Source organism: Neopsephotus bourkii, unplaced genomic scaffold, assembly GCF_033783945.1.
Source record: "Neopsephotus bourkii isolate Nb327-2 ecotype Australia unplaced genomic scaffold, CSIRO-AGI_Nbou_v1 NB_107, whole genome shotgun sequence".
Lineage (NCBI taxonomy): Eukaryota > Metazoa > Chordata > Aves > Psittaciformes > Psittacidae > Neopsephotus > Neopsephotus bourkii.
In genome coordinates, this window is record NW_026900624.1 from 16,407,395 (window position 1) to 16,468,342 (window position 60,948).

General features: G+C 51.3%; 5 protein-coding genes across 9 annotated transcripts; 4 read left to right on the forward strand and 1 right to left on the reverse strand.

Moving 5' to 3' along the window:
* Positions 1-4,773: 4,773 nt before the first annotated feature.
* On the forward strand, positions 4,774-8,990 carry DNAL4 (dynein axonemal light chain 4). Its single transcript, XM_061363458.1, has 4 exons — positions 4,774-5,030; positions 5,853-5,936; positions 7,259-8,347; positions 8,926-8,990. The coding sequence occupies exons 1-3, from the start codon at positions 4,959-4,961 to the stop codon at positions 7,421-7,423; spliced, it is 321 nt and encodes a 106-aa protein (XP_061219442.1). The 5' UTR covers positions 4,774-4,958; the 3' UTR covers positions 7,424-8,347; positions 8,926-8,990.
* Positions 8,991-13,343: 4,353 nt separating this feature from the next.
* Positions 13,344-18,845, forward strand: LOC133217756 (extracellular serine/threonine protein kinase FAM20C-like). The gene is made up of 10 exons (XM_061363472.1): positions 13,344-13,974; positions 15,410-15,585; positions 15,672-15,750; positions 16,242-16,334; positions 16,517-16,632; positions 16,917-17,097; positions 17,407-17,516; positions 18,086-18,167; positions 18,304-18,363; positions 18,451-18,845. The coding sequence occupies exons 1-10, from the start codon at positions 13,511-13,513 to the stop codon at positions 18,683-18,685; spliced, it is 1,596 nt and encodes a 531-aa protein (XP_061219456.1). The 5' UTR covers positions 13,344-13,510; the 3' UTR covers positions 18,686-18,845.
* Positions 18,846-21,145: 2,300 nt separating this feature from the next.
* SUN2 (Sad1 and UNC84 domain containing 2) lies at positions 21,146-27,821 on the forward strand. The gene is made up of 17 exons (XM_061364701.1): positions 21,146-21,484; positions 21,984-22,159; positions 22,309-22,437; positions 22,639-22,734; positions 22,908-23,001; positions 23,209-23,276; positions 23,460-23,584; positions 23,899-24,119; positions 24,201-24,279; positions 24,367-24,410; positions 24,875-25,040; positions 25,123-25,344; positions 26,364-26,448; positions 26,542-26,657; positions 26,806-26,973; positions 27,347-27,439; positions 27,554-27,821. The coding sequence occupies exons 1-17, from the start codon at positions 21,291-21,293 to the stop codon at positions 27,665-27,667; spliced, it is 2,190 nt and encodes a 729-aa protein (XP_061220685.1). The 5' UTR covers positions 21,146-21,290; the 3' UTR covers positions 27,668-27,821.
* Positions 27,822-33,999: 6,178 nt separating this feature from the next.
* Positions 34,000-51,790, reverse strand: GTPBP1 (GTP binding protein 1). 4 transcript variants are annotated; one of them, XM_061363506.1, is made up of 15 exons: positions 51,412-51,507; positions 50,015-50,179; positions 48,454-48,887; positions 45,982-46,093; positions 43,296-43,476; positions 41,920-42,268; positions 41,352-41,475; positions 39,281-39,395; positions 38,685-38,829; positions 38,355-38,537; positions 37,431-37,566; positions 36,678-36,856; positions 35,938-36,135; positions 34,798-34,839; positions 34,000-34,383 (listed from the first exon to the last, which is right to left on the reverse strand). In XM_061363506.1, exons 4-15 carry the CDS (start codon positions 46,085-46,087, stop codon positions 34,291-34,293), a joined length of 1,851 nt encoding a protein of 616 aa, XP_061219490.1. In that variant the 5' UTR covers positions 46,088-46,093; positions 48,454-48,887; positions 50,015-50,179; positions 51,412-51,507; the 3' UTR covers positions 34,000-34,290. The 4 variants fall into 4 exon arrangements, with proteins under 4 accessions (XP_061219490.1, XP_061219499.1, XP_061219469.1 ...); XM_061363515.1 differs by lacking the exon at positions 48,454-48,887; XM_061363485.1 differs by lacking the exons at positions 48,454-48,887; positions 50,015-50,179 and having other exon boundaries at positions 51,412-51,790.
* A 288-nt stretch (positions 51,791-52,078) lies between these two features.
* Positions 52,079-60,733, forward strand: JOSD1 (Josephin domain containing 1). 2 transcript variants are annotated; one of them, XM_061363528.1, is made up of 5 exons: positions 52,079-52,397; positions 53,156-53,968; positions 58,074-58,202; positions 58,315-58,509; positions 60,076-60,733. In XM_061363528.1, the coding sequence occupies exons 2-5, from the start codon at positions 53,784-53,786 to the stop codon at positions 60,173-60,175; spliced, it is 609 nt and encodes a 202-aa protein (XP_061219512.1). In that variant the 5' UTR covers positions 52,079-52,397; positions 53,156-53,783; the 3' UTR covers positions 60,176-60,733. The 2 variants fall into 2 exon arrangements, with proteins under 2 accessions (XP_061219512.1, XP_061219520.1); XM_061363536.1 differs by lacking the exon at positions 52,079-52,397 and adding an exon at positions 52,477-52,762.
* Positions 60,734-60,948: the final 215 nt, after the last annotated feature.

Below are 60,948 nucleotides of genomic sequence, written 5' to 3' on the forward strand. Positions count from 1 at the left end.
GCAGGTTGTGGCTCCCTGTGGCAGGTCCCCTCAAACGAGGTCAAGTCAGCCCATGCTTTGTCCCCAGGAGGTGACAATTCCAAGGTCCCCGTTACCCACACTGACCTAGCGATGGGGGGTGCCTTAATTGCCTCCTTATGCTTCTCCATCCTGGTGGGAGCCTCCTCCACTCCCTCCCGGAGCCAGGAAGGCTCATTAAGACTCGTGTGGTGCTTGCACGAGGAACGCGCCGTGCTTCCAGAGCATCTGGCACAGCAACGGCCCCCACACGGCTGCTAGTGCTGCGGCAGAAGGCCTTACTAGAGGTAGCAGCTGCTACTAGAGGTAGCAGCTATGGAATCACGTGTGGGGCGCTGCTTTCCCAGCAGACCAAGGAATCTGGCTGTTCCAAGGTAGGTTGCTCTCTCCAGAGTAGAGGGCTGGGCTGCTTTTTGTTTCCAGCCATTCCTGCATCCATTCCTGCACATCAGCATCCCCATCTGCCTTCCCTCAGCTCAATGCAACGTGGTGGGGCTCTAATCCCTGTGAAAGGGGGCTTCAGCATCTCCATGGGGCCTCCTGAGTGCTCCTCCTGCCTCCAGAGAGCTGCAACCATCCTGCCCATCCCGGGACAGCTACAAGAGGGACCTCGGTGTGTCCCAAGACCTCACCAGGGATGTCTGGTTATACCCAAGGTGGTGCAGAGCAGTGCTCAGCACCTGGACTGTGGCTGAGAGGCAGGAGAGTGATCCCTACCCCTCTGCGTTATCGCAGAGAGGAGATGGGGCACAGCAAGGCCTGTGTGCCCACAGGGTGATGGGGAGGTTCCAAAACCTGGGCAGAAGAAGCCAAGGAGAGCCTGGGTGCCCTCTGCCTGATGAAGAGTCAGCCTGACATGTGGTCTCCTCCTGCTGTCAATGATGGGGATGGGTAAGAGAAAGCGTGAGACAGTATGTGTTACATATACATGTATTTTGCAGTTGGTGGTCACATTTCTGTTTCTCAGCTGAGGAGTATAAGGCAGACTAATGTCAGGCAGCAAACAGCACTTCTCTGTTCTAAAGCGTTTCACTGTGTCTCCTGAAGGCAAAGGGCTGATGGAGTTTCCATCTGTGATAAGTGGTGAATAAGAAAGGACCAGCCAAAGCAGAGCATCAATTACAGCTCCTTACAGATGCAGAGGGACAAATCAGGCACTTGCTCCGGACTCACCTTCACCTACAGATGGGCACTTGGTGTCTTTGTGTGGAAACTAAAGACAGGGTGACATGAAGCTAGCCATGTATCTGCCTTTTCCACTAGCACCTAAGGGACCAGCACATGTTGCCTGTGTTGGCCCAACAAGGCTTTGACTGCCTTGCAGGGTTTTAGAGAAGCAGACTGCAGAAACCCTGCACTTGGGGGTCCAGAAATGAGCTGCTCAGGTCTTGCTAAGCCATAGAAGATAGAGACGGGCCAGTGGGATGCTCTCCTTCCTCAGGAGGCATCTCTACCTTGCAGTCCTGCTGTATCCCTCACCACCATCACGAAAGACACAGTGTTCCTGTCCTTCAGCCCTCTGCAGCGTTGGGTTTGGCCATTTTCCCTTAGCTTTTCACCTAGGAGCTGCTGATGAATAATCCTTACAACCAGTCCCAGCATTTCCCAAGGGAAGCACTCCCTGGGGATGCATTGATCAAAACCAAAGCACATTTAATTGAACCCAGAATCACATACACATGCAAGCTCCCCCTCCCCACACACACACAGACATACGCACACACTGGCTCACACTGACTCGCTGCTTAGGAGCAAAAGTGGGTGAACTACACAGGGATTAAAGCATTAAAAAAGCCACAGCAAGAACGCGATGCTTGAAAGCGCTGTGTCCCCGGAGAGATTAGAGTAGCTGCCCTGGAGATAAAGTAACGATGATGGAAAGATCTTCTCCCTCATAGAGATTCTATTCCTAATTATCTCCTCTGCAAAAAAAAGAGAAAAGATCTCCCAGCTTTTATCTGTCTCTTGATAATTTCAGCTCTGCGCCTGCCTTGTTGCAAGAGGTCGATGCTTGCTGAAAAGAAGGAGAAGGAATGGGTGCAGGAGGTAGGAGCGGTAAGAGAACAGGGGGGACAGGAGGCAGTGCTTCATTTCTGTCACCACCAGCGGCGAAGGCAAAGGGGAAGATGAATGATCACTGCAGTGTTGTCTTTCTGAGCCCAAAGGCAGCCTTGCTGCCTCCACCACTTGCTTTGTCAGGCAAACGACAACCAGGAAGTCTGATCCACTGCTACTCTAGTAGAAGAGACAAGATGCCCTCCCTATGGTTGTAGGGCAGTGCTTGGAGGTGAGGAAAGAGGAGTTATTCATGAGCTGGCAGGGGCAGGAGTGTGCCCAGTCTGTTCCTCCCCCAGTCTTTTCCTTCTCACACAGCTCAGAAGCCATTACTGGTTCAGGAGCCAGCCAGCACTGAGGATGTTTCAAACATACACCAGCCAGAAGACTGCACAAAACATCAGCCCGTGGCAGGGGGTTGGAACTGGTTGAGTTTTATGCTTCCAACCCAAACCACTCTGTGATTTTATGGTCAAGCCACCCCACAGGACAAAGATGGACCCCATTAAAGACCCAGGCATCATGCCCAGCAGCTAGGGCTTTGCACAGCAGAAACCTTTCCCCTCGGTGTTACGCTGGAGCTTGCTGCTTCTCCACCTGTATGCATTTCAAACAACTACAGTCCTAGACCCCCAGGAAGCTGCTTAAGCCCTGGTTTAGAGGCAGTCAGGGTTCGGCTGGCAGGGTGCAGAGACAGCACAGGTTTCCTAGAGAGCCGAGATCAAGGAAAACCTGAAAGCAAACAGACCCTGCACACATAAAGGCCATAGAGGGTAGGAAGGTGGTGATAAGTTTAGTGGGGATGGGGATTAGCATAAGAGCTGTCTGCAAACTCATGACCCATAGTCATAGTGGCTGCCTCTCCCATACAATGAAAACATTAAAAACCACTGAACTGCCCCACACTGCTCCGCTATTTACCCTCGTTTTGAACAAAAAGCAGAACTATGCCCAAAAAGGGGTTTAACTTAGGAAACGATCAAGCCACCAAGCAGTTCAGCTGCGGGTGCTGCTCAGCGCCCATCCCTGGTACCAGCCCAGCCAAAACCCCTGGAAAAGGCGGGAATGCCGGGAGCCTCCTGGAAGCCCCTATTCAACTGCAGGCTAGGGGAGGGCGCCGAACCGAGGCCGCGAGAAGGGCCAGTTAACGACAGGCACCCCACAGCCACCCCACAGCCGACACCGCCCAAAGCCCCGCGCGGTACCCGACACGGCAGCCCACCAATCAGATGTGTCAGGAGGTGAGCTCGCATCCAATAGGCGGCGAGGTGGGTGGGACTTCCTGAGCCGGTTGCTACGACAAGCACGGCTCTTCCTTAGCAACCGGCACTGGGGTGGTGGCGCTGGCCGCGGCGGCGCAGGTGAGGCCGCGCTCGGAGTCCGCTCGTTCCCTTCCCCGTGCTCTGCTGAAGGCCGCCTGACGAGCCCCTCTTTCCTTTCTTCCCGTGGGGCTGATGTCGGCGGGCCGGCGTGAGGGGGCCGCTTCGGGTGTGCGGCCCTCTCAGACCGTGTGCCGACCCTTTGGTGATGCCACTCTGGGGGCTCTTCCTTGACGTGCGTCCTCGGTGTCTGGTGGCTCCGGCAGCTGTTGCGGTTGTGGTGTGGCTTTCCCGACCCACGGCCTGCCTCCCTGTCCTTTCTTTTAAATGGCTTCTCCCCGTGGAAACTGCGGCCGGCCCATAGGGCAGCCCCCGGCCCTCCTCAGTCTGTGGCCCCGGGGCCGTCCTAGGGAGAAGCTGGGTACTGAAGTGGTGCCCAGTGTCTGCCTTGCTAAGAGGGGCAGGTGCTAGCCAGGCGGCTATTCTCTCCTGTGGAGGTTGTGGTGGGGATATCTACAGGTCTTATAGTACCCCATGTGAGAGTGTATAGTCCCCCATGTGAGAATCTGTTAAGAGTTGGTGCTTTAGTCAGCATCTCTATATGCTTGGCATAAATGCTTGGTCTGTATAGTGGCTTGGCACTGTGTTTGTTTTGGTTTTAATATTGGATCACCCTTGTTTCTTCTGAGTAGGAAAGCGCTTTGAGAGAACCAGAGGGAAGATAACAGAATCACAGAATGGTTAGGGTTGAAAAGGACCTAATGATCATCTAGTTCCAACCCCCCTGCCATGGGCAGGATGACAGTGAAATGTTCAGAATCTGCCAGTCAGAAAGTGCTGTGTCTCTGCATTGCCCTAGTAGAGGCAGGTTGGTGAATTGGACCCAGAGGCATGGTCAGGCTTTCCCATCTGGTCCTCCCGAGCTGACAAATGCTTGAGGACGTGAGGAGCGAGTGCTCAAACCAGACCAAGATGTTCCTGTTATTTCTATCCAGACATGTACACCAATCCTGTTCCTAAAATACTCTTATCCTTCACTTGTCATGAGCAGGCTGAAACCCTCACAGATAATAGTGTCCTGGGAAAATCTTTCTGGAATTAATCGGTAGGCTGACATACTGTTCTCCCGTCCCTTCTCAGAAGCTGTACCCTGACTCGGCTGTTCCCTCCAGTTCAGTTGGTGCTTCTGGGAAATGCTGTGCTCTTGGAGCCTTGTTTATGGAAAATGATACGATTTTTGAATTTGTTTGCATTAATGGTCTGTAAGATAACACTCTGAAGTGCGTGGGGGGTGAAGATGGTAGTAAGCGACGGCAAGTAACCAAGATGGGTTTAAAAATATCCTTGTAAGAGTTTATTGGCCTTCCATTTTAATTCAAAGCTTTCTTACTCTTTTCTGTGTTTGTTTTTGTTCAAGCAGCATCCTCTGGGCTAAGTTTCCCCTTCTGCTGAAGCTGCTCTGCCTGTGCTCACAGAGCCACGTTCCTGTCTGCTGTCTGTGCTGCAGCACCTTGCTGAGCTCCAGGCAGCCCCTCCACCCCTTCCTGGGGTCACTGTGGAAGGACCATGGCAGACACCGGGGAGGGGAAAAAGGAGGAGGCTGAGTATAAAAGACTTCACAACTTTCCACTGATTAGGGTAAGAAGAGGGATGGATTATGCATTTACTAGTGTTACTAGTGTTACAGATATGAAATTCTATCTTCCTTGTACCAACCTTCCAAACTAGAATTTCTCCCAGGGAGTAGCTGCTGTGAGAACGTATGTGCTGATGGTCTGTGGTGGGATCCTGGTCATCACTGCTGCTTTCTCCCTATCCTTGACCATTGTCAAGGAATTCATTAGCCATTGTTCCCTGCCCCTGGGGCAAAGTGATCCATCTGATAGACTGAACATGCTGCCTTTGGAGGCCTCTTCTGTGTTCTGGATGCAGCTTGCCTTTTTTTTTTTTCACTAGAGGAGCTGGAGTAAAATTTCTCACTAGCCAGCCAGACAGCAGAAGAGGAAGAAAAGGCTGTGTAACTTAGCAATAATTAAGGACTGTGGTTGGAGCTGAATTAACAGGCTTTCCCTTCACCTTGTAACAGTAAAGCTCACAAATGTATTTACCTTCTCCTTTAAGCAGTGCTTACTTAGTGCTAGTCTTAATATTAGATAGAGAAGAATTCTGCGTTGGCTGGGACAAAGGTCCAAATGGATCATTTGTAATGCAATAAGGCATTTTCACATTTACTGTTCTCTGAAACAGTGGAAATGCTTGGTGTACAGACAAGCCTGTGTTGCTGGTGATGCCCTCCACCTTGAAGCAGGCATTAAAGGTCACAGGACTAGCTGCCTCTTGCCCACTCCCAGCAGTCTATGCCCCTGCTATACTCTGACAAAAGTGAGGGCTACTTACTGTCATCTTGTGTCTAATTGTTATTTTTCTGCTTAGTTCCTTTTGTTGGTTTTCTCTTCCCAGCATGCAGACATGCCGGAGGAGATGCGTGTAGAGGCCATGGAGCTGTGTGTCACAGCATGTGAGAAATATGCCACCAACAACGAGGTACCAGCCACATCCCAAAATAGCTGCTGCGGCTCAGGGAACCTGCAGAAGCAGGGCTAAGGGTGCAGGGCAGAGCAGAATCACATCCTGACATCCTATTACTCTCTTTCTGCACTGAGCAATAGTAGAGGAAGGCAAAGATCTTGTCTAGATCTTAGATTCGGTTCCCTTTGTCAGCAAGGTCCACAATAGCACTTTGTTTTCCTGAAGGAAGCAGAGATCGGTAGCAATGCTGCCTGCCAAACCATACCCTTTTCCTGATCCTGTCTTTCCTGTAACATGCTTCCACTCTGATCATAAAATGCCCTGTGGCACAGGGCTTGGTTCAGAACTCTGTGGAGAGTCTTGCTTTAGGGATGAGTACTGGTGAGGCACTGGAATAAGTTGCCCAGGGAGGTTGTGAATGCTCTATCCCTGGCAGTGTTCAGGGACAGGTTGGAGGAGGCCTTGGGTGATACGGTTTAGAGCGAGGTGTCCCTGCCCATGGCAGGGGGGTTGGAATTTGATGATCTTAAGGTCCTTTCCAACCCTAACTATTCTATGATTCTACATGAAAGTCTTTGAACCTTTAGGTACAGTCTGTTAAGTCTTCTCTCTTGGCTTTTAGCCTCCTAAAGGAAAGTACTGAGACCATATAAACAGGGGTTTATGCAGAAATTACGGCTTTTGGAAAGGTTGCCCTTAACTTTGATAACCAATGATAAAGGAGGGCACATCTTGCTCCATGAGCATGGCACAGACTGCTTGTTGCTGGAGCAGCTTTATGTTGGAGCAAGAAGACAGCTATGAAGCCAGATATTCCTTGTGTCCCATCATGCCTGAGACACCTCATGTCACTGCAAAATCATCTTCTCCTTTTTTTAGATCAGGCAGGTTGTGATCTGGGAGAAGCAACAGCCTTTTAAAAGTCAGCCTAATTTCAGTGTTTGGGTAATTAGCTGGAGGAAGAAAAAAATGGTCTCCTATAAAAATAGCCACAGCTTAGTGACCTGAATCTCCTCTCATGCTCACTGCACCCCATGTAACTCTGTCAGTGTCTAAGCCAGAACTCTTGCCTTCGACTGTGTGAATGAGGGAAATGACTGCTAGATGCAGTTCTTTAATTTCTTCTCGCTGCTGTGTGAGAGGCTGCTGTAAACACAGAGACCTGGTTTACCCTCGGGCATGGCTCTGGGGAGCTCCCACTTCCTGCAGGACAGTGGCTGTACCTGTTGCCCATGGCTTGAGTAGTCTACTGAAGGGAGAAGACAACTAGGGGGGTGTTTGCGTAAAATCTGACTGTTTGCTCTGTCTCACCCTATGCTCTCCTTCCCATTCTCCAGAGTGCTGCCAAGATGATCAAAGAGACAATGGACAAGAAATTTGGGTCCTCCTGGCATGTGGTGATTGGGGAAAGTTTTGGCTTTGAGATCACTCACGAGGTAAAGAGTCTGTTGTACATGTTCTTTGGTGGCAGCCTGGCCGTGTGCGTCTGGAAGTGCTCCTGACATCTGGCTGGCTCCCAGACTCGCTGCATACAAGAGATTTCTTCCTTTTCTTGACAGGTTTTATACAATCTGGAGGTGGGGCTGTATTTTTAATAAATGTCAAGATTATTTCTTTCCATACTGACGTGACGGTTACATAGGATACATATAGTTGCTGCGTGTGTGTGTGTGTATAAACTTGCAAAGCTGTCCTGTCCTTGCTCATGAGATTTCTCATCTGTATGTAGCTCTTTCCTTGGTGTCTGAGCCGAAGCTGGAAGGAGGTGGAAAATAGGTAATCTCACAACACGCTGCAAAGCTGTACAGCAGCACTAGGAGGGGGAAGTGAAAGAGGAAAGGTGCTATCTAGCCCTAAGGGATTTTTTGCCTCCCACTTGTTCCACGTCGTGTCCTCTCTTCTCTGCCTTCCCCAGTACTGTATGGTATAGCTCTGACCAGCACCTGTCTCTCCTCTCTCCGAGTACCATCTTCCCTGCTTCTAAGATGTGAAGTACAGAACTGGCAGTGCCAATGCTGCCCGTGGAGGTGTGAGCCACAGGGAAGGAGACCCGGCTTGCCCTTCCCCACTTCTTTTGGGAGGGTACAACAGCTGAGCTGTCTGGGTGTAGGAGGTTGCTATGCAAACTGCCCCCTCCTTTCTCACCCACTGCTTACTGAGATAGCATGAAAACACAGGCGGCTGACGATGCCTGGGGAGTGGGTGAGAACTATTCATAAGGCTCAAATGCCTCCCTGTCAGTTCTTGGGGGTGTTGCAAGTGCTGTGTACTTTCAGCATCTTGTTTGGAGGCTGAGGGAAGAAGGAGGCTCCATGTGAGATACCACATCAGAAGCCTCACATCTTTTTGGACTTACGTTCTTTTAGCCTGTTCATTTTTTAAAGCTGTCAGTGCTGGAGGATGGCGTGAACGTCAGTGTATGTTACGTATATGGCTGTCGTGGTTTAAACCCAGCCAAGACAGCCTGTCCACTCGCTCCCCCCCCCCCCTTCTTGCCCTCCCCTATTCTCGGAGGGACGGAGAGGAGAATCAGAAAGAATGCAACTCCCACGGGTTGAGATAAGAACAGTTTAGTAACTAAGGTATAACACAAATCACTACTGCTACCACCAATAATAGTAATGATAAAGGAAAAAAGAAGGGAAGAGAATACAACACCTCATCACCAGCTGACCGATAACTCGCCCCCCCAGCCCGACCAAGCACCGACCGATACCTCCTCCAACCCTGCAGTCCCCCTCGACCTTCTGGCTCACTCCCAGTTACCTCCTGGGCATGACGTGCTGTGGTATGGAATACCTCTTTGGTCAGTTTGGGTCAGGTGTCCTGTCTCTGCTTCCTCCCAGCTTCCCTCCTCCCTGGCAGAGCATGAGGCCCACAGAGTCCTTGGCCAAACCAAAACATCATTGGTTTTCAGCTCTGTTCCCAGGCCAAAAGTCAAAACACAGCACTGCACCAGCTACCAAGAAGGAGAAAAAATGACTGCTGCTGCTGCTAAACCCAGGACAATGGCTTATTTATATAAATCTGAGGAACTGTGTTTTTACAATAAAAATTTAGGAAAATGTCCTTTTTTGTGTCTGTTCTGAAATGAAAATCCCAAAGTGGAGGATGCGGAGGAAATGTAGTTCAGGAAACGTGCAAGTAAGCAAGCAATGGTGTAGCTCAGGCAGAGGACGGTCTCCATAGTGTAAGTTTCCTGGGCAACTTGTAGGTACCATCTCATCCTCCCTATTGAGTACCTTTCACCAGTGCAAGCAGTGATGAGGAGGAGGGCTGCCAGGCCCACAGTGCTGCTGGCCAAAGTCCACTCAGCTGTCTAAGCAGTAGCAGCAAGGCAGCATGCTGGTGTCCTCTGCCCAGCCAGTTGGCCTCTGCTCTGACCTTTGTGTTTGTGGCTTCCTTGATTTTCAGAGTTTTCCTCCCAGAATGTCACCAGCAGTACTGCTGGCACTTTGTGTTTTATGAGAGGCCATGCTTGAATCCACAGTTCAAGTCCAAAGGACCTTTCTGCATTAGTGCCTGCAGTGGATCAGACTGGTGGAGGCTCTTGCAATTCCTTTTGCTCCTGTTCTGAACTTCAGTGTGATGCTAGAGATGTCCTTCCTCCATTCTGTCATGTCAGGAGCTCTTCTATAAGACAGGAATCAGAGTAATTTGAAGAGAACTAGAAATTATTTCAAATTTGGACCATCTGTGTTGGCTGGGCCCAACACCTTCTCACATAATTCCTTATGGATCAGGTGGAAGGGAATTGCAAGGCTGGGGGGGCACGTAACTGGTACCATGACACCAGCCATGTGTGGTGGACCACAGTGGCAGGATGGCTGTGCAGTGTAGAAGAGTCCAAATCCCTTGAGCTGTCTCTTGGTGTGGTGACTGCCTTGCTCCAGCTGGCTGCCTTTACATGAAGATAGCACTGTTGCCTGGCACTTTCTGCAGCTGGCACATGGAAAGGATTATTTTCTCTTCCACAGCTTTCTACCTCTTCTAGGTTCTGAGGGAAAAGTAAAGCCAGCATCTTTGCAATGCCCTGCATTGGAGCATGGTGATACCTTCAGCCCTGCCACAGTCTCTTTAATCATGCCTCCTTCACACTAATGAATAATTAACTGCTGTGTGCAAATGCAGACACTCTGGTCATGAGCATCTCTGCAGGGTCATGGTGACCTGCAGGTGACCACAGGGAGCTGCTTACCTCAGCACACAATCTTTTGGTCTTGCTGCCAGTTTGTTATCTCTTTAGCCACCAGCTGACCAAAGCTAATGTCTCCATGACCTGCATCAATGGTAAGCAAACGCTGACTGCTCCCCAGCCTTCTCCAAGCATGAGCGTGCAACCAGATTGAGGTGACCTAGGTGTGAATTCTACAAGTGACTCCATCCCTGTCACTCCCCCAAGGTAAGTGCAAGGTGGTTCACAGGAGAGCAGCAGGCTATTTTGTTTCCAAGGGTAACAGCTTTCCCACAGGATGTTACCATGAAGCAGCCAACCCATCTTACCTGCTTTGCGTGCCCTGTACACGAAAGCGTGAACCTCAGCTTCCCAAAACAGCTCTGTGTCAAGGCCCCTGCTCTGGGGCAAGTGTTCAATAAGACAGATTGATTTTCCTGCCTGCTGCAAGTTGAGCCATGCTGTGCTCGCCCCTGTATGTTAACAGGCTGTGGAACTGCCACATTTTTGGGCATGTGTGTCCTAGATGGGTAGAATGGTTTGGGTTGGAAGAGACCCTAAAGCTCATCCAGTTCCAAAACCCGTGCCATGGGTAGGGATACCTTTCACCAGAGCAGGTTGCTCCAAGCTGGTTCATGGATCAGAGGTTGTCTCCTGAGTTTTCCCGCAAGAGACACCCCTGCCACTGATGCTCTGGAGCCTCTAGGACCTACCTGCTTTTGACTGTAGAGCTGCAGCCTCTTTTGCTGAAGAGTTTTACCTTACAAATTTTCAGCAGAAAGTTGGGAAGTTGGCAACAGGTGCCTTGCTATTATGTTCTACTCTTCCTCTCATTTCCTGCCCCCTGTGTGTTGCTGCCTTTACCCATCAAAGCGTCGGGCTGAGTCAGATGTAGAAAATGAGATGAAAAACGCACTGTGATGCATCGGTGCCAGCCGAAATGACCCTTTCTATCTGCCCATCCTGGAAAGCTGCGGTAGCAGCTCAGGGGGCTGTGCTTCGTGACTTCATCCTTCCCCACTGAGGGGAGATGGGAAACATCATTATCAGCTGCTGGGGAGTCCTGACTCGATGCCAGTGGTGGAAATGTCCTTGGATGTACAGCTCTTCCTCCACCCCAGGGGTGGCTTGAACCTGCTGAGAAGCAGGGAAGGTGCTGGGAAGATGGAAGGAGAGATGGTGGGGAGGGGAAGATGGGAAGAAAGAGGTGCAAATTCAACTGCTTCTGTCATGATGTCATGGCAACGAGGTGCGTCTGCACGCTGTCAGGCGATGGGGGCAGGCTTTGAAGCTCTCCAGCTCTTCTCTGGTGCTGCAGGCTCGTGTCTGACTCGCTGACAAATCCTGTGGTTAATATTTAATGCCAGCATCGAAGTGCTGAGGGTGACAAGTGCTCCCACCTAACCCCCTGCTTCCGCTTTCAAATGGAATGCTAAAGCAAGGTGAGGGGTGGGATTGCAAGCTTCCCTAGCCCAGGGATGGGACTCATGGTCAGTGGGATGGCTTTGGCCCATAGGGTCTGTGTCCTCTTCTGGCTCCAGGATGTGGGAGGGAGGTTTCAGTTTGGAGGTGGTCTGGGGCATTGGAAAGGGGGATGTGTGCGTCTCTCTCTTGCATCGCTCTCCCAGGGCTGGCTATGGAATAAAGAAATCCATGGCCCTGCTCTGGGAGCTGAGCCCAGCTCCTTTGATGTGAACTGTTAGCACATGGGTTTTGTTGGTGTTTTTTTTCTGCTGGGCAATGACCTAATGACCCCATGTTCCATCTCCAGCCCCTCCTAGGTGCCTTCTTTCCAAACCCTGTATCCGGGCTGGATCCAGCAAACCTTCCGGAGGAAGACATCATGTTCCCCTCCGTGGCTGTGGGGGGGAAGCTATCTGCTCCCCTTCCCAGCTCCTTCTGCAGGGCTTCGAGCTCACCAGCCAGGCAGGAACACTCTCCTCCTCCCGGCTCGCTCCGGCTCCCATCGGCCATCTTGTCAGTGCAAGGCTCGGGAGGGGAACGCGGAGCTGGCTGAATCTGGGGCGGCTGATGGTGTCAGCCACAGATGGTTTCCAGGCAACTGTCACACTGTGGGACATGGAGAGCCAAGAACACTGGGAACACCGTGTTCCCTCCACAGCGCCTGGGAGGGGGATGAGCCTGGCATGGACGGAGCCCGCATGAGATGGTGCAGAGAGGACAGCATGTGAGAAACGGTAGTGCAGGGATGGCACTGGAAAAGCTCCTCCCGTGTACAGCCTCCTGCCTGCTGCTCACCATACCCTCACTGGGTTGGAGCGAGGATGTCCAAGCTGGCTGCTGGTACATCACGCGGCGAGGAAGGACCGCTTGGTGCATGAGATTTCACCTGCCCTCTGCATCCTTTGGGAAATCAGAAAGAGGAAACACATCGCTCCAGATTTCCAATTCCCCAGGCTTGTTGCGGGTGTTCCCATGCTTCTCTGTCCCTTCACAAATCCAAAGCTCCCTCCCTACAAGCCACTAGCACTTTTTGCCCATGCAGACTGGCTCTGTGTCCCTGGATGTCACTGGAAAAGTGAATTCCTGATCAAAATGGGCTGCCTTTCCCCTCCACAAGCTGCCAGTCCTCCCCAGTGCTCAGTGCGTCCTGCTGCCCTTCTGTGCTGATGCCTGAGGGAGCAAGCAGCATCCCCACTCCTGCCTGCCCACCTCCCCTGCCTGCTTCAGAGGCCCTGCAAGCATCCCTGCCCACAAACCTTGCCTGCCTGGCAGCTCTTCCTTACACCGCCAAGCCCAGTTTTTCCCCTCCCGGTGATGCTGATGCTCACATCTTCATTTTACCTAATCTGAGTGGTTTTGAAAGGGGGCTGAGAGCAAGCAGTTTTAATCACTTGGGTATTTAACGGTGATAAAGTTGCTCTGTCTGAGCAGCAGGAGCAGAACTCACCTGGATTACAGGCGTGTGGGTATGATGGACATGGGGAATGGGGCTGTGTAGTGTTGGGCAGGGTGGGTGCTGCATAGCGGCAGAACCGCTTTGATGCCCTGTATACAAAGGAAGGTTCTGCAGCCCAGTGTAGGTGACAGCACAGAGGGATGGGATGGTGCGGGGGTTATCTGCAGCCATCACTGTCCCCAAGCCAGCTTGGTGGTTATTGATTTGGAACTTGCCCTGTTCACACTGACCGTGGTGGTGCCAGCTTGCCCCTTATCAGCACTGATAAACCTCTCCCAACCTCCCGCCCCATCCCACTGCCATCCCAGCATTGTCACCCCATCCGCGGTGACAGATCATTCCTGAGACTCTTCTAGCGCACTGGTTGTTCTTCTGCTGTGCTGCTCTAAATTCAGGACACCTTGCTCCTGTTTTTGCACAGAGGCTGCAGCCACAACAGTTCTCTTAGCCCCGGGTGGGTGCCCACATCTTGCTGAGCATCTCGGGTGAGGAAAGATGCGACGCCGGCTGCAAACACTTTGCCAAAGGAAATGTAAAGTCAGCCTCCTCTTTCTGCTATTCCTGGCCCTCCTGGTGCACCTGGTGACGGATTTGGCTCTCCCTGCAGCCTGCAGGCGCTGTGGCTGCGATACGAAAGCACTGAAAACCTTGGGTGTCCCATCAGGCAGACCTGCGCTGGCCGGCCCCAAAAAGCTGAGCCTGAGAATCCTTCAGGATTTTAGCGGCAGCAACAGCTCCTTGGAGAAGAGCTCCTTGCTACAGGGAAGGGCTGGAGAGCTGGGGCGCCAGCGCCAGCATGGAGAGGGGAATACAGGGCAGACTGAGAGATCAAAGCTGGAGGCACTCTTCGAGCATCCTCTTTACAACATCCCAGTCCCAGCGGTGACAGAGAAAGACAAGCTGTTTGTCGTCAACCCGATGGAGAAGTTCAGCCTGCACAGCAGTGGGAGTGACGAATGGTGAGGAGTGAGCTCAGCCCTGGCTTGCTTTGGGTGGATAGGTGGGGTTGAGGGGAAGGTGTCAGGGACCAAACACACCGTTTTTCTGCATAGACCAGCATCTTAACCCCAGAGGGGCCCTGATTGCTGAGCGCGCTCTTTTCGTGCTTCAAGTCTCTTGTCCCAGCCCTGAGTTTCTGGGTTGCTACCCAGAAGCCTTTAGCACGCAGCAAAGCCAGAAGAGGCTCTTGAATTAATCATAGTATTATGTAAGGTATCTTTCAGGTGATCTCCTCGTCTCCTTTCCTTCCCCAGTGCAGACTGGCCTTTGCTCTCTCTCTTTACATATGAGGAAGTCCCCAGTCCAGATTTCTAACCACTTTTATCCCCTCTCCCAGCACACTGGAGGTGCAGAGCCTGCAGTGTAGGTTTACCTCCAACCCTGAGACTGTTCCTGTCCTCTATTCCACAGGGCATCCCCTGACCCCTTCAGGCTCGGCCATATGGTGACTCACCACTGCCGACTGCCTATTTTTATCACTGGACTACTAACCTCTAATTAGGAGGGAAGCTATTAAAAGTTTTAGTGTTGATAACACATAGCAGCTTCCTTATAGAAAGCACACTTTCCAGTCGTAGTGGCTGCTAGAATGGGGAGAGAACACAGGCTGGTTTAAGGGCTGATTTCCACAGATGGGTATTTGCCTTGTCTCTGAGGGCCACCTCTCCTATGGATAACCATGGGAGATGGGTCTGGTTTGATGGAATTTGGGCACAGTCTGCATTTTCCTAGAGAGAGATGTGGATTTGGGTTATAGGTGCCCTTGGTCAGACTGTCCCATTGCAGTGCTGGTGCAGAGCAGGGGCAGATGCCCCCAGGAGCCCTCCTTGAATGCCAGGAACCTGCAGCTTTGCCGGAGGCACAGAGATAGGGAAACCGGGGTGTGCGATAAACCCATCCAGGGGGAACCAGACACTGAGGGTGGGAGTGGAGCTCAGTGCTGGTGATGGCTGGGAAGCCCCTGCTTCTCAACCCATTTTATGGGTGCACGTGTGTCCCCAGTGAGCACATGGGGGTGTTACCGGTTGCATGCCCGGCAGCTAGTCACCTGGGGGGAAATCTACGAGATGAGCTGCCCCAGCAGGGAAATAAAGGCAGGGATGAGAGGAGCAGGATTAGCCCAGGGGCTTTCTGCAGGGGATGTGAGGGAAGAGAAGACACCGAGCCCCTCCAACCATCCCAGCCCATCCTCCTGGCCAACCACATTGAGTGGGATCTGCCCGGGAGCCCCATGGAGGGCACATGGGGCGAGGGGTTTCACCAACATCCAGGGCCTTCCCCCTGCCTCACCCTCCATGCACCAGCTCCCAGGAAGGGCCTGGGGATGTGGGACCTGTCCCATCCCAACTAAACGCTGTCGTTGTTGTTGGGGTGGCGCTGGCTGTCGGGCTGCAGGGTCAGCAGCAGTAAAGCCGAGACGCTCCTCCCGACAGGGAAGACGGCCTACGACACCTACCCTGCCTGGCTCAAATTCCACGTTGGCATCAACCGCTATGAGCTGTATCCCCGCCAGGACCCCCTGATGCCAACCCTTCTCCGGGACTTGGCCACACAGAGGATCGTCAGCTCGGGTACCACCTCCCTGCCTGCACCCCTGCCCGCACCCCTGCCCGCTGCCTGCTGCCCTCCTCCCTCATCCCGGTGTGCTCCCTTTCAGTCCAGAAGTCCGGTGGGACCCAGCTCAAGCTCATCATGACGTTCCCAAATTACGGACAGGCCCTCTTCAAGCCCATGAAGTGAGTAGAGCCAGGGACACCCCCATACCCCCCCCTGCGCGGTCCCATTAGGGGGTGAGGAGCGGCTGGAGAAGAGAACGGAGGGAGAAATGCTCCGTGTTCCGCCTCGCTTCGGCCCCCCCGCCATCCCCCGAAATTGAGGCGAGCGGGATGGTCCCCTTCCCCTCGCCTTCCCTGCTGCTGCTTGCGGCAGCCTGAGCGCAGCTTGTGATGGGGTAGTGACCTCCAGTGGTGGAAAGAAGAAGATGGTCCATGAGGACCACCCCGGAGCCTCCAGTCCTTGAGGGCTTCCCAGCCCTCGGATTGCGAGCAGGGGATGCATGGGGGGCGTGGGGCTGCACCACCCCGCAGGGAGCAACTGGAGGAGACTGGGTCTGGCTGTGTCTCCAGTGGCATCAGGGACACAGGGTGAGGGCTGGTTTGGAGCCAAGGCCATGCTCGTGGTGAGCCTGCCCAATGGCTGTCACCTCCACCCTCCCTTCTCCTCCCAGGCAGACCCGGGACCAGGAGACCCCCATCGACTTCTTCTACTTCTCGGACTTTGAGCGGCACAATGCAGAGATTGCAGCCTTCCATCTGGACAGGTGAGTGCAAGCTTTGCATCCAACTCTGCTCTCCCACGACAGCAAAGCACCGCAGAAACTGCTCCTTCATCCCACCTCTTCCTCCCTGTGCGAGGGACACCTGCGTCTCATGATGGGTTTAATAACTCGCTGTGAAACCAGCTGGGGGTCAACAAGGAATGGTGCCAAGTTCTGTGTTTCAGGATCCTGGATTTCCGGCGAATCCCTCCCGTTTCTGGCCGTTTGGTCAATATAACAAAGGAGATTCGTGACATTACCACGGACAAGAAACTGGCCAAGACTTTCTTCATCTCTCCAGGTGAGTTTTTGTGCTGTCCCTCCTCTCCTGGAGGGGGCTGCTCCTGCCCAGGCTCCTGCGCACTGGGGCAAACAGTCCCTTTGGGGACTGCTGCAGTTCCCATTGGGTCCCCTGCCATGGGATAGTGCTCCTCAAGGCCTTCCCTGCCATTCCTTTGCTGGTGGCACATGGCCGCGGTGCATGCAGCATCCTCACGTGGCTGCCGGCTGGGCCGCCATACATGGGGGTAGCAGGCTCGCTGCCTTCCTGTCCTTTGCCAACCTTTGCTTTGTCCCCTTGGCCAGCGGGCAACATCTGCTTCTACGGGGAGTGCTCCTACTACTGCTCCACCGAGCATGCCCTCTGTGGCAAGCCGGACCGGCTGGAGGGCTCCATGGCCGCCCTGCTGCCCGACAAGACTCTGGCCAAGCGGCACTCCTGGCGCAGCCCCTGGCGCCGCTCCTACCACAAGAGCAAGAAAGCTGAGTGAGCTGGGTCACAGGGAGGGATGGGGACATGGAATCATAGAACCACACAATGGTTTGGGTTGGAAGGGACCTTAAAGCTCACCCAGTTCCAACCCCCTGCCACGGGCAGGGACACCTTCCACTAGAGCAGGTTGCTCCAAGCCCCGTCCAACCTGGCCTTGAGCACTGCCAGGGATGGGGCAGCCACAGCTTCTCTGGGCCTCAGCACCCTCATAGTGAGGAATGGGGCAGCAGAACAGTGGGACAGGAGGGGGCTGCCCCATGACTGCTGTCATAGCCCTGTCCCACACTCGGCCTCTGCCCACAGGTGGGAGCTGAACCCCAACTACTGCACTCAGGTGCGGGAGACACCACCCTATGACAGGGGCCATCGCCTCCTCGACCTCATCGACATGACGGTCCTTGATTTCCTTATGGGTGAGCCCTGCTGTGCTGGCGCTGGGATCCGGGAGGCCCAAACAGCTTCATGTCCCACAGTACCGTGCCCTGTGAGGTTTGCTGGCCAAACCGTTGCTCAGGCTGCAGAGAGCTGGGCTCTTACCCAAACCGAGAGCAAAGGCTGTTCCATTAGGACACATGCCAGGCAGAAACCAAAGGACAAGCTGAACACCCTGGGCACAGGAAGCACCTGCGAGCAAGCTCCCACATGCCGCCCCTGGGGAGCCGGGATGTAGGGATGCTCCTCAAGCCTTGAATTGCCTATCCTGTTCCTAGGGATGGTCCTTCCTCCCCATGCTGTCCCCCAACATCATCTGACTTGGAGAGCTTCCCATCTTCTCATCTCTGGCTCCCTCCATGGGGCTGCTGGGATGAGAAGGGGGTTGGGCTTTGCTTGGGTCCCCCTATGCCATGGCCATGACCACCTGGAGGTGCCCCCAGCCTTTTTCCCCAGCCTCTGGGTTTCGGTCTCACACCAGGAGGGGTGCATATCCCTGCTCCCACATTCCGGCCCACCACCCTACGGCCCCCTTGTTGCCCCACTGCAGGCAATATGGATCGGCACCACTACGAGACCTTCGAGAAGTTTGGGAATGACACTTTCTTACTCCACCTGGACAACGGCCGCGGGTAAAGCCGGGGAGGGGGAAGCAAGCCTAGCAAAGGGGTGGTGGGAAACAGCGGGTCGTGCCAAAATGCTCCCCACACTGGGCTCTGAGCCGTGGGGCGATGCTGCCCTGATGCCCACTGATGGGATTTCCTCCAGCTTCGGCACTCACTCACGTGATGAACTGTCCATCCTGGCCCCGCTCCGGCAATGCTGCAGGTAAGGGACTCCCACAGTGCACCCCAGAGCTGCTGTCGGGAAAGGATTCCCTGGATTGAGACCCTTCTCCCTCCTCATCTTGGGCAGCATCAAGAAATCGACCTACCTGCGGCTGCAGCTGCTGGCCACCCCGTCCTACCGCCTGAGCGACCTGCTGCGGGAGGCGCTGGCCACCGACCCCCTGGCCCCCGTCCTGGCCGAGCCCCACTTGCGCGCGCTGGACCGGCGCCTGGCGAAGGTGCTGGCGGCGGTGGGACACTGCCTGGCCGGGGCAGCCCACCCGGACAAGGTGCTGGTGGATGATGTGGGGTCACAGGTTTGACGGGGGGGGCGTACCCCACGGAGGTTGGGGTGTTTTGGTGAGAGTGATATGGAGAGCGGTGTGCATAGCCTGGCTTTTGGCAGCGCTGGGGCCGGCAGTGTGATGCACCGGGAAAGGGGGTGTAGGGATAGCTGGGACAGGGAGGGTATTTAAATAAAAGGTTGGCTTAGTGGAGACGATGAGCTGAGATCTCCCCAAGCAGGGCTGCTTTTCCTTCTGCCTCCCTCACAACCCCTTCCAGCACAGCGATGCCCTGGTGACCCCCAGAACCCCACTGAGGCATGAGCTCCCAGCCACTCACTACTTACCCCTGTGCTGCTCTTCCCATACCCATCCAAAAAACCCCACACCTCCAGCATCGCCACCTTTGCTGCAGCCCTGGGGGTGCAACAAGGGGGTGAAAAGCCCCATTCCCCCCCCCCCAGCATTCCCTCAAATCCTCCAGGAACTGCTACCAACTCCCTCCCCACCAGAAACTGGCTCTCAGGAGGGGATGGATTGACCTGGGGCCATGCACCCTATTTAGTACCCAGTGGCTCAGCACCCAGCTTATCCGCTGAGCTTCCCACGGGGGTTAATCCACAGCAGGGTTATGTCAGCTGGGGCAGGTGCCTCACAGCCGCCACCAGTGTCCCCAGGTAAAGGTGCCAACAGGGAGATGTCCTCTGGCCTGGCTGGTCACCCGTGCGGTGATGGAAAACTGCAGGAAAGGCTGGGAAAGGGTGGCTGGTGCAGCGGGAGGCAGCGCTGCCCTGGAAAAGCCAGGCAGAGATTTAGGCTGCAACAAAAATGGGCTCGAAAGGGAGAAAAAAGGGAAAGAAAAGGGAGACAAAGAGGGTCTGTCTGTGTTACACAACGGGGCCGGGGACCGTGAATTGGGGTTTGTTGCGGTCTCACCCCCCCCTTTTGGCAGCAGGTCCCCAGCCCGTGCACCAGCCCTGGCGTGGAGAGGAGAAGGTTTTGAGGTTTCAGGGCTGTTTCTCAACAGGGCTGGTTTCACGTTTTTAACCCTTTCTATAAACGCCCTTTTGCCGCCTTACCCGAAGCCAACGGGGCCGTTCCCATGCTGTGCCCCCCCCCCCCAGCCGAGCTCCCACAGGGAGCTGTCAGATTTAGAACGCGGGGCGTAGGAGGCGGCTGCTGTCTCACCCCGGCGCCTTGGCACAAGGTCCCACGGGAGCAGCCGGGTTTGGCTCCCGCCCCGCAGCCCATGGGGGAGAGGGATGGTAACGGGGTGTCTGAGCCCATGGGGCTGGGCAGCAGCAGAACCTGCCCACCCGGTCGAGGCGGCGTGGGCACACGGGTGTCGAGTGGGGCTGCCTGCGCCGTAGGGATGGGTTTGGCTGTGCCGTCGAGGTGGTGTGTGGGGTTGCTGGGTGTTTGCCACCTCACCGGGGCTGCCAAACCATCTGCCCCAGCAAAACTCAAACAGGGCTGGGGAGCAAGAAGGAGCCCCCATCTTGGATCACCATCACCCATAGTGTGTACCCAAGGGCCTGCCCTTGCCTGGTAGCATGGGTTGCCTGCAGCCCTTGGTGGGCATAGGGGGTGTTGGCTGGAAGTCCCCCAGGGCTGAAGTGTTTGGTGACCTGTGGGCAGCCAGGGGGTAGGGATGGGCCTTCCTCATCACCCCCAAATGATAAGCATAGAATCCCAGACTGGTTTGGGTTGGAAGGGACCTTAAAGCTCATCCAGTTCCAACCCCCTGCCATGGGCAGGGACACCTTCCACTAGAGCAGGTTGTTCCAAGCCCCGTCCAGCCTGGCCTTGAACACTGCCAGGGATGGGGCAGCCACAGCTTCTCTGTGCAACCTGTGCCAGGACCTCATCACCCTCACAGGGAAGAATCTCTTCCTTAACTCTAACCCGTATCTCCTCCCTGTGAGGTTAAAGCCATTCCCATCACAACAATAAGGCGATGCTAATATAGCGATTGCGATAGCAACAGCGATAACAATAAAGAGTCTGTCGAGGAGCCCCTACAAGGCGGCGGGCAGGCGGCGAGCGGCGGCGCCGGGCGCGCCGTGGAGAGGGGCGGGGCGGTGGCTGGGGGGGTGGATCAATGGGGTAGGGCGGGGCACCGGGGGGCGGGGCTCTGGGCTCTGATCGGCAGACAAAAGGGGGCGGAGCGGCGTCAACGGCATCCGTGGGCAGGGACGGCGGCAGCGGCAGCGACAGCGGCAGCGGCAGGGGCAGGGGAAGGGGTGAGTGCGGGCCTGGGCTGCGCGTAGGTGGTGGTGGGCGTGCGGGGACACGGGCCAGGGACGAGGGTGGTGTAGAAGGTCGGAGGGTGCCCGCTTGGGTGGCCCGTGGGAGGGGTGGAGAAGGGAAGGGAGTATGCGTGTGTGTGCGTATATAAATAAATATATATAAATGTATATCTTTATATATATATTATATATATATATTAAATACGCATATATATTCCTCTGTAACCTTGTAAGGCGGCCTTGGTGGCGATGGAACGGGCGGGCGGCTCCATCCCGGCCCGGCAGTGGCTGCCCGCGGCAGCAGGTGCCCCTCGGCGGGCTTTCAGCACCCACAGCACCTGCCCGGGCACCCCCCGCGAGTGGGCTCCCTGCTACCGGTGCGTCCCCTCCTGCTGATGCTTCCTTGTCTCCCCTCCCCGCCCCAGTTGAACCGTGAACCCCCCCGTCCCGAGCCGCCGGCAATGGCCCGCCGCAGCCAGCGCCTCATCACTACCCGCTATTACCTCGAGGATGACGATGCCACGACCGGCAGCAGCAGCAGCTCCCTGATGGGAAGGGAACAGCTCCCCTTCAAGGAGGGCGCGGGCAGGTTAGAGGGGTGCGGGGCCGTCCCATCTCCCAGACGTGGTCAGGGCACTCCATCCCACAGCATGGAGCGGGCACCTTCCCCGGCAGCTTGCAGACGGGAGCATGACGGCGAGCTCGCTGCGTTCCGGCATGGCCGCTGCCTGCCTGGGACCGGCTGTGCCCTCCGGGTGCTCCCATCCGCGGCACCTCTGCGTTCCCCCGTGGGCGGCTGGGGGGGTTTGGTGCCGCCTGCAGCCCGGGGGCGGGAGGGAGGTGTGCTGCCAGTGCCGGGCCGGAAAACCGCAGCGGTGCGAGCGGAAGCGGTGCCCGCGGATGAGCGGCAGCGCCTCTCGCAAAGCAGCGGTTGCACCCTCCAAAACCTGCCCCCACCCGGTGCAGGGCGGAGGGAAGCGATGCCGGCCAAGGGCGTGGGGTGAAGGCCCCGTTTCTGCCCCGGGGGTGCACTGAGACGTCCCCCTCCTGTACCCGTGCGTGGCTGATGAGCCCGTTCTCGCCCACAGCAGGACGGTCAGGAGGAAATCGAGGAGCGCCAAGCGCCTCTCTCCTGCCCCCAGCACCCAAACCTCCTACTACAGCGAGTCCCTGGTGAGCGAGTCCTACCTGGGGGGCAGCCCGGGCCTTGCTGCCCTGGGCAGCTCCATGTTGGACGATGCCCTGGACAGCAGCATGTATTTGGGTGAGCTCTCCCTTATGTTTCTCCCACAGTAGCTGGGGATGTTCTTTGTGCACCAGCAGGGTGTCGGGGCAGCCCCACCAGGACAGCTGCCCCCCTTGGGGATGGGGATGGTGAATGGTTTCTGAGGAGGACTCTGTGTTTTATGGAAGGTGGCGAGTTCTCTACCAAAAGAGGCAGTGGGGACGGAGAGTCCAGCAAGATCAGTGGGCTGCTGGAGAGGAAGACGTACGACACCTATGCCTCTTCGTCTGGGTACTCCTCGGAAGATGACTATGCCGGTAGGGATGCTCTGGCCTCTCTGCAGTGCCAGGGATGCTGGGGGGAAATGCCCCCAGGGGGACCAGCCCAGCACCTGCCTGTGCTCAGGCTGCTGTCAGCCCCACCTGCATGCCCCCCCCTGTGTAAAGCCTTCACCCTGGGTGACAGACAGGGGTGCAGGCGCTGTTTGGTGACTTACTGCCTTGTTTCTTCCTTCCCAGGTCACTCCAGCTCAGGCCAGAGTAGCTCTGGGTCGTGGCTGAGGTCTGCAGCCTCCCAGGCGGGCTCCTTCCTCTGGCTGGTGTTCACTGCACCATGTGAGTGGAGAGGTGTTTGCAGCAGCACCTTTTCTTCCCTGCTGGAGTCTCTACTCCGCATGTGATGTTCTGTCATTGCGTGGAGGGGTTTCACCTCCCTGCGGAGCATCCTGGGGGGCAGAGGGCGCATCTTCGCCAGGATGCTGCCTGAGGCTTGGTTTGTCTCCCTGCAGTTCGGTTCCTGAGGTGGCTGTTCTCGGGGCTGGCAGCTGCCTGGCACCGCCTCACCGGCACGGCTCCATACCCGGCCAGTATCCCCTTCTCCAGGTGAGTGTGGTGGTGGGACACCAGGATGGGGGAGATGTAGGGAAAACCCACAGGACCCCAGAGAGGGGGTGCCTCATAGGCCACACAACATGTGGGGTGAATGTCCTGTGGGTAGACTTTGCTTTCCCTCTGGTCCCCATCTGGAGAAATGTGGTGGGAGAAGGTGGCTGCATCCCTACAGGCACGTCTCTCTCCTCTGTGCTCCAGGCGTTACTTGTGGCTGAAGAGGCCTCTGATTCTGCTGCTACTCCTGCTCCTTGCTCCTGCTGCCTACGGTGAGTTGGCCTGGCTCAGTCGGTTGCCCTGAGATCAGGGGCAGTGCAGAGCGTACCACTGGGGCACAGGATGGTCCTGAGCTCAATGCTCCTGGTACCCTGCTACCTCTGTTGATGGCTGAGCTTCTGCACATCCACCCTGTCCCCTGCCATTTTAACCATCTCATCCCCCTGCATGCCTAGGAGCTTGGTACTTCTACCCCTATGGGCTGTCCACACACAGCCTCCCAGCCTTCCCGTGGTGGGGAGCAGGAAAGCTTTCCCCCTCTGATGTGCCTGAGACAGGAGACCTGACCACGCTGGACCAGGTAAGCCTTGGCAAGGAAGGGCATTGCAGTGACCCAGGTGGCGTGGGAGCCTGCCCAGAGCTGGGACAGTGTGGTCATGGCTGAAAGAGCCCTGCCATGCTGATCTAAATGGTTCCCCCAGCTTGTGGCCATCTTGCTCTTGGGTGTCCCAGGGATGGACTAGGGGGAACATCTGCCCTCTCCTGGGAAGCAGCAGATGTATAGGATGCCATTGACTTCAGGGACTGGGTGGCCTGAGTCCCCTGTCGCAGGGGTCCCTGTGGAGCAGGCAGCCCCTTGAGGGGCTGCATCACACCTTGCCTTTGCTGCTGCAGGGTCACTACCGGCTCCTGCCTGGCTTCCAGGCCCTGGGGAAGCGCTTGGAGGTGATAGAGGCTGAGATGTCACAGTGGGAGCTGCAGCAGGGAGCAGCAGCCGTGGCAGCAGGTGGGAAGCCACCCTCAGAGGGTGTCCTGGCACTGCTGGAGGGGCTGTTGAGCCGCCGGGATGCAGGGCTGAAGGAGCATCTCCGCACTGACATGAGCAGCCATCTCCAGGTGAGGTTTGGGGGGCATGCGGGAAGGTTGGGGGCATGTGGGGCCGGGCTGTGATGTTCCCCCCTGTTCCTCACCCTGCGGGGTGAGCTGGATGCTCTACGAGCTGAGGTGTGGAGGGATCTGGATGGACACCTAGGGAAGATGGCACAAGCCTCTCGGGTAAGGGAATGAGCATGTGGTGGTACCAAGGCAGGACATCCCTGCTACTGGCGTCAGAGGTCTCACCCCTTCCCCTTCTCCTGGCAGGAGATGGAGACACATTTGCTGCAGCTGAACTCGGAATGGCAGAGGTAATGCTGCTGTCCAAGCAGAGCTGCTGCTCTGTTAGGGGCAGGCAGGTAGCAGGGTGAAATACCCACAGGGAGGCATAGGAGGGGTTTCCAAGTCTGGTTTGCTTGGGGCAAAGGAGAGTCTGAGAGGCACAATCTCTTGTGGAATGCGTGATGGATACGTGGGTATGTTGGCAAGAGAGTGCCCTGGCTGCCAGCAGGGCTCAAAGGGGCATTGCAGCAAATAACCTTCATGGCCGTTGTTTTGCATCACTGTGGGGAGCATGGCCCTTCAGCTGAGGAGCGAGCTGGGGATGCTTTCCCACAGGATGCAATAGAAGAGGTCACTGCTACAGGAATTAAACCCATTTGGGGCTGGGGATGGGTGCAGGCCGTGGTGGGGATGAACCTGCTCCCCCTGTTCGCAGAGGGGAGCTGGGACTGCTGCCGGTGTGAGGTTGTGTTGCCCCTTTCTCTCGGCACAGCTCAGCACAGGATAACCTGCAAGGAAGCTTCCAGCGGGAGGTGGGCAAGCTGGAGGAGGAGGTGGCAGTGCTGAGGAGGGAGCTGGCGAGCCTCGTATCAGACCAGGAGGTGATGAGGGAGCACATGGAAGGGATGCTGGAGCAGCTGAAAGCAGTGAAGGCTGACGTGAGTCCCTGGTCCCACTATGTTTGGCAGAGGGGGGTACAAGGGTGCCTGCCACGGGGCTGAGCTCTCTGCCCTGTTTCAGGTGGAAGCTCAGTTCCCAGCATGGGCCCGTCAGTTCCTGTCACAGTCCCAGCAGGATGGCAGTGCTGGGCCTGTCAGCCAGCAGGAGCACTTGCAAGCGGAGCTCCAGGCCCTGGAGCGTAGAATCCTGGGCAAAGTCTTGGAGGACAGGAGGCTGTCAGCAGGGGATGCTGGGATCAGAGTGGCCCTGCAGCAAGGGGGAACCACGGGGGTGACAGAGGAGGTGAGTGTTGGTGACTGCAGGTGTGGGATCAGGGGCTGTGTCCCATGGTGTATGTGAATGGGGGTGGCACATGTGCCTAGTAAATAGCAGAGCCGTGGGGACCGCCCTTATATTTGGGACATTGACCGTGGGTTCACATCCCACCTGGCAAGAGCATCCCTGAAACTCCTCCATCCCTGAAACTTCTGCATCCCTGAAACCCCCATCCCTTCTCTGCTGCTCGCTTCCACCTTGCTCTGGAAGGGGTCACTGGCAATATCTGCATGCCTGTGGGGCTCTCCCTGTCTTAAAATCCAGGCTTCTGCTTGCATATCCTTCACCCAGAAGGCAGGGCAGATGCCATCAAGGTTTGAGCATCTTGTTTACCCCTATCTTCATCAGCACCGCTGAGTCACTTGGGGCAAAGCATTTCAGCTGAATGACACCAAAGGAAAAAATGAGTCTGCTTGCTTTGGAAATTGTTGTTGGCAATTCCCTATGGAGGTAGTGAGGGGGAGGGATCAAAGCTGGGATTTGCAGTCCCTGCAGAGCTCTGTGCACACACAAAGTTTAGACCCACAGTGATGCTGCAGGGTCCCAGCTCCTGGGGCTGGGTTTTGGCTCAGAGGGATGCTGTGGCCAGCTCCTCCTTTTCTGGATGGCGGGAGCTCCCATCAATCCTGCAGGAGGTCGCTGCAGGGGCCAGCTGGGGAGGACTGCGTGGGCTTTCAGGTTGTGTCTGGTACCTGCTGGGGGACACTCCTCCTCTCCTAGGCCTACCCCTTTTGGGACAGGGACAGGCAAGCCCAGTGTGCCTGGGCACAGCCCCTTCATGCACAGCTCCTCTCTGGGCTATTTTTAGCAGCCTCTAACGAGGCTTCCCAGCCAAACGCGTGTCTTCCCATTCCTGCTGCAGTGATTCATCCTCTGGCTGCTTGCAGGAAGGTCCTTGCGCCCTCTCTGTCCCCACGGGGTGGAGGCGGGTGGGAGGCAGGATGCCCACCCTGGCCCTTTCCCCCTTTCACTCTGCTCTCCCACAGCAAGTGCATCTCATCGTGGACCAGGCCCTGAAGCTCTACAGCGAGGACCGTGTGGGGATGGCTGACTATGCCCTGGAGTCAGCAGGTAAGTGGTGTGGGGTGAGCCAGCCATCTTGGGGAGGGGACCACGTACCTGCCGCTATGCAGCTCACCTGGTGCTGTCCCCTCTCGATGTCAGGGGCCAGTGTCATCAACACCCGCTGCTCAGAGACCTATAGGACATGGACGGCGCTGCTGAGCTTGTTTGGCATCCCCCTGTGGTACCAGTCGCAGTCCCCCCGTGTTATCTTGCAGGTGGGCACCCTCAGGGTGAGAAGGGAAGGGCCAACTGGGCTGGTTCTCTTGCTGGGTTTTATTTGGCTCCTGCTCTAAGCAAGCGACCAGGGGAGAAAACGGCACTGACGGTGATAACATTGCTGGTGTCTTGCTCTTGTGCTTGTAGCCAGACGTCAACCCTGGGAACTGCTGGGCGTTTCATGGGTCCCAGGGCTTTGCCGTCATCCGTCTCTCCAGCATCATCCGCCCCACGGCCGTGACACTGGAGCACATCCCAAAAGCTCTCTCCCACAAGGGGAACATCGACAGTGCCCCCAAGGACTTCGCTGTCTATGTGAGTGACCTGAGGGAGGAGGAAGGGGACACAGTGGGAGGGTGCCATTGGAGAGGATCAGGAGGAGAGGGCTAGTGAGTCCTGTACCTGGCCGTGGGGTGCTGTAGTGAAGGGGAGAGGGAGAGCACCAGGCTTTGGGAGGGGGTTTAGGAAGCACTGGAAGAGGGAATTGAGCAGGTATAACTCTTGGTCTCTTCCTCCTCATCCTTCCCCACTGGCCCCTGTCCCCATTTGTCTGTTTTGGCCTGGAAGAGCAGGAGTGGAGACCAAGTGTGCTTGTGCCTCCATCTCCCTCTTCTGCCCTGGGTGCACCTCTGCTCTCCCTCTCTGATCACCACCTCTTCTCCCTTTCTGCCTCCCTGCCCCTCCATAGGGTTTAAAGGAGGAGAGAGAGGAGGAAGGCCTTCTCCTTGGGCAGTTCGAGTACAACCACAATGGCAATCCCATCCAAACGTTTTACTTTGAGGTAAGTGCTTTGCTCTCGGAGCGCTTGACCCCAAGAAGACAACGGGACCCCTGGGCTCTCTGAGCCGCAGAGAGCTCTCAAGGGCTCAGGTTTTTCCTTCCCCCTCTCCCCAAGGATGACACCATTGGCACGTACCAGCTGGTGGAGCTGCGGGTGCTGAGCAATTGGGGTCACCTCGAATACACCTGCATCTACCGCTTCCGTGTGCACGGGGAGCCGGTGCTCTGACCCCAGCGTGGGATGAGGACGTTGCCGGGCTGACAGCAGGAGGGGTTCGTCTGGGTCACCGCTTCGCACATAGAAACCTTGGGATGTGCCAGCAGCTGCTTCCCACACGAGCTGGGGTTTAAGGGGTTAGGCTTTCACTCTTCCAAGAGCTGGGGTGGCATGGGTCCTGGTGCAGCCTGGCTTGGTTTAAGCGTGTATTGGACACTTAAACTTTTTAAAGCTCCTTTTTTTTATCGGGTCTGCGCAGTTCTTCATCCCCACCGCCTGCTCCTTTCCGACGGTGTGCCTAGTGCTGCCAGGGCTTGGGAAAGGGGTATGGGATTTTGCCATGTGCTTCACACAGGCTTGGGTGCGATACGGTGTATGGGACCGTGGTGAGCGGCTCGGTGCCGGTGGAGTAGGTAGGAGCCAGCAGTCACAGCCACTGACTCTCTCCCTTCCTCACAGGGTCTTTTCTCCTGCCTTAGTGTTGGCTTTGGTAGAGATCTCCACGTCTCTGATGCTGGGCTGGCAGAGGGGAAATATAACAGTATTAGTGAAGTATTAACAAACTAACGGTTCGGGGTGGCATGTGGGGGTGGCAGAGCCTGCCCTGGTGCTGCTCTCCGTCTGCTCAAGCCCTCCCGCTTGCCAGCGGCTGGGTATTGGCAATGCCGTTGGCCTCCCTGGCTGGCTGCTCCCCAGTGTTAAGCTTGATAACGCTACTGAAAACTCCTGTTACCTGCTTTCCTTTTGGGTTTGTTCTGGGTTTTTGAGGGGTGGGGGGGGAGGGGAGGTATTTTCCAGGTGGGGTGTTTGGGGTTTTATTTTTTGTAGTAACAAAGTCAAAAAAAACCTTTTCCATGTGATTGCTACTTAACCAGAGAATGTTACATGGTGCCGCTTGGGCAAGTGGCTTAGATGCAAAGAGGGCTAGAGCTTTGTTTAGCATGGGAATAGCGCACACACAGTAGGATAAGCTAGAATAAGATGAGCAGAACTGTTTAAGATACAGGCCTTGAGTTGCTGGTGGCTTGGTAGCTGAACCTGGGAGACAAGGTCCTCTGTGGACTGCTGCCTGGCAGGATGCTGGAGATCCTGCCCTCCTTGCTCCGGAGACATCCTCCGAGACTGCAATGTGTGGCTGTGGCCTCTTGTCCATCATGTGTATAGGTGACTGCCTGCAGTGAGCTGGAGCCCTGCCCCACTCTCTCCATGGGTGGGAGATGGGGCAATCCCCAGGGCCTGCAGGGGCCAGCATGCTCCTGCACCTTGGGGGGCACTGGGGCCTCCCCCACCTGCGGTGCTCAGGGCTGCCTCTGTCACCTCCTGGTCCCCAGTGGCAGATGGCTGGCACAGGGTGATCTCCTTTCCCTGCTGCCTCCTCCTGACCAGCGTGGCTCGTTCCCTGACCGTGCTGGAAGAGGATGGGGAGTTCTGCCTGCAGTGGGCATGTAACTCCTGCCTCTATCCATAGGGGTGTGATAGGGGGCAGCAGGAAGTCCTTCCCTGTGGCAGGGGACTGCAGGACGGTTGCATGGGGACCTTCCCTGAGCTGAGGAGTGCCAGGGCCATCTGGCCACTCTGCTTCCTGGCTGCCTGCATCACCCCTAATTTGGCTTTCTTGGATGGCATTTAAAACCTCCACATTTGTCATGTATTTTGTTGAAATAAAAGCTAAAGAAAGAGCTCATGTTTAGTGTTTTGGCCCTATCTGATGCTGGCATCATCCTTCCCCTGGCACCACCAGCAGTTAGGGGTGCACAATGAATTGATTCTTATATGGTCTTTTCTGCTTGAAGCACTGTAGGGTGAGGGATAAAAAGGAGGGGAATGGGCTGAAGAAGTGTCTCCCTTCGGCATGCTCCAGTGTCCACTGGGCAGAGGGGCTGAGTTCTGACCCACTCCATGCCACATGGAGGGGATGAGGATGATGTGAGCACACCCCTTCTGGAGGGGTCTTTTTGCTCCGAGCTAGGAATGGGAGCCTGAAGCGTGCAGCCCCATCTCCAGCAGCTTAAAGTGACCCCATGGAGCTCTCCGCAGCACTGGGATGCCCTGCTGCTGGGAGAAAGCAGATCCACAGCCAGATCCAGCAAGGATAAATTCTCTCCTATATTGAGCATAGTCTTAATTCTTGGCAGCCACAGCCAGAGTTATTTTAAACTTGTCTGCAGCTGCCTGCTTGCCTGGGAGTCATGTCCATGAGTGCCCTGCGCACAGGGTGTTGTGCTTTTATAAATGCATAGGCCTGGCCTGGGTTGGGCAGAGCAGCCCCTGTATTTGAGTGATAGAGAGATGAAGCTCTCCCCCTTCCCCAGGGGTTCTTTGGCTGCTGGAGCAAATGCCATAACCACAAGGCTGGAAAACCCCTTTTCTTACTTCCCTTCTAGCTCCCTGCCCTCTGGGTTGGGCTGCCAGGATTGCTTTTGTGGTAAATCAGGCATGGTGGTGAGAGGTGGGAAAGGGGGAACCTCTTTCCCCAAGAATGGAACTGGAGCTGGGTCTCAGCTTCTTCCAAGGGGCTGTTAACCGCTGGCTATGGGGTAGGGAGCATTTGGCTTTACAGGGCAAGCCTGCCCTGTCCAGCAGAGATAAAAGTGTGCTGTTCTGAGGTAAAAACCCCTGGAGCCAGGGTTTATGCCCTTCTCCAGGGGTTAGTGCTGGTTTTGGGGGTCTCCTCATGGCAACTGCATGAGGAGTCCCAGGAAGGCATGGTGAGACTACACATGGTTTGTCAGCACCCAAGCTCTGCTCACGGGTGCCAGACTGGAGTCAGAGCACTCAGGCAGCTGCTCTCCATTGCTGCAACACCTTCCTGGGCTGCAGAGGGAAGGAAGGCACATCAAACCGCTGCTTCAGCACATGCATCTCTGGCCAGGGGTATTTCATCCTTGTGCTGCTGCAGGTGAGCCTGGTATGGCAGGAGACATGGGAAACAGCGGTCAGAGCAGATTTCCCTTATTTTACTTCATTTCTGTCCTCTGCTCTCCCTCCTCAGTTTGCCCTGCCCAGGAGATGTTTGTGTTTGATACTGTAGCCTGTTGCAAATGCTGCACTGTTTTGTTCATCTTACTTTTTAATCAACAGATTGTAATTTATGCCTGTGCAAGAAAAAAAAATAATACCAAGACAAATAAATTATATCAAAAACTGCTGCGAGTGTTTTGGATGTGATGTAGGTGAATTTGCTGGTGGGACTGATGCACAAGCTATTCCTGTAGCATTTCTATGTATTCTTATGGCAAATCCTTATTTTCTAGCCTGACATACTAACTCTAGGGCAGAAGTTTTTACACCCGTTATCAAACAGACTCTGGGATGCAAAACCAGCATGGAATAATGATGAAAACAAGACTTAAAATCCTAAGGAATTCAAATCATTAGTAACTTCCAGTAAGTAGTCTGTGGTGGTCCATGCCTGCGTGCTCATTCCATCCTGCTGTGACCACCACCCACTCCCTGGACATCCATCCATACTGTGCCTTATCATGGGTAGGAGCAGAGCCAGGCTGGGCCCTGAGGAGTGGCACATGAGACTGAGGCAGCAGGGAAGGCAAGGACAAAGCCTGACCTATCTCACAAGTTAAGGGTAGCTGCAGGTTGCTTTCTTTTCCTGAAACGTGGGCTGTAAATTACTCAGGAGGCAGCTAAAGAGCAAGTAGAAAGGAAGTACTTAATTGTTCTCACCGTGAGGAAGTTAACCTGAGCATAAAGAAAACCAGCTGCAGAAAGGGAAATTGGACTGGCTTGAGCTTGAGGAGAGTCACACCAGTATCTGCTTAACCAAGATGGGCTGGAGGCAGGCTTGTGTTCATGTGTGCCCATGCAGTTGTTCACTGGCCACCCCAGGGAAGGGTGTTGTTCTCTGCTGGCCCTGGACCAGCCCTCTTGAGGAGCAGAAGGGATGCATGGGCCTTTCCTCCATCTACACCAGCTCCCAGTCCAACACATACCTTTGAAAGAGCTGTGCAGGGCAGGAACAGCCTTCATGAGCCTCTGAGATCAACTGAGGTGGCAGGAAAAGACCCATTCCAAGCCCTGGAGACTCCTGCTGTATTTACACAAACAGGTGAGGGGCAAGTCCTAGCTAGGGCACACGGAGCACAGGCTTACACAGGCAATGGAAGTGCTGTACTGTACCTGCATCCTCTGGCAGTGTCTCTGATGGAGCTGGCCTCAAGTGATTTGCTATAGCAGCTCTTCACACACACATGTATATGTCTCACACAACATAGCTCATACCATGCAAGCATTCTCATTTCATCTCTCTGCCACCAAGAAGCACTTAAAAGCTGTCAGGCCTATACATATACAGAGGCTCAGCAGCACTCTCCTGTGGTGTGGTACGGCATGCCCTACCCTGCCTTCACTACAAATGGAGCCAGCAAAAGAGCCTGGTGCCAGGCAAACCCTCTTGGTCTGGCTTTCGGCATTGCAGCGGCAAGCGCTGGTTTTCCAGAAGGACAAACTGCAACAAGACATACTTTAACTTGGAACAAACTTCTTTAAAATTTATTTTATAGATCACCCCAGCCTGAGTGATCTTTAAATGCTGGTCACAAAAGAGAGATCACACCACCTCCTTTGCACAAACTGAAGTAAATCCTCTTCCAGTCTCGGCAGTCTCCTTCATTCGGAGCACAAGGAATGGAGAAAGAGAAAACCGCCTTGCGTTCCCTGCTCCACTCAGACGCAGAGGGCAGTGAAATCAGATGCAGTTTGATGCTGCTACAGGGCCAGAAGACAACCCAGCTAGGCCCTCGTGCCCTGCCTGGCAACACTTCACACCTTCTCACAATGCGGGTGCTGTTAGTGTTGTAGCTGCCTATAGCTCCTCCCTCGCCAGGAGAGTGCTGGTATTTAGGCACATAGCTTGGAAAGGACTGACTGACCACCCCTTCCACCATGCTCAAGCCACTGCAGTCCCTAAGGCAAAGTACCCTCGTCTCCAAATCACGTTCCTCACCTCTCCCATGCCACTTAATGCTCTTGGAGTGCTGGTGCTGGCATCGGGAAACGTGCTCTCCCCTCCAGAGGCCTGCTGTTGCTCAATCAGCCTACCCCAAATCACAAGGTGAACTGGAATGAACTCCACGCAGGTGTCACAAAGTGAGAAACAGGAACAACCCGCTAAGGAGGAGCAGACACCTTACAGTCACCCTCTAATTAGAACAGAATCCTTCACTGGAGGAGGAAGCCCTCAAAGAAACCGAGGCTGACCGCACGCACCGGCTGGGGAGAGCACCGATTTGCTGAGCATGCCACCTCCTCCCTCAAAACGTGCCCATACTTCCACAGCTCACCACAAGCCGGCAGAGGAGAACTCCTGTCCTTCCAGGAGCCAAGAGGCAGGGTTAGAAGAGAAATCTAAATAAGCAGGGAATTGATCACGTGCACAACCCAGGGTTAACGAACACCGTAACAATGAAGTTAATTCAAAGACCGTCCTTGCAGGGCCTTCCTAGAAAAGCCAGAATTTGTCATTAAAAAAAATTACAATCTTTTCTTTAAAGAAAAAAAAAGAAAGAAAGAAAAATTACCATGTACTTCCAAACCTGAAAGTACTTCTGTAAGTTCGGTACCCATCCATCACTGCCCTCTTCGGCCGAGAGGGGAGAAGACAAATCCTACCGCTGTCATGGCAATGTCTGGGCAGTGAGTTCCAGAAAAGATTTAGGAAATACTGGAGTAAACAAAACCAAGGGGAGGTCACGTTTGCCTGGTGTCTCTGTTCCAAAGGTGTGTAACCACCTGTGATCTCTGTCCATCGAGGTGAGGTGGCTTTCTCTGGCTCTAGAGACAGAGCACATGTTCCTACAATATATTAATACTGTCAACTGAGCTGCTGCAGCCTTGAGAGGCAGCTTTGATTTAATCCAATGTGCACGGAGCAAACAATGAGGAAAAGCAGCATGATGGGAAGGGAACAGGATGGGCAAATGCCTGCCCATTTAATTCTGTCTCTAAATAAAATTTTAAGTGCTATTAATGTATTTCAGACAGTTTTTCAGTATGGGATTCCTCAACATCAAAAACTGCTTTCCAATTTGTTTCCCTGTCAGATCTCCAAAGTAACTTTTTCTTATCATCTCCTTCAGTCACTACATTATATTAAACCCACTTAGAATCCAGAAATTTGGCACGGGGGCTCAGTGGCGAGGAAACAATGCCCTGTGGAGCCATCCTAAGCGACGTGTTCTAACCTTCACAAGTCTGGAATTTCCAGCGTCTGATAACCCTGGATCTGAGACAGCAAAGAGGAGGAGAGCAGCGAGTCCTGTGGACAGAATGGGGTGAGGGAGGAGGGAGGCAGCTAACTGGCTCTTCGCAGTTCTATCCAGACTCTCCTCTCATCTTCATGCACACAAAATATAATAAAAACTAAGAATAAAAACTAAGCCCATGATGTACAAAAATGTGTCACTAGGGGGAGGAGGAAGGTGTCAGTTACTCAGTTCTGTGTGTCTCATCACCTTCATTAGCTTATAAATTATTCTCCTCTCCATCGCCTCTTTCAGAGAGGAGGGACGATTCTTCTGCAGCCAATCAGCTGGATGGGTTTTGGTTTAAGCTGCTCTCGATCTTTTGGATAATAGATGAAGGGAAGGGGAGGAATTCCTCAGAGGGAGGAGTAAGAAATTTCAGCAGCCACTGGCAGGAGTCACACAGGCTCCCTGAGACTTCACTTTATGGCGCTGACCTCCACGTCGCCGTCCTCCTCCTCCGACTTTAGACTGAAAAACAAGAAGATGCACTTTAATGCACAGCAACCCCTGAATCAGAATCCAGATGGATTACACACACATCCGGACAAGCAGCAGGGCAGCTGGGAGTGATGAGCTTCCTACCACTGCAGGAAGGAGATAAGGCAGGCAGACACACTATGAAGAAAGGAGGAGAGACAGATACCCTGTGAAATTCAGGTCTTCAAGCTGGAGAGGACCCGATTTCCTAATTTTATGACTGCTTTACTCCCATGACAGTCATCAGGTACCATGGGGATCAGCACCTGGGAAATCGAGGCCTCAGGCTCCCTTGGCTTTATGCAGAATGGAAGGAAAGTCCCTGCCCCCCTTCCCCTTTTTAACCTGACTGTTCCCAGCCTCAGGCCAGCAAACCCACCGCTCTCTTTTAAAGCAGCCAAATACCTTATTGCCCTCACAGACGTGGGGCTCTTCATCCAATGCAGGCTGAGGGGAAGCAGCAAAGAGAGAGAGCAAAGGTAAGCAAGAAGAAAAGCAACAGACTCTCAGGGGGAGGGGGGAAACAGCAAGCTGGGAGCACTATTTACAACCACAGAGATGCTACATCAGGATAAGAAGGAGATAAGGAGATGGGGGATCAGCAAGAAGACACAGGCAAATGAGAGAACCACTGCCAGAGGGCCCTCTTTCAGCAGCCAGCCTGCCTCAAGAGGTCTTGATTTGACCAATGGCAACTAAGATAGCTAAAATTAAGGGGGGTAGCAGTGACCAAATCTCAGAGTCAGTTCCTGAACTTTTCACTTACTAGAAAAGCATACTAAAAGGAAAAGACCTTTCTTCTACCAGTAATAAAGCTGATAAATAGCTCCCAAAGCCTGCAGTTGGAACTGAGCTCCTTTCAGACCAGAAAGGCCAGGTATCCTTCTTGGACAAGCTGAGCTGAGAAGTACTAACCAACAAAAGAACCTAGGTGAATTTCTTTAGGAAGAGATACGTCTTTCCTTCTTAGATGCCTTCATCCTCCTTCCTTGACAACGCAAGTGACCTGTGCCTAACAGTAGTATTTAGCTCGTAATTTCCCTAGTGTAGGGATGTTCTACCTCCCATTCAGAAAGCAGAAATGTATTCTGTGACTGGCTGTTAGATGCTCCACTAGTTCAGCTACTGGGTGTATGGACATGTTCTTCACTGTGAGCAGAGTCAAGCAGTAAAACAGGTTGCCAAGGGAGGCTGTGCAGTCTTCCTTCTTGGAAATTTGCAAGGCATGACTGGAAAAAACCCTGAGCAACCCTGGTCTGACCTCACAGCTAATCCTTCTTAGAGCAGGAGGTTAAAGTAGACACTTCCTGAGGTCCAACCTGAATTGAGGTCCAACCTAAGCTGCTACCTGCTGAAAGGTCAGCCATGAGCAGTCATCCAGCCATCAGAATTTTGCTTTCTGCTCTAAGACTACTTATATTTCTCTGTTTCTGTGGCACACTGAGTCCCAAGGTGAGGGGACAATGCCTGTGCTTTAGAGTACCCTTCTTCCAATAGAAGAAACCAGGGTGTAAACAGCTAGGACAAACATGGTATTTTCCTCACCAATGGCTGCAGGGCAGGAGGTGTCAGTGGCGCTGCAGCTGTTGACGGGGCCTCGTCCCCAGCTGGTGGGCCCCCAGATGCTGTCCCAGCTGGGGGAACACCATCCTCTCGTTTCATAACGGCTCCCTTCTTGGTTGACTGCATTTTGATCTGCTGTGGCTTGGAGTTCATTGGGGAATTATTGGTGGTCTGGAGTAACTGCAAATTGCAAAGGGAGAGGCCAAGATCAGCATTAACATACCTGGGCCAATCTGGTAAGTTTCAATGCTGCTTTTTAACAAAAAAGCCCAAGAGAATTCATACCAATAGCCATCGAGAGAAGAATGCAGCAGCAGCTATTCAAAGAAAACTAGGTCTCTGAGCTGCCCTCAAGTACCCTTACAGAATGGAAAGGACCACTCAGCTGAGATGACACTCAACCCTCCACAACATGACTCAAAGGGACCAGCTACCAGGAAGAGAATGAGCTACCACAAAGGGACCAGCTACTGTCAGAAATAAACTGAGCCGTAAGAACCAGAGGCATCTGGCTCACCTCCCACCTTCACATTCCTTCATTCACATCAGCTAAAGACCCACCATACAACAAAGCACACTGCTCATGTGTAACCCATGGGCTGATGTTTGCAACTGAAGGACAGCCTCTTCCCTCATTTTCCAGAGCTATCCAGATTATCCTGCTGGCTTCAGTGCCAAAAGTAGCTAATTGGGAAAAAAAACCCCAACTCTTCAGGCTTTACCTTAGTGATGGTACCCACAGCTTTGGTGCGGCCTTCACGGAAGACCAGCCGCTGGTCTATGTGTAGGTATTCTGGGGTTTTGATGAAGCGGAAGTGCACCGTGGCTTTGTCCCCTGTCCTCAGGCAGTCCTTGTCCATGCTGAGAATCGTGGCTGTCTGACGGATGCTGCCACAATGCACTGTGAATGGAAGGCATGAAGGCTTTCAGCAGCCAGCACCATTAGGGGAATAAACTCCAGAGACGTATTTAAGGCAGCTCTCGCTACCCTACAGCTAACAGGGTGAGTCTGGAACGTAAAAATCTACTGTGTAGCAAAAACTATAGGGGTCACACAGCTGCCTTTGTTCAGTCCTCGAAAAGAAAACACACATAAGCTAGAACAGCCACCTCCAAATGGAGACTTGCCTGAAGAACCCTCAACAGAATCCTACACACCAAGCAGCTGGAACTAAAGGACTCAAAATGAGTCCTTCCATCAGCATTTGAAGCTGAACAATCTTTGCAGTGTGGAGATCTGTCTCAGGCAGGCTCTAAGTACACTTGGAGTCACACATCCCCTTTTTACTTACAGCCTCCCCCATTCTCTGTCAGATCCCTCCCCTCTCTCTAACACATTGCTGGCAAAGGTAAAAACACAAACTATGGCGTATATTCAGGTTCACAGACCTGCAGGAGCAAAATTACCTCAGGCTAGAACTGATAGAAACTGTTACCACTGGGAAACAAAGGTGAGACAACACTGAGACACGTACCCATGGCTTGATACCGTGGGCTGATGGTGGTGGGATGATGGAGCACCAGAATCTCTGCTTCAAACTCCCACGATGCTTGTGGATTCAGGCGGGGTGACACCATTACCATGCCTTTCCGGATGGAAGAACGCTTGATCTGAAAAGTAGAGACACATAAAAACTTGTCTGATTCTCCAGGGAAGAAATTTGTTTCTCTGGCTGACTGCATTCAGAAGGATGCTAAGGGATTTCCCAGATGCTCACCAACTCATGCTCACCAAAAGGCAAAAGCAAGAACTGTTTAGCACTGTGTAATGATGCTATGCAAAGGCTGCAAAAATCAAGTTCAGCTGAATTTTCTAAGGAAGCTTTAGAGTGCTGGGAATGCTTGACACTAACACAGAAGTTTTAACTCACTGATCCTTTAAAAGCAAAATACACAGCCTGCTTGTGTATTATCCAAGCAGATGATCTCTCTGAAAGTGTGATGTCTGTTAACACAACACGATAAGCCTAACACATGAAGTTTGGTATAGCCTAAATTATATCCCCTTAAAATCAGTGCAGCATTTATTGACAGAAACCTTCTGCAAGAGGAATCACATCAAATGCTGCTAATTGTTAAACCCCAAATCATACAGTTGGTCCTACAAGCTGAGAGGAATAGTGCAAATACACTGCCCAGGACACTAATGCAGTTCTAGCACAAAGGGAAACTTCTTTCAATGCCTCCACTTCGTTCGACATCTCCAACCCTAACCATCATTACCTTGAGTCCCACTGCTACCACCTGGCAGCTGTAAGGTGGAACAATCGGGATGTGGGACCCAAAAAAGCTCTTAGGGATTTTATTCAGTTGCAAAATGAGGCAGCTGAGGTTTGCAGAAGCAGTCGTATTGCAGCAAGTCCAAGAGCACTCTGAGGGTTTAGAACCAACCATCTCACCTTTTTCAAAGCAAAGGAGGCAGTCTGGCCTCCCCGCACTTCTTTGACGGGCATTCTCTTGCGGTGGATGGACTTGACAGCAATAGGTAGGAAGTTGCCAAGGGGATCTGGCCCCAGTAGCAGGGTGTCATTTAGCTTGATGAGGCCTCTCAGTGTTGTCCCAGACACCACTGTTCCTACACCCTACACCAAAAAAAAGGAATGTTACTGTTTGTAACTGAGGTTACTTGACCACGCTAGCAGAAGAGCTCTAGAACTCCCCTCTCTAGGGAAGATACCTTCTTCAACCTAGAACAGGCAGAAAATTCTTCCAAATAGCAGGCCCCTTACCGGGACAGAGTAAGTATCATCTATCTGGAATTCTGCTGGCTCTTCTTCCCTGTAACTAGTCCGTGGAGACAAGAGATTAAGAAACATCTTCAGTAAATCTAGGTTCTCCCCGGTGACATTGGAAATCTGGAAAATGGGGCACATCCTGTAAAGGAAAATTGATGAAAACGGAGTTAGCTCACCTCCCTGCCTGGGATTCCACGCGTAGGAGACATCCAAAATCTCGGGACTGAATACACAGTGCTAGGAAGGGAGAGCCTGGCAAGCAGTCAGAGGCACAACACCCCACTTTTGTAAACCTGTAACATTGCCTCTGCCTTCTAATGACATTCAGGAAAAGGTGTAAGGTTCCAAGACTGAAGGAAGCCGAATACCCTGCCATCTTCTGCAGACTGCCCAGAAGCAGCTTCTCACTTGTCTCAGAGAGGGGAACACAAGCAGGTCAACCTCAGAATCAACACATTCTTATGGTATCAACACACCACATGGCAGATGCAACCTTCACACATCTAAACAATGAGACTCTCTTTCTGAATCTTCTCGCCCAGTCTTCAAATAGGATCAAAAGAGAAACAACTCTCCTCTACTCCCATTACCTCTCTGAGCTGAAGTTGGAGGCTGTTACAATGACATCATCCTTGCTCTGAACCAGCACGGGAATCTTCCTGCACCCTGGGGACTTCAGCAGACGCTGTAACAGCTTCAGGGTTTCTTAAAGGGTGAAATGAATATTGTTAGGGAAGCACCTCCCGTCTTCGCAGATCTCTTTTGTGGGGTCTCTCCCCAAAGGGAGACTGGTGTTTTTGCCACACATAGACAGGAGAAGATGACTAAAGGTGTGTGAGTGAGACTATGAGTTTGCTACAGCCCAGGTGGGACTTAGGAACCATTCCATCTTCCATTTCGTGCCAGATAGCCTGCTGCCAAGCAACACCATACATGAACAGGCATACATGTTTGCATCGGCAAGTGCAATGGTGTGAAGTAGACTTTTTATAGATGTCTACTAAATATCTTTAAGCAGTTAAAAGATTTTTCCTCTTCCTAGAAAGGGTTTTTCATATTGAAATCAATGAAACCCAGCAGCACTCAGGAACTGAAATATTTGAGAACATGTGAATTAGAAATCGGTGTTGACCAAACAAAACTTGGCACACTTTCTCTGACAATCAACCTGCCCTAGAAGGTTAGAGAAGCATGAAAGGGGCAAAGATCACCGTCATAGACAGGGACAATGTAGGTGGATCAGGTATGTATTAGAAATAAATACCTTGGGAAAAATCTCAGGGCTCCCAACTTTGATCTTTTGCCTCTTTTAAATATATTTTCTAAGCCTCATACTTATCAGCCAGCAGGGGCATTAACCTGATGCACTGGCATCAGCCTCCTGCAAAGTGCCTTACAACAGATGAGGGGGAAAAAAAGGCGAGTAAGGGCTTAAAAGAGCAAATCATTTCTATTCTACAATTGTCATCCAATTAGACTGTTTTTGTGAACAAATAATTGCCTATGGGAAAGTAATGTTTTGGATACAGAAACACATCTAATCATGCTATCTGCTCTTCACAGATACATTTGAGTCAAATCTTGTGTCTATTTAATTTAAACAGAACATGACACGGGAGTGACTTCTCCCAAAAGCAGCTCTTCTCACCCTGAGCCAATGTTCTCCTTTCCCAGTTATTATCTTATGGTTAGGCCTTATATTTATTTGCCAAACATATGTTACAGAGACATTTAGATTGCCTTCTGATCACATGCATCTGTTTACCTGAAACATAGTTAGGATTTTTACAGTAATGAACTAACCACAGACAATGAACTAACCACATACAGTACCAGGAGCATTCACTTTCCTGATTCTTAGGACTGATTATAAAAAAACCACCCCCACCATTGCTGCAATTAACCACAGCATGCTCCTGGAGCTGTGGGAAACAAATTAAGAGCATTTTAAAGGTGAGAGCTGGCCACAGCCTGAAAAAAGTGTAGGTTAAAGGGACACTGCTGGGGTTAGAGGTGCTGCTTTAACTGCTGCCGAGCAAAAAAGTCACAAGCCCCCTAGCCCCTGCTGCTCACTGCCTTCCCCACTTGTCTAGTCCAGTCCAGTCCTGCTAACATAGCCCATATATGCAGCTGCTTTGAACCATGTATTACCTGCTGGTTGGCTGTTCAGAGGAAGGAGCTGCTGTAGTTATGTCAGATTATCTGAGAAGTACCCAGGGGAGCAGGATGTAAGAGCAGCTGCCCCTTCAATTAACGGCTGCTGGTAAACAAGTTTGACCACAGCTTAAGATCGCATTCAAATGGTGGGCAAGAAGGAAAGCAGCTTTCAAGAGAGGTTCCAGACTTTCCCTGCAGACTTAAATACCCAGAGGGAAAGCAAAGCCACAACCCTAATTGTATGCTTCTCCCCTTAGAGCCCATGTAGAAACATTTTCATGTTGCCCAGCTGAGTCCCCCAACTTGGTTCATTTTGAAACAGTGACTATGAGTGAACTGCCTGCAAAATGGGCCAGGGAAAAGGATAGATATCTGGGAAGGGTTTAAGGTGCAGTCAAAACAGATAAAGCAGCTTTCCTCCAGCAGTAATTCCTCAACCCATGCAGAGGACAACAGAACATTCAGAGGTAAGAAACAGCCCTGGAGAGAGCGTGTAGGACTCACCTTGCAGGATGTTGGCAGGGCACATGTCAATCTTGGTCACTACAACAAAGACGGGAACATTAAGTGCAAGTGCCAGGCCCAAGTGCTCCTTGGTCATTCCAACAATCCCAGCATTACTGCCAACCTACACCAGGGAAACAAGATACACGGACGTAAATGTTCCTCCTGCTGTAAACTGGGTTACAGAGAAAGCCTTGTGTCAGACATGCACTAGGCTGTGATTAGGTAGTAGATGTGTCATTGTGACTGTATAAGCAGACCCATCTAATTTCAAGTGCTGTTGGACGATGGCTAAGGGCTAATTTCTCCTCAGTTTTAACAAGGTTTTCTGGAATTCAGAAATCTTTCCGTTTTCAAGAATCTTATGTCTGCTTGGGACTGACAGTCCTGGGGCACTTGCCTCAGAGTCTTGGTGAGGTACCCACAGTGGCTTCTGCTCTCCCCTTCTGCGAGATGCTGCCTCCCTCCACAACCCCCCAGGGACTATACAGTAGATTAGAAATCGAGGCTGTCAAAGCTGTGAACAGCCCCACTCCTGCTGGTACAATACATCCTTTTTGCTACCTACCATAAGCATGCAGAAGTCAGGTAAATGGCCAGTCATGCCAAAGACGGTGGTTTTCAGGTACTTTTCATGACCAGCCAGGTCAATGAAAGTAATGACCTTGGTGGATTTCTCACAGATCTTTGTCCATTCCAAGCTGCCACCATGGCTGTCAGGCTTGTTCACCACATTGCCCTCACTGTCGAAGCCCAGAATGTCGTTGCCCACACTGCTGGTGCGTCCTGACTCAATCTCATGCTTATGGCGGAACAGTTTTTGCCGAGCAAAGCCTCGGCCATTGTCTAGTTCACCATGCGTCAAGACACCTAGCAATGTGCTTTTTCCTGCATCCACATTGCCAACCACTGCTACCCTGGAGGGGGAAGCAAAAAGGAATCTGGTAAAATATAATACGCGAAGAAACAAACAATCAAGATGAAACCAACCCCAAACATCACTGCTCATGTAAATAATGAGAGTTTGTTCTCCCTAAACCTCACAGAGTCAAAAATGTTACACCTTCACAAGCAGAGATTCTTTGACAGTTATTAGCTAACAGTGGAGATCCCAGATTCTGAGAAGTGGGATGTGAAAGACTGTGGAAACAAATCACTGGTGTCCAGAACACAGTCAGACATTGCTTGATGCCATACAGTGTATCTCTCCCAATTCCTAGTCTCTTCTATCCAGCATACCCACTGTGGCAAATCAAAAGATTAAATCCCCACTTGGTCTGAAATATCTCTGCCTTTCTCATATTCCTCACATTGCAATAGCACCAGGTGCTAGGGAGAGCACAGAAATTTACATTGCTGTTCCCAGGAAAGGAAAAGCTCAGACAACAATGAAACATTTGTGGGGAAAAGCCTCTCCTACAACAATCTCCTTCCTTGTCTCTGATAAAGGTGGTTATTATGGCTGTTGGTAAATGTTGGAAATCCATTCCATCCATCTCAAGTCATGTTACACAAGCTATTATATGTTCATTAAAAGGTGGCTTGGATCACCATAGTCTTGGAATAGAACTGAACCCTTAGTCAAAAGCGCTGTGTTCCAGCAGTGTGCATATATGTACATACATACAGACACACGTGCACATGTGACTCCCTACTGGGATTCCAGCACACAAAAGATCCCAAACTGTGAAGCCGTCACCCAGACAGCAACAGCCCTTAGCTAAACACAGGCAAACCTCCACAAGCAGTTTGTTCACAAAACCAACAGCAACAACAACAAAATGGCAATTTCATTAGTAAGGAGTGGTCAAGCTCAATTCCCTTTGTTGGGTAGCTACAACACCCAGACTCAAATCAGCGTTGCTGGCTCAGCATCACACACTGCTCACAGGGTAGAAATGCAGCCAGGCTGCTGACTAACCCTGTCTCCACCTGGCTCCTCACCTGACCTCCAGGAAGTCGTTGTCACCCACACGTTTCCGAACCAGGTAGTCGCGCACCTTTCCCCCCGCCTCCTGGTGCTCCCGCAGGAGGATCACATCTGCCTCGATCTGCTCTGCCATGCTCTTCAACGTGGCATAGGATGCTTCCATGTCTGCCTCGCTCAGACCGTATTCAGTCCCATCTAGTGTGATGTTGGGGAGACAAAGAACAATCAGCGAGCACCACCTTGCAATGGCCAGCAGCTATGTCATTCTGCCTGGGACTTTCGCACTGATTGGGATTTATATGTGGCTGGAAATGTCAGCCATGTAAACAGAATAAGCATCCTTTGCCCCAAATAACTAAGGACTGTCTTCATGCTAAGTCTTCAGAGATACTAGAAAAGCAGCATCTGTCATCTAGACGAGTTTTCTTCACAATTTCTACAAGCAAATACTTAGGGATTGGCAAGAAAGAAACATTTCTGTCTGATCCCCTTACTTCACATGGTGAAGATAGTTTGTGTGTAATCACATCCTGAAGGTATTTTGCATGCCGTTTCCTTCAGTCAGATAAAACATCTTATCTCACATTGTAATCGATGGAAAAACATTAAAAGGAAAGCTCCGACTGAAATATCATCACAATTAACCAGTGAACGTGGGACCAATTTAAACAATCAGCTTATTTTATGAAACCACATCCCAAATACATATTTTTGGCAAGTCTTCCCTGCACAGCAGTTTCTTCAGAATCCTACATTCTCCAGTTAAAACAATGTTTTTTGGCATGTCTCATTGCCTTCGCCCTGGCACTTGAAAGAATTGCTGACAGAGAAAAACAAAGAGGCACTGCTGCCTCTGAACAGCTCACCCAGGCAAAGAACTGACAGTGAGAGCAAGCCTGTGGCAACTATCGAGACCATTTCAAGGCCACCATAGCTCTTGGCTCCTCTACTAACCCAGGTGTTGACAAGCTGCATGGATTTCAGACCAGAATCTCGTCTGTGGTAAAAAAAACCCTCAACAAAGGTGGAAAGCTACACCGCACCTGGATGACCAAAGCTATTGCTGTATGCGCATTCATATGCATGGCTGACTCATCAGCTGATGAGCAGTAACTGCAGTTTGCATGAACTAATCAGCATTTTAACTACTGCACAGCTCTCCAGTAAGTAAAGTTGCTGGGTGTTTTCTAACCTAGCTCATGAGCTGGCTGAGAAGCTGTTGAGATGGTGGAGAAAACAAAAAGCATCATGGCTGGGGTCTTGGGTTGTAGAAGGGGAATGAGTAGAGAACAGAAGAGGACAAGAGCCAAGGTATAAATGGAAAGAGAGGTTAAGAGCCAAGGGATAAATGGAAGAGGCACTACTGATGAAGCAGTGAGCTTCCTGGCAGTCTTCACTTGCTTCTCAGTCATCTGAGTTGGGTACACATGATTATCAAAATCATAAACACTCAAAGTGAATGAGAAGGAGTGACAGTGGCAGGGATATCAAGATTTGTTTTCTGTTGGCTATTGTTTCCAGTTTACAGAAAAGATCCCCATCTTCCTTGACTACACAGCAACCCAAAATGAAGTTAGACATTTTAGCTCGTATTTTAAGGTAAAAAAATGCCTACTTCTAAGTACATCAGTGCAACAACCACCAGTTAACATCCTCACAAAGTATCCTAAAAGAGAAAGCTGTTACTAGCCTGACTAGCTAGATGTCTGCTGCAAATGTGGTTATCCCAAACATCAAGAATGAGGGAAACTCACTTGGAGACAAGAACATTATGCCTGTGATACTGACTGTATGACCACTGGCCTTTTGTAGGCTTCTCTTCTACGTTAGCTTTTTCACAAGACATCAAGAAATCACCAAAAGCACACAGTTCTGAAGTAACACAGCTCTCTCCCCCCATTATCTCTGCCAACCCTGGCAGTGATGACCAGGTTTTGTACTCTTCCTCAAACTTCGTAACTGGTAAAATTTCTGATCATAACAACTTGATGTCCAGCAGATATCTAAGCTATCTGAAATGTGCCTTTAACCTTATGATAGCCACAGACAAGCTTTTTGCATCAAGAGAAACAAATTTCAGTTTCTAGCAAGGCCACGTTCAATACCATCATCAGATGTAAATATTCAGATTGTGGAGAAGACCAAAAGGCAATGTGTACTAACTGCTAAAATTCGAAAAGGCAAATGATGCAGTCACACTCAAGTGAATGTGACAATAACGGCTTCATGCTGACAAAAGTGAAACCTTTCTTTCCATGGTACAGACATACACTAACAATGTAAGTCAGTAGCATATATTTTGGTTATCCAAAGTATCTCAAATACATTCCTATGGGTTAAAAATACTGTTATTTAAAATGGAGAAGTGAACAAAACCAGTCAGAACAAGACCTCTAGCAGGCACTGAGGATGCCGCTACTAAAACTGTTACTGTAATTTCAGATCCTTCACCTTTTCCTGGTGTGCCCAGACAACTTATGACTTATTTCCAAAAAAAAGCACTTGCATGATTTTATATAAAAAAATATGTTTAGCTCCACTACATAAGAGAGTTGCTGGCAGGAATAAAATAATCTGTCCCGCATGTTCTCCTGTACTTTGTGGAGGTTTCCAAGTTCCAGCAGCAGTCCAGTTAGATGAAGTAGGCTCTTCTTGTAATTGCAATGGGTTTTGCTGTTTTCCTGAGGAAGATACACTCACCTGATCCTTGACCGATGACATAGATGGTCTCCCCACATCCCTCATCAATTCTCTCTGACATCTGCCGGAGCAAACTGTCATACTGCTCTGAAGTTGGACTCACCATCACCAGCTGGAAAGAAGATTAAATATCCATTTTCAGATGTCAAGCAAACAATTTCAAAACCAGCTTCAGTTATAAGGACAATCGATCCATGTACTTTATTGAAAGAGAAGAGCTCTTTCTCAAGGACCGCTTTTTGGTGGTTTGCTTTCAGTTGTTTTTATTAAACCAGCTTCACTGACAGCTATTTCCTTGTGACACTGCACAAGGTTATTTGCCTGAGCTCAGAGTTCATTTATGTTGCAAGATATACTTCAAAGCATGTAAGAATACCAAGCACCTCTTTTTGAAGTAACCAGTGTTTAGAAGCCACATTTAAGTGACCATCCTACTTCTGTGTAACACACGTATCCACGCAAGGAAAAGAAAGGGGAGGAGACATTTCCTCCAAACAAATTCCTTAGCTGGGTATTCCCGAATCCACTACAGGCAGTGCTGCTGCTCCCCCAGAGCATGACAGGACAGCCAGAGGAAATCAGCCAGACCTCGCTGCAGAGCACACCTAGGCACCAAAACTTACAGCATCTCTTGAGTCTTTCACATACTTGATCCCCCCTTTTGTTTTCTGAGGGGGCAGAGGGGAAGGAGAGGACACAAATAAGCATTATTTTCAAACTCCTAACAAAACTCTAAGTACTTCATGCTATAGTGCTGAGAGGCAGACATAACAAAGCACTTTGTATGAGCATTTTTGGGCATTTCACCAGTGCAGAGGTGCGGTTTTGCAAGCCAGCAGCTGTGTTACCAACAAGCTTTGACTGCAGTTATTGCAACAACCATAACTTCCTTTGATCTCCCCTACAGAGGCAACAAGAGGAGGAAAAAGTAGACAGAAACAAAGTGGAAAATGAGGACAACAGCGCTTCAGGATTTTTCTTAGAACAGCTGAGGACAGTTGCACAGAGTGGCCACAGTGGTGGCACGGCAGTGGCAGACCAAGGAGACCTCTATCACCCATTCAGGGCTGGTTGGCCACCTGCTCCCTGACTACCTATAAACTGCTGGTGGCTGAGCATCCTGGTACAGTGGCTCTCTAGCTGTTGCAATTGAAATATGCATTTCTGCTAAACAAAAAAGCACTTTTGGTACAAGCTGTTAAGTCTACCACCTACCAAGAGCCCTACGGGGAGGTGCACTTGTGCCATGCTACAACACTCAATGAAATCTGTATTTCCACTATCTGTTCTTACATACATGGTCTGAAATCATGCTCAGAACAACGTACTTTACTACACATGAAGGCAAGTCTAAAATCTGTGCTAGATTTGCCTAAAACATATAGTTTGCAGCAGTTCATAATTATTACATCTTCAAGCCTGCCCAACATTCTCTGCTAACACAGAGTGACTTGCCAGCACAGCTAAACAATGTGTATTCAAGGAATAACTACCCCTACTACCTACATAGTTGATGAAGACCTTTATTAGGGATTTAAGAGTGTAAGGGAACCCAAACCCCCACAAATAACACTTAAGCAGCTTTCAAAACTATAGCAATGCATGCATCTGGAAAACTGAAGCACAGACAGCAAGCCGTGAAGCATGGTTGGAAGCTTTAAGGCAGACAAAGCAACACTCTCCTCAAATGCTAAGGGTCTCACAATGCATTATGTGATGTATGTGTCTGCAAGGGCCAGGCAGCTACAACAGAGACCTTCACATGCCTCTGAGACACATGCCCTAAGTCTTTTAGCTGCTTGGCATGGTCTGCAAAGGGTAGCAAAGCACTCCGATGTGGAAGGCCACATAACCTTTTTACTTCATGTCACAAACGACTGAGTTTTGTCTTTATTATTTGTTCTTTTGGGTTCATTTTCTTCTTAAAGATCACTGGATGTAAATACATTTAGATGGAAACCAGCAACTGTTCAGAGACTTGATCAGGACAGAAATGGAAGGCTGTGTGTTGATATGTAGAGCTTGTTTTGCCCAGCAAGCACTTTCAGGAATTCCTGGAAGCACAGCAGACAGGCTCACTGTTTAGGCTAGTGCACCAGCACAGACTGGGACTTGGGAAGATCTATTAAATAGGCTGTCATATGCATAAAGATCAACATAATAACGGGCCACCAGTATAGAGCCACACTAACTTCCGTTTCTTCAAGTCTCCTCACCAACTTTATTTTCCTATGAGTTCAAATGCTTCAGCAGTGTGCCTGGGCAGGGTGTTGTCTAAAGTGTGAGTGGATATTTCAGACGAGCAGCTCTGTCATCTTTCTTCATGGTGCCAGGTAGGAGGGCCCAGGACTCAAACAGCATGGTACCCACACACATCAGCTCAAAACACCATTCCCTCTACTCTGATGCTTTCACTACCAGACAAGGTGCTGCTGAAGGGTGTTCCACTGGTAGACTGCCTCCAAAGTCTACCTTAGGACCGATGAAGCTTACAGATGACGCAGTGTAGTGGGGTGTCAAGAGAAGGATGTGTGGAACAAATAGCAGCTTTCATGGATCACACCTTCCAGTGTCGTTCAGTGTTTCTAACGGCTTCTGCACCCACAGCCAGTTCTGCCGTTTCCTAGGTCACTGCAAGACTTTACTCTCTGTTTTGAAGATCTCTTCAGCTAGCTTCCTGGACAGAGGGGGCCTGTTCTTTGCCATCTCTTTGGTCAAAGAGAGGCCCTCCATCTTGGCCTCTCTGCTTTTTAGCTTTGAGCAATCCCCTCCATGTTTGCACTACATAGATGTGTTTTTCAGAGGTTTTCACAAAGTCAAAAATTTCCATTTCTGTTCTTTCCACTTTGCGAAGCATTGAGCAGTTAACAGTAGGAGCCATGTGGGGTCTAGAAACCTCAGATTTCCTATAGGGCAAAGAAAGTAACAACCAGTTATTGTTTTATTCTTATGACAGCAGAAGGAAATATATCTCACAAGTTTGAGATGGCATCTCTAAAGTCCCTTCCCAAGCTCTGGGCAGAGGTGGCTCTTCCCACCTTTCCTCTGATCATATTTGGGATTAACATATGCTAGAGAGAGGTACCGGCTACAGCTGTCTGAGCTTATTCCAGGGGACAAGTTGGACCATGCATTTTCAATAAACTAGTGAGATTGAGCTCAGGGTACATCAGCACTACTGCAGGAAATCCTTACAAAAGAAGCATCCCATATCCATGAGGTGGGAAAACAATAAAGATTAAGGGCAAACGAAATACTATGTGATCTGTAGTGCTGCTCTTTACTGGACTGATGCTTTCCATGGCTGGAAGGCAATCACTAGCCATTGGGAAGTCAGGGAAAAGACACCTTCTGTAATATATTTTGCTTTCTGTTTCTGTGGACATATATAGTTCAAGTGCTAATAACATTCTGTTGTCAATGTAGATCTAATATAACTATCAGCTCTTCACTAATAGCCTTGTGTGATATGGTTTTATCCTGAAAGATTATTACTGCTGCAGTGTGTTAGTACTGGAGGGAAAATAAACACCCACTAAGATCAACACGATAATGAATTTGTGCTGATGAATCGAAGTGTTTGCTTGACCAGCTGACAAGATGCACTTGATAACTGAATCCCAAGGTGCTCCTCTAAAAAAAAGCCCACCCTACAGTGAACACCCTGGGGGAGAACAATGAGAAATGTATGCAACACAGCTAGGGGGTGGGTCAGACAGGACAGAGGTAGCAACTAGCAAACAGATTGCAGTGGGAATCACCAGTTTAAGCAGGAATTGAAGGGCAGCAATTCAACTGGGAAGACAGGAAAGATGGGGGATCAGGAGGGAGGGGCACATTAGCTTCTGCATTCTCACCATATGGGACTGCCGTTTTGAGCACATAGCAGGAGACTAACATGGAGAGATGGGACAGAGCTCACACTCTTAGCTCTCATCCAAGAGAGGGGTGAATGAAAGGTCTAGGGAAAAGACAGCAGCTGTACATTGCTATATGGAAAAGTAACTTTAATAAAGGTCAAAAACATGCTTACCTATCGTTTTCATAGTGCCTGAAGATTTCTAGGAATGGCAGACAGGCTGACAACACAAATGGAGACTGTGGGAGAAACACATTCCTCTCTCTTCGTCAAGAGTTTTGGTCAGGTTCCTGGCTGTCAAGAATCAGTGACACAGCCCTCGGCGTCCTCCTGTGCCCTCTTCCACATCAGCCACATCCAAGACAAAGCACAGATCAATATTGGCATCCTGTATCAAAATCTTGTCCAGCTCATTAAGGCATAAACAGGTGGCTCAATAGATACTGCAGCCTTGATTTCTGTTCTTGACTATCTTTTAAGACATTTTCATAACACTTGTTTTAATACAGCACCACATCATAAAATATCCGGTCATCCCCTCAAACAAAAGCTTTTGCACACCCACACATCACAATTTCTCTTTCTCCATTTTTCCACAAGGGCAAGAAAATCCAGGACTTTGGAACAACTCCAGATGGAAGCATGAAGAGGAAGGATGTCAGAAAACCGGAAGAATACACCAGCTACGCTGACTTCTGGATCACATAGTTACAAGCGGACCAAACCAAGTTTTCAAGACACTCTGGAGTGGGAGATGGCACCACAATACATCAAACCCTTGGCAGCAGCAGGTAACAGTTAAAGAAACCAGCCAACTGGGGGGGGGAATTAGAAGATAAGGTGGAAGATGTAGTCTGTGGCAAGCTCTGGCATACATGTATTACAACAATGCAAGATGAAAACGAGCACAGATTCTGACAGAAGTAAGACCACCACACAGTTTCACCGTTCAGTTCATGGGAGAAACTGCTCAAGAACAATTATTTTTGTGCCGGTATGCAAGAGCGAGGCAGCCTTGTCTCTGAGCCCTCATACTCAACGAGTTACAAACTCTGACCTGCTTCTAAGATTGTAAAGAAAGCCCCAGGAACTAGTACGACTGGCCGCAGAGATAACTACAGAGAACCAGCGCAGAGGAAAAACGTTAGACGCTAAAGCAGCCGTCAGCTTCAACCCCTGCGCTCGCTAAGAAGACGCAACACCCGCCGTAGGCACCTCCCCAGCGAGAAGGAAGGAGCCGGGCGGACAAGCCTGCTAGCTCCCTCCTTTCCCGGCCAGGGCACGGCTCGCTCTCAGCCCTAACCCAAGTTTACAGCACTTCTACCGGCCGCCTCCACACGGCTCGGCGGGCTCTGCCGCCCGGCCGGGTAATGTTGAGACCGAGGGGACCATGGGGCGATATCGCACCTCCTGCAAGGGTCCCTACCCCTCGTTCTCCTGAGGTGAAGGGCAGCGAGGAGGGGCTGGCCTCGGCTGTCGGGCCGCCCCGGGGGGCAGGCCCACAGGAAAGGTGGGCGCCAGGACGAGGGCAGCGAGGGGCCCGGCGGGGTGATGGCGGTCGCCGGGCCTACCTTACTGGTGAGGTCGATCTCGGGTTCGCCGTTGAGCGCCTCACCGTCCTCGGCGTCGAAGGCGGCTCGGAGGGGACAGGCGGCCGCTGCTACGAGAGGCCCCCCGCCCGGGGAGCCGGGCTCCGGGGCGAACATACAGGCCGGCACCGGGGAGCCCCCCACGGGGGATCGGCTCCGCTCCGCCGCCGCCATCTTCCCTATCCCGGCCCTCCTGCCCCGCCTCTCCGCCCTGGGAGGTGCGCCCGCCCCGCCCCAGGCCCGCCGAGGCGGTGCCAGCCAATCAGCGGAGGAGGAACTGGCTCATTAGCCTGTAGCCATGACGACTGTGAGCGGTGGCAATGGTTATTCATGAGGAGGGCCACGCCCCTACGAAGCGCGCGAAGCCAATGAGGGAGCCACTGCCAGCTCGGCTTGTTTTCTATATATACACACACAACAGAGCCCGCTCGACGTGTCCGGGCTGTCCTAGCCAATGGGAGAGCTGGCCCGTGTGACAAAGAAAACTAAGGGCCAATCAGACAAGAAAACACGAGCAACTGGGTGGGACTAAGAAAGATGGGGAAAGGCCCGCCCTGGTGGGTGGGCTTTCTCTGACGAGAAACCAATGAAAAAGAAGGAAGTTTTGACAGACAGCTGTGCCAGCCAATGGAGAGGGGAGGGTGCTCGCCGGGAATCCCCACAAGCAGCGAGCGCTCGGCTGAGGTGACGGGTGTCGCCGAGCGGCGGGGGCTTTGGCCGGTTGTGGGGGGCGGTAAAGGCCCCCTACTAGCCCCAGGCTCCTCGTTTAGGCCGTGAGGAGACAACTGGGGAGAAGGCCCACCGATGAGGGGCTTTGCGGGCAGGCTGGCGGGGAAGCGGGGTGTCTTGCCCTTCCACCGGGCCACCCGCCCGCTCCCCCGCCGCGGGCTCCAGTTCGGCAGGAAGGATTGATGTTTATTCACCAGGCGGTAAAACCGCTCCAGCCGCCTCGGCTTCTTTATCGCCGCGTGAGTCTCTGTGCTATCATTAACCCCGCGGCCGAGAGGGGAAGCGGAGCTCAGGAGGGAAATTAACCCGCCTGAGGTTAAAGCAGCCCCGGAGCCGGGAACGAGCTGCGCGACGGGGCATTCCCCGCCCGGGCAGCGAACCCTGCCGCTCTCTGCGGCTCCCGGACGACCCGAGGAGCAGACACCGGTTCTCTGTTCCTCAGGAAAGCCAGGCCCACCCCGCTCCTCTCCCCTCGGGCCGCCCGTTAACGTCAGGGGGCGGGGGAAGGGGGTCACGGGGGGTGTGTGTAAGAGCGGAGCGAGCGGCTGCCCGCACGCATGCGTTAACGGCTGGCGGTGTGGGGCCGCCGGGGGCTGAGGAGCGGGTAAGGTGGCGGGTTGTGGGCCACGGCGGCTGCCCTCGGGTGCTTCCTGAGGGGAAGGGCAGGAGGCTTGGTTCGCCAGCGAGCCCTGAGGGGCAGGAAGGCATCTGAGGCTGTGGAGGGGGTAGGAAGGGAGCGTTAGGCGGGGGCTGTGGGGCTGGGCCTGGGCTGTGGGGAGCGGCTGCCGCCCGCGGGGGTGGGGTGGTGGTTGTTTTGGTTGTGGTGGTTGTGGTGATTGCTGTGGTGTGGTGGTGATGGTTGTGGTGGTGTGAGTGCGGGGTGGGAAGGTGCGAGGCAGGCCTCGGGGCTGGTTCTGCCTGCTACCTGCCTTCCCCTCGCTCCCCACGGGCTTTGTTCTGTCTTTTCGCATTGCTAACGGAGACCTCCCTTTGTCAGAGTGTAGGGTGACTTGTGAGGAATTGCCTTCCCCGGAGCCTGGACCTAGGTGGTGGTGGTTTGTTTTGTGGCCTAGCAAGAAACGGTTTCCTTTCCCGAGCTGTTGGCATCTTCTTGCCTGGATTTAGCCGTAGAGGAATGCAGCTGATAAGTCCTTAACCACCCTGTGCTCCCATAGGCAGCACCAGAAGCTGGCTTCATCTTCTCCACTTTGCCACTTTGGGGGTGGGCCTCTCTTTGTTACCTATTCTGGGTACCTTTTTAGTGGCACTGTAGATTAAAGGAGATGGAAGAAAAGGAGCGATGTGATAAATTCCATCTGGTACCTTGAGACTAAGGAGATTAATATCTTTTGACTTCTTTGTCAGTGGGGGGGAGGGGAAGTATTACATTTTATGGGGTATGGGTGAAGGGAGGAAAACTATGTTGTAGATCTCAACGTGGTTTTTAAAACCAGCCGTCAGAGGCAATTACTAAATAAACTGAAGCACAAGAGGAGGGTTTGGGAGCTGGAAGCAGTGCTAGCCTACAAAAGAAAGGGGCAGTGGGCTGCTGTTGTGACTGTGGAGGAAGAAACTTCAGCCTCCTTCGTTTCTCATCACCTGCTCTCCACCCACCCTGTGAGAAAATGAGTTGTGTGCCATGGAAAGGTGACAAGACCAAATCGGAATCACCAGAGCCACCTCAGCCACCACCACTGCATATTTACCATGAGAAGCAGCGTAAGGAGCTGTGTGCCCTCCATGCTCTCAACAATGTCTTCCAGGACAGCAACGCCTTCACTAGGGAAACCCTGCAGGAGATTTTTCAGAGGTAGGATACTCTCTGTACTGGTTTTAGCTTCCCCTTGTCCTCTGTTGCTCAGAGGAATTTTGAGGTCTTATTTGGTGGGGAAATACAGCAAAGCTGGGATTCAAAGTATGTTACTGCCTTGAACTGAATGTAGGTTCTTTTTTTAAACACTTCCCCCTCTTTTATTTTTTTCCTCCCTCTCTCCATGCAGAAATTCTCTCTCTTTTTACTTGATCCTTAAACTCTTCTGGCTGCCAAATTTGGGTCCAAGGGCTTTATTGCAGATGCTGTCATGCATCTTGTGCTGTCTTCTCCCCCACCCACCTTAACACATTCTACCCATCTTCGTATTTTTGCCCCTGCCTCATGTAATATGTTATCATGATCTTAAGATCAGATTTGGGGTTCCCTTGGGAGAGTGAAGGCAGCAGGATTGACAAATATGTCGTCATAAATTTTATTTTGATCTGATACTGTAGCACTTCTGAGTTTTGGGGGAAGTAGGAGCTTTGCCTAATGAGTGACACCTTATTCAAGTGGTTAAGTGAAGTTCTTTGAATATTATGATTGAGACCCTGCATATTCTGTCAACCTGGATTTAATTTCAGTAGCTAGATCCAATTTTCTGTGGCATTGCTAAATGTTTCCCAGCAGCTTAAGATAATTATTAAAAGCATTTTTGGAGTTTTACTGGGATAAATTAAGTTGTTCATATGGCCTCTACAGTAGCTCATACTTTGCTCAGTGTTTTTTTTATGCTGTTTTGATGTTTTGTGGAAATTCTCCTCTGTGTGCCTTTGGAAACTGTGGTGACTTTTCGTTCATGAAGTAACTAAATAGGAAAAGGGGGTCTTCTTTGATAGTCGATCCACAGATGTTGTGAACGTCATGTAAGTTATGCTTGAATATCTGTTACCAGCAGTTGACAGCATCGTGTGTTTGTGACAGGTAGGAAATGGTGCTTTGTAGCAGCATTTGCACAGGTACTCCTAGAGGAGGCAGTGGCAGTCCCCTGTGCTGCTGATGGGCAGGGAGCTATGTGCCTCTTGCTGCTCTCCTGAAAACCGCATGTATGGACTCATCAAACGCATGCCTGTCTTTGGCAATAGAAATGTGGTGATAGGCAACAGCAAATATCGGCTTGAAGGGCTGTTTGTGATAGCCTTATAAATAAACTTCTTGGTGAATTGGAGCTGGTTCATGGCAGGCTCAAGGCATTCTTTCTCTCATGTAAGCATGCTGTGGTTTTGTTCCAGAGTGGTAATTGTCGGAATCTCGGATCACAGATGGATTGCTATCGGCCTGAAGCAAACAAGCGCAGTTCATGTGGTAGAAGGAGCATGATGATCTAATTAGTTGGCTTTCACTGGGTTTGGTGAGACAGATCTAGTGTGTGGCATGAGGCCTCTCAGAAAGAGCTGGGGTGATTTATCTTGTCAGACCTTTTGCTGTGGAAGGGAGAGTTTGTCTCCGATTCCAACCTGGTATTGTTCCATCCTAATACTTGGATCAGGATAAACAGATTGATTCAGCCTCGTGGTAGTATGGAAATATACATGGCAATTCCTCTCAGAAATGGAAGAGCTATAAACTATTCATGAGAACCGCCACTACCTTTGCATCTCTGTTGCGTAACTCTGTTGGGTGTCTAGCTTTGACTTGCCTTTAAGAAGAGTGGATTCCGTTGCCCTTAATACATCACTGTTCCATATGTCTTTCCTGTGTCTAGTCATATTCAGTGTGTTGAGAAAGGACTAATGAATATTTTTTAATAAGCTACAGAAACATTGTGAGGTGTGTTTTTTTTGTTGTTTTTTTTTTTAAAACCCAGCGTTGACAAGGTAACAAAATCACAAATAAGCTTAAGCTTTCTGTAGCTGTTGCCACATCCCTTGAACAGCAATTGAGCCACATTCATTAATTGTTAGTTTCCCTAATGCTGCATCCCGTTGTGTAGAGACAGGGTAGCCTGATGGTTGCCCTCTCAAGTGTACCCCAAAACTATGTCCAAGGTCCCTTCTGATTGTCTTCTTTCCCTGAAGACAAGAAATATCTTTTTGATGCTTTTCTGGCTTTTGTTGTAGGAAGTAAGACTGCATGTTCCAAATACTGTGTGGAGATACAAACACTTTCACTTCACTGTATTGAGACCTGATTAGGAAAGACAACTGTGGACAGGAATCTTGGATCCTGTTGTGTTTAGACAACACACTGATGACAGTTTCTGACTTGGAAAGCTCAGGATTATTACCTAGCTTTCTGTCCAACTTTACTTGTTTTCCTTGTCTTATGTTATCTTTGGGGAGGCAATTTAATTCCTTGTCTAACCAAAATCCCTCAGCTGGTGTTTGTGGACCCGATTTAGGTGTATGCGAGTAGAAACGTTGAGGCAATTCTTAGTGAATGTTAGCTCACAAGTACCAGTTTTTGAGAGTGTCACCTCTGCTGGTCTCTTCATCTCATTTCTGGGGCTCTGAAAGTTACAGGAAGGAACAAAGATAAATGTATTCTTTCTGCTCTCAAATAAGCTTGTCTCTGGAAAGCAGGGCCATGAGAAGGTGCTTGTGCAACCCGGAGGGGTCTGTTGATTGGAAGGTTTTCCTAGCTCACTGCAGGCAGGAGAATTAATAGGTTGAAGCGATGATCTTGAGGAATTTGTTGTAGCCAAGTGATCTTGCCTTATGGAGATGCTGGAAGAGCTGTGACAACAACAGTCATGTCTCTTCCATGATTGGTAAAGTACAGTAGAGCTTTGGAGACTGGAAACCACCATTCTCTGGAAATGTTGTAGCTTTTCCAATCATGATGTTGTTTCTCCCTTCTGTAGTTAACTCACTTTTAGGCTGTTCTGCTGTACTCTGCTCCACTGCAAGAAAACTCACAGCTGATGTAAAAACCTACCTGTCTGTAGCCTCTCTAATCTTGGTTGATCTTAAACCCCCTACTCAATCCACTGCTTGCTGCTTCTTTCCAAAGGCCTTATATTGTCAGGGGAGTAATGCTGAAGGGTTTTCACTGGATGAAATACACCTGAAGAACTTGCACTGTGCTAAAGGGCGAGCAAAAACTGTGTGGGGACATCAGGAGTTTTGGGGGACAGAGTTAACATGAGTAGCAGGCAAAATGTGGCTATTAGGAAAATATGAAACATCTGAACCTTGTGCTGGCAGAACTGATGGAGTCCTTACCAGTCAAAAGAGCAGTTCACCACAACAGAGCTTTGCATTGGGTTTGAGTGACCTTGCTGTTCTCTGCTCCTAGTTTCCCCGTGTGCTTTGCTCTTCCAGCTGTTGAAGCTAATCTCTCACCTGGGTAATAAGTCACCTTCTTCTTGTTTCCCCAAACCAATAGAAGTCACTAACTGTTGGTTTGTTGTTTGGGGTTCTTTTTGCCATGTGTCTCCATGTTTTGTCTTGCATCCATTATATGGATTTGTGTAAAGGATGTTCTAATTTTGCATGTGATGTGGTGGACTATGAGTCTGGATTTCTAGATGCTGTAGTAACGCAAATGATGTCTAGGCAAGCTTACGGATTAAAACTGAAGAGATTTATATGTAAACAGGGCTATCTGCTTAGTTACCTACAGCAACAGATCTATTTTTTTATCATATAGCAACGGCAATGCTTTAGAAAGCTCCTAAACCCAAATATCTTCACAGCTTTGTGTCTAAGTGCTTCTTTCATTTACCAGTGGGGTGGTGGGGGAGAACAGCCCCTTTTCTGCAGCCAACCCACCCTGCCTTTTGTCCTCTCATTCAGTCTTCAAGACTGGTGTTGGCTGTTGAACTCATGAAACTGTAGTAGCCATTGTCCTACACTGCAAACTGGCATTTACTCTGACCATGAATTGAGGTAAAAATGATTGAAGCATCCTTCAGAAGTACCAGCTCAAGGGAGTGGGGGAGGGAAAGAGGTCTCTTTCACATCTTTGTGAAGCTTAGTACATCAAAATTATTCTTAATACACTGTTTAGCCCTCTCAGCCCCTTCGTTGAATGATAAGGGTGAATGGAATAATTTGGTTTTAAACAACCCCCCTGAAAATGGGCTTCAGGTTACACAGCAAGGAGCCCCTTCCGACTGTGGAATGCAGGTTTGGCGAGCAGCCTCCTGTTGTGTTTGCAGGCTGTCTCCCAACACCATGGTGACGCCCCACAAGAAGAGCATGCTGGGGAACGGAAACTATGATGTGAACGTGATCATGGCAGCACTTCAGACCAAAGGCTACGAGGCAGTTTGGTGGGACAAGCGCAGGTACCGAGATGTCATGTAACTCTGGGAAGTGGCTGCCATTTGTAGAAACGAGGAAGAGACTAAGTTAAAGTACCAGAATACAGTCTTAGCACTGTTTTCTGCACTCTTTCAGGGATGTGAATGTCATTGCCCTGTCTAATGTGATGGGCTTCATCATGAACCTGCCCTCCAGTCTTTGCTGGGGCCCCTTGAAGCTCCCCCTTAAGCGACAGCACTGGATCTGCGTCCGTGAGGTGGGAGGCACCTACTACAACCTCGACTCCAAACTCAAGGTGCCCGAGTGGATTGGAGGTGAAAGTGAGCTCAGGTAGGCATTTTTGTATCCTGTTCCTCAAAACCTCCCCTTGTTGGAGGTGGGCAGTCTGCCTTTAAACAGCTGGCAACTGAAACATTTATAGTTGACCTTCCATAGCAAAGATTTGAGAGCAGTAAGGTTGTTGTGCCTCTGCTCAGACTGATAACCCCATTTGCATGATATTCCTCTTTACTGTGAGCGTGGTGAGGCACTGGAACAGGCTGCGCAAAGAAGTGGTAAATGGTCCATCCCTGGCAGTGTTCAAGGCCAGACTGGACAGAGTCTTGGGCAACATGGCCAGTGTGAGGTGTTCCTGCCTGTGGCAGGAGGTTGGAACTAGGTGACCTTAAGTCCTTTCCAACCCTAATCATTCTTTGAAGCTAAGAAAATGCTTTGGGCAAGGGCGATCTCTGTGTGCTGGGGAGAGCCCGACTTCATGTCTCGCATGACTGGCTCCATCACCTGTAACGAAGGTAGAAGCCAAGTCTGGTATTAGTGGGTGACACTTGTGACAAAATGTACTGTGCTTGGCTCTCTCCTCAAATATGAGAGTATCATCATCCCTTTGCCTCCTTAGTGCCAACCTATGCATATGTTTCCAATAAAAGGCTTTCCAGACTCAAAGTGCAGCCTTGTCCCTGACAGCAAGGGAAAACTGCTGTTAGGTGTCATTTCCCTATATAAGCCTATGCTGCACTTCTGGCTTGACTCCCCTCTCCAATCCTAACACAAGATGGTTGGCGTGAATGGTTTGACTGTAAAGTCTCACCTGCTCTTAGTTGCTGTACAACTTCCATTCCTTCCTGTTCTAAAGCCTACTAACAGATTTGCTGTCTTGACAAGACTGTTCTGAGGTAGGGATTGCACATGAGCAGTATTTGCAGAGCCCACCTTGCCATTAAAGCCTTGATAAAGTGAAGCTTGGCCTATTGTGAACTTTTGGGGTTAAGTAACACAGTTCTGAAACTACAGGGCAGAGCTGCTGGTGGATTTTATTCTGGGTGCGTTCTTCTTCAGCAATAAATAAGGCCTTTCTCCTTGGAGAATGCTGGAAACATGGGCTAAAAGATGCCAGAGAGAACCTTGATTTGACTTTCATAGTTACTGGAGATAATCCAAGTTAGGCATTAGAAAAAGTTTTGGGGCAGAAAGGGGCTGCAGATCCATGTGAAATGAGCAGGTGGTGTGCTGCTGTTGTGACTTAGGACATCAAAGTGATTGGGTTTTTGGGGGGGGTTTCTGTTCCTCACCAGTATTGCAGATTTGTTGGAATTATTTGCAAGTACAATGGGTTTCTTAATCTTGGAGACTGAAGAAACTGAACTTTTTTTTTTGCCACCTTAGAAAATTGGGAAGTGACATCTATATAGACTTAACCTCTGCTGAAGTTAAGATCTGTCTGATCCTGTGATAATTTTCTGGATAGCACCTAGTTGGGCAAGTTTAATATTTATCTTTAATAAGAAAATAACTAAACTGTGTGGGGCTTTATTTGTGCAGTTATTTGCAGGGAGTTGTTAAGAGAAGGCGATGAATTCTACATTCAGTGGTGCTTGTTTCTATTTCTGTTGATAACAGGAAATTTTTGAAACACCAGCTGAGAGGCAAGAACTGTGAACTCCTGCTGGTGGTGCCAGAGGAGGTGGAAGCACATCAGACCTGGAGAGCTGATGTGTGATCCGGACTGACTCTGTCCTCCCACTACAGCTCCTCCCCTCGCTGAATTGACATCCTCAAAACCTGGATCATGGGTGCCCCAAGTCCTCTCATCTGGAATTTTCTTTGTTAAGATCTTCTCTTCCTTGGTGCAATAGGGCAATGGCGCTGGACACTGGGGGCGCTGGGTGCGGGAGAACTGAGGGCAGAGTGGAGGAAACTGGAAGTCAATCTCTTCAATCGCAAAGGCGAGTGAGCTGCTATAGCAGGCACTGCGCTTGCTCCTGAAAACGGCTTCAGGGCTCTGGGAGCCTTTGGACACCCTTTCCCCACACACTTTGAGGCCATGTGTGGTGGGACTTGCTGGGGAGGAGCAGGGACTGAGCACACCGCCACCTCTTCGCAAGCCTCTTCCTCCAAAACAAGTTGTCATGAAGACCGTTGCAATTCCTACAGGTCTCTCAGGACACGCTCAAACACTAGGAATGGTACGGTGCTCGGCACCACCCTCTGCTTCCGAGGGGTTGTTTGTGCCAGGAATTAGGAAACAATAATAAAAACAGCATCATCTTTCAATAAACTCTTTGGGGAGCTTGAGGATCCTTCCCCAGTGTCTCCGGGGATTGACTTTTGTGGCAAGAAGCTGTTCCACAGCATGTAGCTGCTGGCGAAGGTGACATGGAAACAGCAAGTGCAGGGTCATTGAGGAGCATCGTATTTCTTGATTGCAGAGAGGCCGTAGTCCGCTTGGGGTTTCTTTGTACTATGGCGAGTGGTTTGGGGTTGGCTTTTACT

What these genes read in the sequence shown, in the direction of transcription:
- DNAL4 (XM_061363458.1), top strand. Translation starts at nt 4,959, where the DNA reads ATGGCAGACACCGGGGAGGGGAAAAAGGAGGAGGCTGAGTATAAAAGA. An exon ending in ACAACTTTCCACTGATTAGG is followed by an intron (nt 5,031 to 5,852) that starts GTAAGAAGAGGG and finishes TTCTCTTCCCAG; the next exon opens with CATGCAGACATGCCGGAGGA. An exon ending in AATATGCCACCAACAACGAG is followed by an intron (nt 5,937 to 7,258) that starts GTACCAGCCACA and finishes CCCATTCTCCAG; the next exon opens with AGTGCTGCCAAGATGATCAA.
- LOC133217756 (XM_061363472.1), top strand. Translation starts at nt 13,511, where the DNA reads ATGCGACGCCGGCTGCAAACACTTTGCCAAAGGAAATGTAAAGTCAGC. An exon ending in GCAGCCTTCCATCTGGACAG is followed by an intron (nt 16,335 to 16,516) that starts GTGAGTGCAAGC and finishes TCTGTGTTTCAG; the next exon opens with GATCCTGGATTTCCGGCGAA. An exon ending in GGTCCTTGATTTCCTTATGG is followed by an intron (nt 17,517 to 18,085) that starts GTGAGCCCTGCT and finishes GCCCCACTGCAG; the next exon opens with GCAATATGGATCGGCACCAC.
- SUN2 (XM_061364701.1), top strand. Translation starts at nt 21,291, where the DNA reads ATGCTTCCTTGTCTCCCCTCCCCGCCCCAGTTGAACCGTGAACCCCCC. An exon ending in ACCTGACCACGCTGGACCAG is followed by an intron (nt 23,585 to 23,898) that starts GTAAGCCTTGGC and finishes TTGCTGCTGCAG; the next exon opens with GGTCACTACCGGCTCCTGCC. An exon ending in AGATGGCACAAGCCTCTCGG is followed by an intron (nt 24,280 to 24,366) that starts GTAAGGGAATGA and finishes TTCTCCTGGCAG; the next exon opens with GAGATGGAGACACATTTGCT.
- GTPBP1 (XM_061363485.1), bottom strand. Translation starts at nt 51,603, where the DNA reads ATGGCGGCGGCGGAGCGGAGCCGATCCCCCGTGGGGGGCTCCCCGGTG. An exon ending in AGATCGACCTCACCAGTAAG is followed by an intron (nt 46,094 to 51,411) that starts GTAGGCCCGGCG and finishes TCTTCTTTCCAG; the next exon opens with CTGGTGATGGTGAGTCCAAC. An exon ending in CCCACGGTATCAAGCCATGG is followed by an intron (nt 36,857 to 37,430) that starts GTACGTGTCTCA and finishes TTCCATTCACAG; the next exon opens with TGCATTGTGGCAGCATCCGT.
- JOSD1 (XM_061363528.1), top strand. Translation starts at nt 53,784, where the DNA reads ATGAGTTGTGTGCCATGGAAAGGTGACAAGACCAAATCGGAATCACCA. An exon ending in GTTTGGTGGGACAAGCGCAG is followed by an intron (nt 58,203 to 58,314) that starts GTACCGAGATGT and finishes GCACTCTTTCAG; the next exon opens with GGATGTGAATGTCATTGCCC. An exon ending in GGAGGTGAAAGTGAGCTCAG is followed by an intron (nt 58,510 to 60,075) that starts GTAGGCATTTTT and finishes TGTTGATAACAG; the next exon opens with GAAATTTTTGAAACACCAGC.